The sequence below is a fragment of the Bactrocera tryoni genome, chromosome 1, assembly GCF_016617805.1.
Source record: "Bactrocera tryoni isolate S06 chromosome 1, CSIRO_BtryS06_freeze2, whole genome shotgun sequence".
NCBI lineage: Eukaryota > Metazoa > Arthropoda > Insecta > Diptera > Tephritidae > Bactrocera > Bactrocera tryoni.
In genome coordinates this window covers 37,032,038-37,104,126 of record NC_052499.1, presented here as the reverse complement: position 1 = coordinate 37,104,126, position 72,089 = coordinate 37,032,038, and the positions used below count along the sequence as shown (strand labels likewise).

The 72,089-nt window shown below is 37.3% G+C and overlaps 2 protein-coding genes and 1 pseudogene across 2 annotated transcripts; all 3 read left to right on the top strand.

The window, feature by feature from the left end:
* The first annotated feature begins 12,420 nt into the window (after positions 1-12,420).
* On the top strand, positions 12,421-51,603 carry LOC120779642. The gene is made up of 9 exons (XM_040111996.1): positions 12,421-13,602; positions 24,931-25,179; positions 26,215-26,468; positions 34,372-34,553; positions 35,614-35,988; positions 36,906-37,152; positions 46,536-46,646; positions 46,718-46,896; positions 50,810-51,603. The coding sequence occupies exons 1-9, from the start codon at positions 12,546-12,548 to the stop codon at positions 50,949-50,951; spliced, it is 2,796 nt and encodes a 931-aa protein (XP_039967930.1). The 5' UTR covers positions 12,421-12,545; the 3' UTR covers positions 50,952-51,603.
* Positions 51,604-58,615: 7,012 nt separating this feature from the next.
* On the top strand, positions 58,616-59,194 carry LOC120766883 (annotated as a pseudogene).
* A 7,683-nt stretch (positions 59,195-66,877) lies between these two features.
* Positions 66,878-68,271, top strand: LOC120782184. Its single transcript, XM_040114326.1, has 3 exons — positions 66,878-67,413; positions 67,473-67,654; positions 67,720-68,271. The coding sequence occupies exons 1-3, from the start codon at positions 66,966-66,968 to the stop codon at positions 68,023-68,025; spliced, it is 936 nt and encodes a 311-aa protein (XP_039970260.1). The 5' UTR covers positions 66,878-66,965; the 3' UTR covers positions 68,026-68,271.
* The last annotated feature ends 3,818 nt before the right edge of the window (positions 68,272-72,089 follow it).

Here is a 72,089-nt window from a genome sequence, read left to right as displayed (position 1 = left end):
GAAATGCTTCCTGAGCGAACATCTTTTTTTGGATTCGGCTCATTTTGAAACAGCCATACAGTCGGCTTCTGCCTTCTTTCGGGCTCATACAAAGCATATTGTTGCCATAAAAACTGACCATTTAAAATCACAGTCTTGTATGGAACACGTGTGCAATAACATATACACTCAGTCCTTTTTTTACGCGATTTTCGGTTCTGCCACTAATCGCGTAAAGAAAAAATCGCGTAAAAATGGTTAGTTTTCCAATATTAACTGACGAATTGGATCCGAATATAAAAAATATCGCGTATAACAAAATATACGCGCAAAAAATATTCAAAAGCAATACAATAAGTTTCAAATTTCAGACTTATGATTTATTCATTCATAACAAAATAAAAAATAGAAAACAAAAACCATATATAAAAGAGAAGAAAGCAGAAAATAGGTAGATTTATTGAAAAAAACCGTTGAATGCTGTTTAATCACTGTCATTATCCGTAGTTTAAATTATTTTTAGCCGCTTATTTTGATGGCCGGCACTGATATCACTAAATTTGTATCAGAATCAATAGTAAGAACTATGGAATGATGTTCTGATTGACTTAGCGTCTCCGACTGAGTTTGCACCATAAACTCAGTTAATTTTGTTTGAATGCTTCTTTTAGACCCAATAAATTCCGATGTAGTTCTTTATATCTTAACATGCATACACTCAATTCTTTTTGAAAAATTCGTGCACGTTCTGCTGCAAGTTTAAGACCAAGCAAAAAACGAAAAAAAGCAATCGCGTTAAAGTGAGAAATTCGCGTAAAAAAAGGAATTTGCGCTGCAAAAATAACCGCGTTAAAGTGAAATAGCGTAAAAAGAGATCGCGTAAAAAAAGGACTGAGTGTAGTACACTCGTATCTTCAAAAAAATTTGGCATAGATTATTGTTCGAGGCAAGGCTAGAATCTACGAACATATAGTACAGATCGGACCATTGGCAAAATTTAATATACATATTTGGTATAAGAGGATAAAGACAGCACCGAGTCAATGATATCTGTTATGAATATGAAGTTTAGGCCAAGGTCACGACCAATTATATTCATATTCAACACTAAACAATTTTGAAATCTACCTATTTCATTATCACACACACATTACCAGAATTAAGGTGTAGGGCATCAAATATAATATAATATGCTCACTTAATATCACTAAGACAGCTTGCTTATTGACTAAATAGGAAGTTCGAAATTCTTTCCATTAGGTAGAAGGGGCTGATGAAATATTGAGCTGATATTATCCATTTTTTTCTCATCATGATATATTTTCAAACTCTTCGACTTGAATTAAGGAAACTCACAGATTGCCCAATATATTCGGTAAAAGGTTAGCCAAAGGTACTAAGATCCACAGTTTCGTAGCTCGATTTCGTGCATTTTCACACTATGACTAAGACATTTAATGTTATGCAACAATTTTTGTTGAAATTGTTTAAGTAATTCGTGAGGTATGGGATCAATCGAAGGTCACGCACATTGCCAACATTTTATTAAACGCATATTTAGCAATTTTAAGAATAATCATTTTCACACTATATAGGGAGGTGTCAAAGGAATTCCTCCGATACAGCTTGTATGGTTTGTGAGATATGTACATTAAACTTATTAGGGGCGGACTAACGGCCACTTTTCCATTTTAAAATGAAAAATGTCGTTCGTCACAAAAACAATTTTATGATCTTATTTGGGGCTTTGTTGTAACAGTTTATAAGTTCTCCATTAACGACGTTTTACGTCGTGGACTAATGCGAAACTTGAGTTGCAGTTGCTTGGAGAATGCTCGGTTTTTTCTTCTAAATATGTATAAAATATGTAATTTTAAATAATTTAATGTATTACAGAGAAAACGTGTTGAGAGTAGTCTAGTCATAACATCAGTAGGTCATAATATACTTCAGTTCAGTCCATTGCCCAACAATAATTTTAAACACAATACCATTGCTATGGCATAAAAGCAAAATTAATTGTTTACATAAGCACTGCGTTTTGATACATTTTTACATAAAATAAAATTAAAAACTAAAAGCATCATCACGAAAATACTAAATTACAATAATCCGCATAGAGAGCAGGGAACGGGTTAGTCGGGCATGGAGGCAGTAAAAGCAAGAGAAAATGCAGCAAATTACAAAGCCATGCCTGAAGGAAATGCCAAATTATATATAAATAAAGGAGTATATAAACTTTTAATGAACTCGCGAGACGACAAACGATACAATTGTTTGACGTGCGAGCACACGCTATAAAAATTAGCACTTAAATATGTATGTATGTAAAATAATAAAGGCACGCATACGCGAAATTTAGTACAACCGCACAGACTCACGCATATGTATGGTATATGCAAATTGCACACATACATTTGTATGTTATAAATGCATGTGCGTCTGCTCCAAAACAAGTTAACAAGTTGCCGGTGTGTCTTTCATGTGCATTAAAACTCGTGAAACCCATACGCATGTCTATGTATTCGTAAGCATGCACGAACAGCTGTAATTAAAAATACATACATACCATATATTAAAACGATTCAAAGCTAAATTGGCTTACCCGTTTTATTTCGGTGACAGCCTGATGAAGGACTCTCTCCGTTTGTCGCCGCGGTGTTGATGCTCCTGAGCGGACATATTCACACACTTGGCCGACCCCGTACATATGTATGTATGTATGTACTGTACCATTGTTTCATTTGTAAAATGCATAATAATTAAATGTCGTTAGCACGACTTTGAATTATTTGTTTGACATTCAGACCAGGGAATATGCCATCAAGCATAATGACTAACGCTTTTATTACTCTTTCATAAATCGTTTCACTCGTGCTGATTTTGATTGCCTTCGTGTTTTTCGCAAAATTATTAAAGGCAAATTTATGTAAGTAAAAAGTTTGGAATGAGTAAAGGTTTTAGAAATTTATTTTACAAATGTTTAAAATATTTAATGGAATGAAAATAGGATTTACTGAAAAGTTTAAGTCAGACTAAAGTCAGACTAAAGTTCAAAACAGGCTTTAGACTCACGTATTACCCCGCTAAATATATGTCCAATGGGAATTCAAGGCCTTTTCCAACATTCTGAAGGGATCAGCACCAGCAATTTGAATCCACGCACAAAATTTTATTGAATAGAAAAGAAAAAGATTTCGACGATTGGTTTTCGTGCGAAATATAAACTAAAAAGTCCTACTATTTTTTCCCAGAATTATATATAAGTCAAAACATGTTTACTTTAATATCAACCATTCCGATCAATTTTGTTTTACGATATTCAAAGCCTGTTTGTAATCTTGTGGTGCTGCCTCTTTCGATGTCAACAATATACCGAACCATTTAAAGACCTTTGAATATTTTTGTCCGTAGCTGTCTCTTTTGATGTCCATTTAGGTTATCATCTCTATTAATCATTGTGACCTTCACGCAGTGGCGTAGCTACAACTTCGGGCGCCCGGGGCCAGGGATGTTCTCCCGCCCCCTTTATCTACCTACCTACAAGTTTCAGGAGGTGGTTCAAGCAAAAGTGAATTTTTACAAAATACCTTCGATATTAAGTATATAAAATTTAGGAACTAGAAGCCACGCATATTCTGAAGTTCCGAAATTCTCACAATACAGTTTTTGAGGAAGTTGGTAGTAAATTTACAAGGCATCTCATTAAAAACCATAGAAAAAAACCCATTTTCGCCCTACATCTTGCACACTTTTGACACAATTTGCACGAATTTTTGCCCGAATTGGAGTTTTTAAATAACATTTTGCCGCCCCCCAAGACGTTGCGCCCGGGGCGACGGCCCGAAATTATGAAATGTTTGAAAAATGAACTAATATGTTTAACTAGAAAATATCTTCTCAACAGGACATATGATTGAAAGAACATATTTACTTACTTTTCAAAATTTGATATAATTTTTATTCTAAAAGTTTAGAATTTTTAGAAGTTAACCAGTTAAAAGTCATAGATTTTCCGACAGGGTAAAGAGCAAAAAGTGTTTACCGACGATTACATAACCAGCGATAACGCCATGGCTTTACGTCAACCTGACTGTTAAGCAGCCAACGATGTGTGAAATTATGATAACTGACCTACACACTAACACCAACAAGTAACCGACATATGACTGACATATGAAGCCATATGTTTGTGTTGAAAATAGAAAAGTAGAAAAAACTAAACGAGACTGTCCACCGTAGAATATCAAATGGACGGAGAGCAATTAAAATTAAATTAAAAAGTTTATGCAACAATTCGTCCAACATTTGCCAAGCATTGCGGATGAACAACAGTTGAGGGGAGCGGAAAACAAAATGTATATAACATTTATATAAAGGAAGCATTGCTTTTGTTGAGGCAACGGTCTCAACGTGTTAAATAATAATTAGTAGCATTTAGTTAGGTAATAAACCAGAATGCCAACAGCGTATAGATTAACGGGAAAATAATGCGTGGAACATAGGAGTCTATCTACACTAATATTATAAAGAGGAAAGATTTGTACCTATTTTTGTATGTTTGTAGTGAATAGGTTCAAAAAGTACTGGGCCGATTTAAAAAATTCTTTCACCAATAGAATGCTACATTCTTCCAATTCGACATAGGCTACACTTCATTTTGAAAAAAATTAGGGATCCTTGGTAAAATTTGAACAATGTAACCGAAGGTGTAGAAAAATGAGTCTTAAAATGTCTTTCGTCGAATGCGCTGCCGAAACTATTAGCGAAAGAACAAAATAATGTACAACAATATTGAAGAGCATCATAATGTCTACAAAAAACTCCGCGGTAGCATATGTCCAACTATAGTAGTTATGTCACATTTTAAACATTAATGAAAATGCTAACCAAATTCAAACCATGCTATTTATGTATTTATTTAATGTGTATTTCAACTCAAAGAATACAGTACCGCCAGTGGAAACACCGCCAGCAACAAAATTAACATTGACGAGTTTTTTCTCAACTTTCGTCAGTGATCCGTTAACGAGAACGTTGCTCTATTCGGAAATACGCTGATATTATACATGGAATGCATCATCGAAGAAATATTTGCGCAGAAATCAAGGCCAACCAGTAGATTGACTTCCAGATGTGTTCTCAACTAATACGACGATTGCTTCTACCTTCGGTTGACTATTGATTAATGTACGCTGTTCAACTTTATTTGAGTCATTGCTTACTGTGAATGGTACGGTGTGTGCAAGTTTTGGAGAAGTAAGCCAGCAATTACAATTGCTGGAACACGTTAATCACTGGAATGAAAATGAAGTTCGCACACTTTTCGCGATAATCATTTCGACATATCAGCCTTCAAATCCGCGTCAATTATGGGATACGAACAAAAACGACATTGCCGATGGCATTTTACATGGCCTTCGCTAAAAATTGGAAATGGTAGAATTTCGGTTGATACTTCCGGTGGTTCGATGTCAATTCCATCTTCCCTTTGTCAATTCACGAAAGATGAACTCATCACAAATGTTCGGACATTATCCAGTGGTATTTCTAAATTCTTTGGACAGGCTTGGTATGCCTCCGCATCATTTGCGTCTCAAAGTAGGATCGGTCGTTATTATGTTTCGTAATCATCATGCCACGAAACTGTGTAATGGAACCCGACTGATTGTGACGCACCTATCGAATACAAGGGGCAGAATGCTTGATTCTACGAATTCCTTCGAGTTCTAACGATTTCCCATTTCAGTTCAAACGTATTCCGTTTCCAGTGAAAATTGCATGTGAGATGACAATCACCTAAAGATAGTCGCATAGTGTGAGGCATAAATTTGGAAATGTTATGTTTTTCACACGGCCGCGGCGTGCTCACGTGTTGGAAAACCATCTTTTCTGTACACCGGAACAGAAACCAAAAAATGTTGTTTATCAAGCTGCGTTACATTAAAAAAAAGAGGGAAAAATTTCAAAAGAAAAGGATTTATTTGGGATGACACGTGTTGACACTCGGTAACATTATAACCACAATCTAAGGACGACAGTTTCAAATGCACAGGTGTGAAATATTGGAACATAACATTTTGATAAAATACCTCCTGCAGTAAAGTGAATTTAACCATGCTGAGTATACCTGCTGCGGCAACTTACGAGGCGCCGTACATACCTATTTGCACAACGGCAATATTCTTCCGGTTTATTTATCTATTTGCTGTTTTGGCAATTCATATTCTATGCGTACTCTTTTCTTTCTTTTGTAATAGATAGACTAGAATAAGTATTGTTGCCAATATTTCTCCCTCCACAGCTTCTCTATTCAATCGTAGCTGTTGTTGCGCTGGTCGACTTGTTGGCGACTTTGGATGGCAGCTTTGTCTGACGGGTGCCAACAAACTACGCAGTAAACTTGATAAGCACTCACATACACATGCGTTAAATACTTGTTTGTTCTCCAAACGTCAATTTGCGCAGGAAATAACTCAATAAATCATTTACTACTATCTCTCTGAGACATTATTGGAAATCAATTTTCGTAACTAATTTGACAGCAAAATAAATGGAAGTTAAATGATGAAGAGATATTGAACTTTCGAAATTAATGTTTCTCTAAATATTGGGTTCGATTGTTCAAAACAAAATTGAATTTGTACTTTGTAACTAATTTCCAATTTCAATTCAAGTATATGGAAAAATTTGTTGAAGCTTTCAGTAAAATTTTCATATCTGCAGATATGTACATATGGTATGCATCTGTTTGTACATATGTATGAACATATACGTGCACATTTATATTTTGATACGGCCATTCAAATATTTTCGCCAGCCTGTGTGCAGCGGATTATGTGTCCGCTACCAACTGGTTACTCCAGTTTAAGCGCTTTTCGCCGACGGTCAGGTGACCTCGTTTTGCAGCAATTTCAGCTTCATCTTTGCAATTTCTTGCTTTAAGTTTGTTTGAAATTGTGTGTAGCCTTGGCCATGGTCAATATCGTCATCTGCCTTTTGTAACTGGAATTTTCAATGTAAACACTATTGGTTCGTTTGCATTTTTTCTCGGATGTTTTTCAATATAGCTTTTAATATATTGCCAGTTCTTGACTTCCCAGAGCTAGCTATTAAGAAATAATCGTTGACAGCGAGCCTCATTCAATATACTTCAATAATTTCATCCTCTCATCCACACTTTCGATATAGGTCCCTTAGCAGCTTCAACAATCTACATAATTGAGAATAATCTGAACATTATTTGGACAGCCTACCCTACTCATCTTTCAAGACTGTGGTTCATATCTTCGATTGCCTGTGGTATTACTGTAGTTTTTGTGTTGCACTTAATTAGAGAATCAGAGCATATTGTCTTTGCTCAAGTTAGAAAGTCGGTTATAGCCTTGACAGACGGCAGCGTTACTCCGGATTAATTGCGCACTTAATCAGATCCAAATTTGTAGGTTACAGATAGCAGCTATGAGAGTTTGAACCTCTCGTAAACAGCTGATAGTCATTGTTATAATATTTTGAATGGCAATGGATAGAAGGTAAACATTGCGGTTGATAGCCGACCAATTTCTACAAAACCATTTTTTATTACAAAACATATCAACACCTTATTTTTAAAACTGCAGCATATCATTCTCTACTGAATAGTCCAAACTGTCATTAACTTGGCAAGGATATGAAATAAAAAGTAAGGAAAAGCTAAGTTCAGATACAGCCGAAAATTTATTAATAATATTACAAAAGAAGCCGTCTTTCAATATTCAATGAAACACTTACTGAATGGCGTGCAGTAATATTTGGTATCTTATTAACTAAACTACAGATCATGGACTTTTTCTTCGTGTCCGAAATATTTACGTTAAAATCAGGCTAATTAACTCAAACTAGTTGTTTGTGATATAAACTTAACCAAAGGGGGCTAATATTCATATATTGGTTATATCAAAACAAAACTAACCAGATATTCGAATATCATTATAATAGCAATATGGGGCTTATTTCAAGATCTATACCAATTTCATTCAACGATAACATGTCGACTTAATTTCATTAAAGTATGTACAAAGAACACATAAGGACTAATAGCCTTGACAGACGGCAGCGTTAATCCGGATTAACTGCGCACTTAATCAGATCCAAATTTGTAGGTGACAGACGGCAGCTATGCGAGTTTGAAACTCTCACAAACAGCTCATTGTCCTTTTTATAATATTTTCAATGAAAATTGATAGAAAATAAACATTACGGTTGTTAGCCGACCAATTTTTACCAAACCATTTTTTATTACAAAAACAAATCAACACATTATTTTTAAAACTGCATCATAACATAGAGGTTTTATTGATATTATATTGAGAATTTGATAAACAGCTGTCAGGGTTGCTTGTATTTCATTCACAATAGATGAAAATTGGCCATTTTTAACAATGTTGCCAACGAAAATCTCACAAACTCCCTAAAATTTTGAGAGTTATTTTTGGATTCAGCAACGGAATTAGCTGTGGTAACTCCTGAATTAATCCCGAAAAATGATTTTCGAATATTATTATAATAGCAATATGGGCTTTATATCAAGATCTATACCAATTTCATTCATATTCAACGATAACATGTCGACTTAATTTCATTAAAGTACAAAGAACACATACGGACCAAGATAAAAAGTTAGAAAACAGCTGGATAAGTCAGAAATCATAATATCGAGTGTATTCGGGAACATACAGAGTCTAGCAATAGAAATTACCTGATTTTGACAGCTCATTTCGGCCATGTTTGTTTATGAATTTGTTTTAATTTTTATCAGTGTGTTCAGTAAGTTTTGCCATTGCAACATGTCACGTTTCAGTTTGGTACAATGCTTGAAAACTGTCCCAGATTGTTACTTATTACAAATTATGTTGTCTAAATTCCGTAAATCCAAAGAACCATCTACTCACATAAGGCTCATTTCTGTCTTAATAGCTAATGGGGTGAATCAAATACTCGTTGGTTCCGAAAACGCAATTGTATCTCCAAAAATTGACAGTTTGCTGCAGGTTGACCGACGATGTTGACCAACTTTTCTTGTATTATTTTTTCATACTGACCTACATATTCGGTAAATCTGCTAGAATAACGAAAATCATTATCAATAAAATATTTTCAATGGCCAACCGGGATTTTGAAATTCTTATATATTTTTATCGCTTTTTGAATAACGAAATACAATAATATTCGTTAAGATACTTATATCGATCGACAATAAAACACTATGTTTTACTAAGATGCTCTCTGAATTTTATAAAGACAACTCTCGTAATGACCAATATAAGTATATGATAACAAGTGAGGAAGGGCTAAGTTCGGGTGCAACCGAACATTTTATTCTCTTGCAATTTTCAAGACTAAAATCTAAGGAAATACTTTAAGGTGTAAAACCATTCATATAGAGTGAAGTCAGCCGAATGTTACAAAATCCTGATATTAGTTATATAGGGACTACGCCAAGTCTTCGCTCAAATTTATCTGTTATAAATATTGGCTCTATCATTGCGATAACCCACATACTGGCCGATACAGTTACCCAGATTTCAACTTTTTACGTCATCCTGATCATTTATATATATGTGTATATACTTATATCTATATCGCTTAGTAGGTGTAGTGCGATTTCACACTATGGTATAAGAATGTTAATCTAATGTTTTATACATTATATTTAGTTCTATTCGGTTAACTAATGCCTGATATATAAGATTTCACTTAAAAGTGGGCGGTCTCTTGCCCAATTTTAAATTTTTTAGCCCATTCCCAACAAGCCTTCAAACATCATTTTTATTTGTTCAACTTGGTGCTTCTCGTAATCTTGTTGGCGACAGAAGGGGAATATTATCACACCATCATCTTATAATGCACTTCGAGGACTCTAGAATAATAAGACCTAACAGAATCCAAGCAAAAGAAGTGGTTGTAATTATGAATGACCTGCTCCAACTTATGCGCATAATCCGCAACCCACACTAGCACACTTAAGTAACAACAACTGAAAAATAGCTCTGCATGGCCAATAAACCTGAAACCTACCGGTAAGGTGAGTTTAATGGTTATCGCGGAATGCAAACAAGAAATAGACAGAATTCCTGAGAAGTCAATTCCGACCAAAACAAACAACAGTCTACACTCAATAAGGCAGAAGTCTGACAACACAGCTGTTGCCTCAAGGCATACCATATATGTATGCAAAACACAAAGTCAAAAGCCGTTCGAAAAGTCACGGCAGTTTGCAGCAAATGCCGTTTTCGTTCAACGTGCAACGTTTGAAGAAAACTTAACGAAGTTAGGTGGCTATTAAAGAGAGTACAAATACTAGTGAGAAAAAGAGAGTTAAATAAAGCGGACAGAGAGAGCGAGAAGATGAGAAATATAAATTAATAGTGAAGTAGATGAAGAAGAGCTTCCAGAAAGCAGTCAAGCCAAGCTGAGTTGCAATTTTGACAACAAGCCCGTTATTGGCAACAAAAAATACTCAGATTTCTATTCACAGCTTCATATACGCAGCAGCTGATGCAGCAACAGCCAGCAAAAATATTAAAACCAGTCTTCCAGCGCCGGCTGTTAACTTGCCACAATCTCCTCCTATCACAAGATAATTACCTCAGCAGAGTGTTTGTTATTTTTGTGTGACTGGCGCTGCTTTTAGGCCACATAGCGTACCGCCGCAAAGAAGAAAAATGCGCGCCATGATCTCTACACGTTCAGTTGCCGGATGACAACGCATGCGCACGCACACGCCAACGCTCCCTAGCAAACTATACAAAATATATGACGGCCTTATAGGCAAGTAAGGAATTCGAAAGCTCCAAGTGAATAATAAACACAATAATAACAACAACCAGGCAGCTGACAGTGACACTTTTACGCGCAGCGATGTTAATGTGTAAAACGAAATGTGTTAAATTGTGAAAGTCAAAGCCGACGCAAAAGTGACAAAAATCAGTGAAGCACACTAAATATAACAATAACAACAAAATAACTAAATAAATGAAAACGAGCGCCCACCTTATTAGCGCCAAGCTTAAACAGCAAGTGTCTGAGAATATTACTTTTGTTGTTGCTTTTTTAATTATTAATGACTTTGTATGCTTTAGGCTCACCTAGAAAGATACCAATTCGGCTGAAATTCCGAGCGTAAACCGTAAAAAAACGTAAAAAATTACAACAACAAAGAATGTGCTAATTGGCAGTTTCAAACCGCTTACGATTTCAGCGCAAAATATTCAATTTGTAAAAGTGCAAACGCCAAAAGAAAGTAACAAACACCGCCCGACAATTTCAAGTGCTCGAAAGTGACAATTGATTGGTCGTTGAATGGTTGGCATAGAAAAGTGGGCACAACAATAAGCATTCGGTCTCACTCACAATAGTTCAAAGAGTCGGCTTAAGCGCGCACGTAGTGAAATTGTTCGAAAAGTGGGCAACATTTTGACACACTCACCCACAATCGACGAGCGGGCCTTTGTGGTCCAAAGTTTGTTTACTCTCATGTTTTTGTTTTTTTTTTAGCTGATTTTTAAGCTTCTTTTTTCATGAATTTTGTATGTATGGATAAGCAGAAAGTGTGTTGTTAAACAAATTAAGAAACTATTTGTAATTGAATAGAGTGTTTTCAAAGGTTTATACGCTTATGGGTAAAAAATTATCTTAAACGGTGTCACATTAACCCTTTGTACTGAGATTAGTCGTACCGATAGGAAGTGCTTTTAACTTGGTGAAAGCTCATCTACACTATTGCGAAAACAAAAGATTTAAGCAACGAACCTCAAGCTAAAAATCAAATTAAGTCATTTATAAAAAATTGTTGAGATAACAGCAAGTTCTTAACTAAATCATGAACATAGAATTTAGACTTTTAGCTCTTCTCATACGAATACGTCATTCTTGAACACTTTTAGATGGCTAATTGGTTTTAGAAGCCGTATACATACTCGGAACCCTCTTTCATATTATCTATATTAGATCGAAATTATTTTAGATCTTCTTAAAAACCTATATTTTGAAATTTGTGTTGATCGTCTATATAAAATAGATGCAAATGTCAGTGAATACTGACCGCTATAGAATTTCTTGTTGTATCTAGCCGATTTCTGATTTGTGAGAACCTTGCTTATCAAATTTGTCTAAACGAATTTTCACATTTAAATAATTCTCAAAGCAAAGAACTGCAAATTAAGAGGCATATATTTGTGCTCTAATTAAAGCCCACGGCCCAAAACTTGCTTCACACATAGGACTCAAATCCGATAAATCCTCTCGAAATTCTTTTGAAATTCTTTAAACTTCTCCTTCCCTAATAATAATCCCAAATATACTCGAGGATGTGTGTATCCGAATAAGAAATAGTACTAACGTAATTAAATATGCATCTTCATTGACTAGTGCAGCCGGATAATTGAGAAAAAGTGACTTCATCAATGGAAAAATCGCAAGAAGTAGAAAGTTGTTAAGCGTTGAATTGTAACCAGCAATAAATATTGCAAAAGAAGAAGTTCTAAGAAACAAAACACGTGAAAACATTAAACAAACAATAACAACAAATGCAACAAAGCCACAACCAACTACAGAAGTGGACGCATCCACAACAACAACTGCAGAGAAAACTGCGAGACTATCACCACCAAGAAGTTTTGTTAGCAAACGCGATGGTGAGAACCACCGATTTGAAAATAGAAACTACAGAAACAAAAAACAACGACACATACCACAGATCAATCATATTGCCAAATTGGATGGAAAACCCACAAGTCGACATCAGCATGACCAACAGCAAACATAGTCACACAGCAGCTGCGGCCGTGATCAACCACAGACACTGCGTGCAAAATCAGCACAGTAGGGCAACGCCAGCAAATAAATCATTTTTTCAAAGCCCATCTTCTGCAGCATCAGTCACACCGAGAAACTCATTGCGTATGCGAGCGATGTTTATGCTGCAAGGCTGCCACTTGTCCGACAAACTCCATCCATTTGCGCTGCTACTTGTCATCCTGCTATCCGTTGCAAGTGTGACGACAACTGAAGGCATGGACATGTACGAAAGTACGACACCAATGCACTCGACTACGAGAGACAATCAAACCGTACTCCCCAGCAACGAGCTTAGTAGCCCGTCATTAGCAATTAACACAAGCAATTGGCAAGAGCTCGATGCAACAACCAGCCACGGCTATAGTTGGCGCAATCAAAGCCAAATCAATGGTGACAGTGATGGTAGTGGAAATGCTGGCCGCAAAAATAGCAGCGACTCGATTTTTATGCGTTTCGCGAAACGTTTCTCCACTGGCAATGAATTGTGGGATGACATTATACGCGATTGCTACCAGCAACCCACCGTCAGTTGTTTCCAGAAGAACGTTTTTACGTACTTAAACGGTGCGCTCGACGCACACGATGTAAATGTAACGCAGCGCTTGAAATTCTACCGCAATCAAGTGGACTACGCGGATATGCAACATGAGCCAACGGAAGCGGCCGCCGCGAAGGCTGGCATGGATGGATCTTCAGAAGAACAGAACTCAATTAAGATGCTGCTATCCGAGGAAGAACAGTTACTCTCCAACGAGATACCCCATGAAGAAGGCCGAGCCACAAAAGGTAGGAAAAAACTAAAAATAATAGATTTTAATACATATGTATATGTGTTTTTATTTATATTTGCCTATTGCTAATATCTTGTACATATAGTATATACGTGTGTGCGTTTTCCTTAATTGTTATTTTAGAAGCAATACTTACAAGCAAATAAAAGAAATTTTCAATATTCAAATAGACGAATACTTGGATATTTTCGAATACTCAATTTCATTTCGGAAGTGCCATGGTCCGTTCGAAGTAATTTTTCAGTTATACCGGTATGAAATGATTTTTTTTTTTTTTTGTGAAAATTAAATACAAATTTTGAATGGAAAAGTAAAATAAAAATTATTCAAAGCATTGACCATTGCCTTTTATACATTCTGACCACCTTCCTGGCAATTTGTGGACAACGTGCCAGTAGGGTAGTAACTAAACATTTACCCTAGATGTTTTCTCGCATTCCTCACTATAGAGAAAAAGAAAGTCAAATAAACGAAACAATCTGGAAAGATATTACAAACACACAGAGTCGGTCAACAATTATTCATACTATATGGTATATATTAATAGTCTCAATTCACCGTTACCGAATTTCACATAAAATAAAAACCACGGAACCACCACGGAATAATCCTTTTATAATATATGTATGTAATCAGTAAAAAAGTGGGATTTGTGAAATATTTTGATCTTGGCATTACATATCGTAAAGGGGCAGAAACCTTTTCGGTCTCCTTGTTATACAATTTTCCATTAAAATTTTTAACCCCAACATCGAGATTAAAAACAAGAATTTAATATTTAATCCAAAACTATTTGAATTAACAAATTCGCAACTCTGATACTCCCCTGGGTAACAGGACTTACGTTTGTCTGTGCAAGCGATAACTTGAGTAAAAAATAAAATGTTGTGATGAAACTTTGTAACGTGCTCCATGGTATAACAGGAAGGTAATATTTGTATTGACGTAATCGGACTATTGTCCCGCCCATATAATGACAATAAGCAAATATCTGTAAAGTGCAATATTAAGCTCTAAAATAAGACAACTCGTGGGTTTGACCGCCTTTTACCTCACAAACCACTAAAAGTGCAGAGTATAATAGTTGTGTTTCATAACGGTTGCTTGTAACACCAAAACTAATCGAGATAGATATGAACTTAGACTAGACTGACTGGATGAGTCCCGTTAACTGTCTGTTCGTCCATCCGTCCGTCAGTTTGTCGGTGTTAGTGGTATCTTGGGTAAAAATTGAGATATTTTGGGAGCATGAAAAATTCAGTATTGTAAAGGTGCGTAAAATGACCACTAGCCCGCTCATAAAATGCCATTAATCGAGAACCTATTAAATATCTTAATAAAGTCGAAAAGAATGCCGAAGATACAAAATTGTTATTTAGTACAGTGAATCTCAGTAGAGAGAGGTATTTGTATTTTTTTTGTGAAAAAAACTCCCGGAAATTGTGATTATATTCCCCGGGCAATTGATGTTTCAAAATAATGTATTTTGCTAAGTTGGTAGGACTGTCGTAAACAACTATGCCGCGATCTATCAACCAGCTTGCTTGCTGCAGCTCTTAGTAGTACGTTGCGATTTTTACAGTGGAAAAAAATATTCATTCATTTTTATCAAAAACACAAGCCTAAGGGTGGTCCAAACCCTTCAAAGGCTGTCTGTTTTGGACGACTTTCGACTTCTTCAACTGATGAAAATATAAAAAAAGTGAATGTTATGGTACTTGAAAATCGTCAGGCAAATGCTAAAGAGATGGAAAGAGAACTCAACGTCTCTCGCGAGTCCGTTCGAATGATTTTGGTGGACATTTTGAGTATGAAATGCGTTTTTGCTCGACTCGTCTCGATAAAGCTGAATTTTTTGCGAAATCCGATTCCACATTGATGGAGAACATTCTAACCGATGAGACATGTGTTTATGAGTTTCATATGCAAAAATGAAAAATTTTTCGAGAACTGGAAACATCGTTGGCATAAGTGTATTATATATGGTGGGGATTACTTTGGAGGCGACAAAATAAAAATTGATTAATAATTAAATATTTTACGTTTTATTTATAATTTCCGGGTACTTTTTTGACACAATATATTTCAATAAAACTTGTGGAAGAAAAATCCTTTCGGTACCTCTTCAGACTATGTGAAAATGGTTAAAAACGGATTTCCCACATAATAGTTACTAACTACAGTCAAACCTGGATAAGCGAGAGTTTAAGGGAGCACAATCTCATTCTCGCTTATAGAGGTTGCTCACTAACGCGAGTGCGATAACACAATGCGATATGCACAATATTGACAATAAAACAATACAAAAACAATGGAAGGAAGTTCCACGAAAGTTAAGAATGAGTCATAAAGTATCAGACGTTAAATTTGTAATTTGTTTTGTCCTTTGTTACTGTATATGTGTATCTTTTATGTATGTACGTATTTTTATTGTAGCTATGGTTCCTCCTAAATAATATACATAAATAAATAAAGCTCGACTGTCACTTATAGAGGCATAGATAAGTAACAGTCCCACTTATGGAGGTCCATGAGGGAAAAACTATTCTCTCTTATAGAGATTTCTCACTTATCCAGTTCTCACTTACCCAGGATTGACTGTATATGATAACTCACTAAACAAACAAATAAGAAACATTAAATTTCACCTCCTATACTGTCCGGAAAGGCTTCCCAGGAGCAGATCTCAAAATTGGACAATGTCGCCCAAAATTGCAGGTGAAATCATATATTTTAGACACAACCGCGCCTACCTTCAACATATGCAAAATTTTAATTCAAATAGATAAAATTAAATTTCCTTAGGATCTTCTTTCTTAGCCGGGAATAACCTTCAGGTTTTAGCACAACTTTGTTTAACATTCATTGCTAGACGAATTCGTGAAAGCATTGCAATGAAATGTGCTATTTTATTATATTATACTGAAGGCCATACTAAGTGGATCTAGGTTTATTACTATATTTTAGTTCTTATATTAAATCATTCTGGAATAAGATATACTATCTGTGATATAAGTAAATTCAAACGTAGAGGCTATATTTAATGTATTGAGATGATGTGGAAAACGTCAGAATTCATTATATTAGAGATATAAGGTTTGAAACAAGGGTTGGACCAATTTCAGTCATATTCAGCGCTAGATCATATAATTTTTAAGAAAACTTGTCCACTTAATTTCATTGTAATATCATAAACACATTTGACCAACCTAAACGGTGTAAAGTCAGCTTGAAAGTTGGAAATTATTATATGTGACATATCTTTGTCGTTGCTCGATAAAATAGTTTCAAATAATTTTATAAATATATAACTCAGATCCTGACCGAAATATTCTACATTTGGGTAATATGTAGATCAATCAGTTAATTATACTAAGATAACATAAAAATTGACCGATATATACGATATAAAGCTAACCAGAAGTTAAAAAATCTTTTGTTATGTATATGGGGGATAGGTACGGTGTTAACTCGATTGTATCTATTTTTGGTATTACTACATATTATTAACATAACAAAATGCTCTCTGAGTATATATGGAATAAATCAACCGAATATTTGAAAATCTATAAAGATTAAGATTGAGTTAAATGAGGACTAGACCAAGTTTTCACCCAATTGTATTTATTTTAACCTCGAATATAAATATATACTGTTATCATAAGAACATACATACCGATTTGTCATCACTGAAATCACTCACAAGTTAGACAATTTTGGCAGTATGAAGTCAACCGGAAGATCAAAAATATTTATATTAGTAGATGGATGCTAGGGAAAATATTGTCCCGATTTTACTAATTTTTTCTATTATCAGATTAATATTTTCTTCGTATTTCCGTAATATATCTCATAGATCAACCGATACTTTCGATAATTAGTCAGCCAAGAGCGCTGGGGTGCACATAGACGGTATATTCATATAATTTGGACAATTTTTAACCCTAAGGTATTCCATCCTTAAAAGGACTAGTTGTGCAAAGTTTTCTTTTCAAAAACATCATTGGCTCTCTATTATATGCGGTAAAATGGAAAATCAGATGTAATGTAAAATTATTTTATGTGAGAAATAAGCGTGTTAGAAGTTCAGTTTCAACCATTTTCACATTGTCAATACAGACATCAGATTAATGTGAGCGTCATATTAAGTATTGAGAAAAGGCTTGCCTTTGAGTTTCTTCCTTATTACATAAAGACGCAAGTAAATTATTTGCATAAATATACGCATTTTCACAAACACATTTTATATAACAGCAAATGCGTTTAGTAAGCACACATTACCAGTGACATTAATCATTATATAATGCAAATTAAATTGTTTAACATTTTTATAGCCAAGTAGAGAGTACTGTTGCCGTGTGCATGTTATTGTCGCACAATTATCTTTTATTTACATAAAAAATAGGCTACTTTACTTCAAGTAGCAGACAATTAAACTGTAGAAACTTAATTGCGAAAATTATCTTTGACAATTAACTTCACTGTTACATCAATGACAACTATTATGTAATATTAAGATCAGATGAGGCATGCTACCATGTTCGAGCCCCCTCGCTCAGCTGCCTTAAAGCACTTAAATTAACTCAGTTTGCTGGCAAACACATTACTGCGTGTGCGACTATTTGATGAAAGTTTCGAAGTGCAAAAAAAAGATAAACATAAACAAATACACAACGAAAAAAAAATGCGAAAAGAATGACTCAACAGCCACTGGACTTCACGTGAACCACATCGAATGTAATGAATGCAATTTTTTCTCACAGATTACATTTAGAAGCGCAACGAAGTCCGAGATTGGCTAAGCATGCGCATGTGGAGCGAAAGAGTTAACTTTTACGCCAATAACAACAACCACAAACACTCGCTTGGAATTTTCACATAAATTCGGTTTCGTGCTGACCAAACGCGTTTAACATCCAGACATGCACACACACATGCACTTATTAACAGCTATCGGCTGACAAATTCATACATACTCGTACATTCATAACCACATATAAACATGCTTAAATATGTACCTACGTGCATACGCTGATTAGTGAAAGTTTTTCCAGCAAAAGTGAATTTTTGTTAAGAAGCCAGCAACAACAACAAGTAAGAGTTAACATCAATGATCAAAGCAGACGATGAAGAAGCTGATAAAAGAAATGTGTTAAATAAAATCTTTAACACGAACAAAGAGTATTGCGTTAACACACATAAGAAAGAAGTAAAGAAGATCAGCAGCGATCAGCACGTAAACTGTGCGCTGACCACTTCCAGTCTACCAGTCACTCACACATACCTGCATAAAAACCCAGTAGAAAAAAACGGAATTATCGTGAAAAATTCAAGAAACCGAAACGACTACCTTTGGTCGGTCGTTTGGTAATTTGTTCGTGCTGACAGTCTACCATTTTTCCAATAATAGTGAAATATTTTACCCCTGAGTATACAAGTATATAAATACATATATACTAATATAGAAAGGTAAAAATTTACTTAATGAAATGTAATTCTGACAGCTTTTCAAAGTAAACTTACAGAAAAGTTCATTCACACTTGTGAATTTTCCTGCAGGGTATATTCATGCATATTTACATATGTGAATGAAAATGAAATCATTTGTGTAAGAAATCGACCAAAGCAAGTATTGTAAAAGAATTAGCATAAATTATCATTAGAAATGAAGTACAATAATCACAAGTATGAGATGAAAATGAAAGTGAATTTGTAGCCAGTTTCAGGCATCAGTGTGTGTTAAATTATTTGAGTAGATTAGGTAATATGTGAAGCAGACCTAATACATGTCTTCCATAGCAGGTGGTAACGGTTCTTAACAAATGCTTTTTATTAATGCACTGCTACAAAGGAAGTAGAGGAAATCTACAAAATATTACATTAAGGGGGTACTCTCATGTGAACGCATACATTTTACCACTTTTTAGGAAAATTTTTTTTATGCGACAACAAAATTCAATCATTTTAATTTTTTAATATATTTTTATTTGTATTTTGAAATGTAGAAAAAAAAATTCGTTTTTTACATTTTTAATATTTTTTTATTAAATCAAAGTAGTCCCCAACAAAAACAAAGGAGTTCACTGGTCATGGTGATGGCGGCTGTTCATGTTGTCTGAAATAAAAAAATCTAATGGATTACTATTCAGTAGTTATGCGGCTATCGTCAAAAAAGTCACAAAAATCTTGTTTTTTCGTTAAAAATCGTTAAAAAAAATATGAAAATGTTTTCGGAAATAAACAATTCTGGTAGGGACGATAACTATAAATGATGAGAAGAACATATGTAAATTTTAAGGCAATCGGTTGAATACTTTTTTTTTAGAACCATGACAGTTTCAGAAAATGATGATTCGAGAAAAATGCGTTTAAAGTTTCAAGAGCTGCAGACTTGTCTTGGCGCCTGGCAGACAGTCGCTTACGACACGTAGGCGACTATGAGCTGTAACTTATCAAATACTATGAGTTTCGGTCTGATTTTTTCACAGCATGTTTTCAATAGGTTTTACTGTCAAAGTATAAAAAAAAAATCGATTTTTCGAAGTGATTATATGAGAATACCCCCTTAAACTTTTTTCTAATTTAATTACAAATTACAACTTAGTTATATTTATACTCCAAGCTGAGCCAAAAAATAAAGAATAATAAAATATTTCTATTAGAACTATCTTTATATTCGCATTTCTTTATAAGAAAAAGAATAAATATATTTTTTTAAGACACAAATTAAGAATATGACCAAGTGAGCATATTTGCCAATATTATAGACAACTACATACAAGTAAATTCCTTTCAAAAGGAAATTAATTCGTATAAGTATACACAATTTATGTATTATGAATTTGTCAAATGCACTTTTGGCAACTATATTCGTATTTAAACTTAAGTAAATATATAAATTTGTCAGTCCAAAAAAGTCATAAATTTTCTGAAATTAAAAAACCATATATTGAATGGATGGGGTCAATTTATGATTTTCAAAAATCGTAGATGTTTGTTTGCCTTAAAGTATAGATACTTTATTTCCTATAGATACAAGATGCTTTCCAAAGTAAACAGGACTTTTTGAATCTAGCGCCCCCTGGTGGCGCCCTCTATATGTCGACTGGTTCTGCTATCTTTATTTATTGTCCAGTGAGAATTTCATGACATTTCATTGATTGGAAGTGAAGTTATTGCGTTTTAAGTGTCATTATGTTTGTGTTATCGGTGCGAAATTGAGCTTCGAACAAAGAGCCAACATTAAATTGGTAATTAAAATTGGTAAAACTTTTACCGAAATGTTTCAAAATCCGTGATCACCGGAAATTATATCGAAACTATGCGTGAATTCATCAAAAATCTGCCGAAATCATCATTAAAATTCATGGAAATGGAATTGAACATCTCCAAAACATCGATTTATTGCATTTTGACCGAACATTTGGGCTTACGAAAGTTGTGTGCACGGTTTGTTCCGCACAAATTGACTGACGACCAAAAATTGCTCAGAATCCAACATTCGAAGGACGATTATTTGACCAAAAATCGCATTTTAACCATTAACCACTCCCCGTATTCGCCTGATATGGCACCGTGCGACTTCTTCCTTTTCGGAAAAATGCATTTGCCCTTGAAAGAAAAGTGTTATGCAGACGTAGAGGCCAGAGGCCAAAAGACTTTCACCGGAATACTGGCGGCCATGCCGGCCAACAAGCTAAGACACTCGTTCGACATGCTTTTGGACCGTGCAAAAAGCTGTATTGAAGCAGAAGGAGACTATTTTGAATAAAATAAATTGATTTTGCCGAAAAAAACCATTTGTTCTGTTTTTTTTTAAATCCTGTTTACGTTGGAACGCACCTTGTATTATTCAATTGATAGTATTGTGTAGAAAGAGATTTCGAGTCGTACAAACTATACTAGATGCTCAAACGAACGGGCAGCTCTTGTGATGCAATCCGGCGCTGACATATCTTCTGACGCATGTGAAATAGTGTTATGATTCTTTCTTACAGTTTTCTTAAAAATAACAAATTGATTTTAAGTTATACGTTTTAAAAATACAAAAACAAAAAAGAAATTCTATTTTTATTTATCATTTAAACCATTCACAACAGTAAAACTGACCTAAAATATGCAAAACAAACTCGATCAATTTCTTTTACATTAAAAATGCGTTTTTATTTTGTTTCAACAATCACAAGTTAAAGCCTTTCTTGTAAAATTTAAATTTTTAAGTCGTTCTTTCAGCTCTAACGGGTGAAGATATGGGTAATGAATTGCAAAAATAAACAATTTATGTGTGAATATTTGTCATTGTATTTTTGTTTTGCTGACCTAACTGAACTGAGCCTCTTCGACTGATAGGTTAATTGATTCCCCACAGTCCTAAAGAGCACATGTATATCCACTGACTAACATTCTTTTCCCCGAAAATTTGTAAATTTTCTCTAATACATTCTCAACGAGCCAAACTTTTATGAAATTAAATGATTTACTTTTACTTTAATCTCAGTTATTTTAGTCAAAGTCTGCGTGAATGTGCACAGACGCCTTTCAGGCAACTGAAGGCAAGCTTTTACTTTTCGCCTTCCATGAGGCTTACAATCGCCAATTTGTGCTGACACACACATATATTAATACATATATACAAGCGCGCTCTACCCTGCCTTTATTTACTGCCGTAAATTACATGTTCTAGTGCAAATGCCGAACAACAACAACACGAACATTAATTTGGAACTTTAGCTCCAAAGCAAATTGACTCGATTGTGGTTGTAGCGCCCGGAAACAAAATCGAATTTCAAAGTTCAGTGCGAGTCCAAGCCGAATTTGACAACGGATTACAGTGTAACTCCTCATAAACGGACACCCACCGTCGCACTATGGGAGCTGTGCACATGGGGATAATGGCAAAAACTTCTGTTGTGTATCCTTAGAGTCGCAATAAGGACAAAAGCTGTAATTTATTAAATGCTTCACATTTTACAAAATTGTTTAGAAAAGATTATTGGGATTAGGAAACATATACATATATATGTACATAAGTATATGTATTTACATACGTATATATAAAAATATGAATGTATATTATTTTCATCTACGTATATTCGTATACTAGCAAGTTGAATACGAAACGATTTACAAAAATGAAAAATATTTCAACTCTTTTCAGTAGAGATGACCAAACATTTTAGACCTGGCAACAATATTAATAAAAATTACAACAACATATTTCCCAGACTCAGAACTACAATATACCTGGTGACCGCTCTTCTGACTAGAGACGCCTGCACAAGTCAATTTGCTTGCTATGATCCACAAATTAATAGCAATTACAAATTTTAAACAATTTCCTTTAAATATTTTATGATCTTGTCAGGTTATCAGAGATAATTTGAAAGAAATAGTGTCTGTGTCCGGTCATTGGAACGTACTCGTGATTTGTATGAAAATATTAATGAAAACGGTGTGCTTATACAATTTTTCCGGTTATGGCAGCTGTCCGGTTGTAAGGACTGCCCACAATATGGAATTTCACTGTAATTGCCAATCTACCGTAGTGTTTAGTTGGCCAACTTATTTACTGCTGCCCGAAATAAATACAAATACCAAATACTCAAAATGTAGGAAGCATTAAAGGGAAAGGTTTTCTGCCATGTTAATGCTTTCAGCTAAGAGAGAAAATGAAAACTATAATGGAAGTGTACGTAAAAAAAGGAGAAGAGTAATGCAAAATATTCACTACAGTGCGAATGAAGGAAGTCTTCAGAGATAAATGAGTACAAACAAAACTAAATACAAGCAATTTCGTAGCTCATCTCGCCTAGATATTTAAATGGTCTTTAAGAAAATAATTAATTTCATGTTGCCATAACTACTTGAGTTAAGGTAAAAATGTATTAAAATTTTAAATGCCTCTTCACCTCTGCCACTAGTTCGTAGACGAGCGTACTAGGACCACTGCCACGCCCACAAACATCAACTAGGCCGAAAATTAAGACTCTTATTTGGTACAAGGATTCGCAACAACAAGGGGCGCCTCTAGTTGGAACCTTTATACAAATTGGGCATGGTCTCGCCCCTAAATAGATTTAATTGATGTATTATTTCTTTCAAACAATTCAAGCTATATCACCCGAATTTGCACAAGCTGTTCCCAAAATAGTCTGAAAATAGTGTTATAAATCAAGAAGTAAATCCGACATACACACGAACTTTTAAATTGGAGAATGGGCGTGGCATCGCTCAAATTTAGGCGAAATCACAAATCTTCGAACCTACTTGAACAATTTTAGGCAAGTTTTCCTGATAATAAGTAGTATGTCTGAATGGCAAAAATGGGCTGAATCGGCTCAATGCTTATTTAATGTAATAATAAAAACTACTTAAAAAGGAATGTACCTCTAAAACTCATATCCCTAAAGTAATGATTTGCCATCCTCTGCATCCTCTTCCGACAAGTTGACATCACATACACATACCATAGGTGAAGATGCTCTCAATATAATTTTAGATCTAAAATACTTGTATAACAGTAAATCTGAGTCTATGTATATGGCCTTCAATATAAGTCAATGAGATACTAAAACTGATTATTCTTTATTTACGATTTCTTCGAATAATGAATATTTAGTTCTTTCGCAACATTTTTTTTATTATAAAGTTTTGTCAGGACCTAATGGAATTTCCCCGACTTTGGTCCTTTCAAGTTGCAAGGGTATAAAATTTTCAGTTACATTCGAACTTACTTGTTTTTTTGTAGAGGGGCGGACCAAAGAGAAAGTAAATGAGTAAGCCTGACTGGAAAAGCATGGAACAAGTTTATCATGCGGTAGTCTTTATTGTAGAGCAAATCAATATATGTGAACTGGTCTACGAAAAGGGAGCTAACGTGCGAAAACTTGTTTTCTGGGAAACAGCTGTTTAAAGTTTCGTCAGTTTCTCGTTATCTCATTAATTGTTCTCCTTTTTTTGACACCTAAGCCCCCTTTCCGTAGACCAGGTCACATATAATGTGGGAATATCGAAAAGATCGCTAAGTGTTTTCTTGTATTTCGAATTGGATAATACTTTTTTTAACAAACAAGCTACAAGAATATCTTACATAGAACCAATGGGTTATATGAAACCCATTTGGTGAAGATTATATCAGAAATTATTGCTATTAATTGCTATTAATAAATTTATAAATGAAATTAAGCTTTGCATTTATAAAATATGTAATTACTCACATAAGTTTCTTTGGTGCAAGCAGAATCATTTTAAAAATATTTTATTGTGAATTTTCACATCAATACTGTTTTCACAATAAATTGTAATGAGTTCTCTGTCTTTTTAGCCCACACAGAGAGTGAGACAATTGAAACGCCCATTGAAGAAGTTACCAACGCCCTCTATGGCAAAAGCGTAAAATTCGCTATGACACACGACATGGAAATAAAATTGCCGGAGATGATGTTCGATGGCGCCACATTTCGCATTTCTCCACGTTCATTCGAAGGGAATGGAATTATCGCAAAGCTGGAGTTGATACCGAAACAGGAAGTGGAAGCCCGTTTGGCTGGCAAAATAATCATGAAGAAGATACGTAAGTTCTTTTGACGGATAAATGTAATAACAATATTATAACGAAATGAAATAGGGAGGTGTACGAGCTCATTAAAACTCATTTACAAACTTAAAGTTAAAAATTTTAATATATACATTTTTATTGATTTAAACTATTGTGAAGGTTTAATATCTATAAGGTCGGTGAGAATTCAATATTTTCAATTTTAGGTTAGACTATTAATATTTTTGAGACCTTTTAGAAGAATCTAAACATGATACCACTTAATGGTGCCCGTTCGCTTTTTCTATTAACTGTTGCCAATTACATGGAAAAGATTCAGATATCGAGATATTTATCGCCGAGGTTTTACAAAATTTATAGCCTGAACAGGCTACATATATTAAGTTTGTCATGATGCTTCTAGCACCCAAAGGAAAATGCCAGAAATCCTATAAAGTACTATGTACCATATGTAATATATAAATGATCTGGGTGATGAGGTGAGTCCATTTAGCTATGCCCATCTGCCTATCCGTCCGTCGTTCTAAAATTTTGCATCCGTCGTTTTCATACTAAGAAGCTTTCATACAAACTGAACGATCGGAATAATGTGTTTGTGTGAAAAACTTTTTCATTTGACGAAATATTTTCGCAAAATTGGCGTGTGTTATTGTCTAAGACAATGAACTAATCTCCGAAGAAATATACTTATACTACATAGCATAAGGCTTTCATACACAGAAATTGCTAGGTTATGGTTTCCAAAGGCTAAAATATTTTATCTTGTCTTTTTTTGCCTTAGGTAAATTTGCAATTGAATACAACTTAAATTAACAGTTGCTTGTCAAAATTGTGTTAGTGCATTTCTGTTAGTTCAATTACTCACCTTTATATTTGCTTGAATTTGCAATATCAAATTTCCTTTATTTTCTATAAATACCCTAAAGTACTTCACATCAATGACTTTTCTCATTGTTATAGAATTTCAAGTCCTAATATTGCCTTTCAAACGCACTTGAAATTTCAATGAAATCTGACTAATTATTCTTCAACAAATCATCTTATTTCCAGAGAAATTCTTACGCAGCAAATTATTACTATCATTTCTGGCGCTTGTGCTCATTATAAAAATCATCAAAATCAAATTGTTCTGGCTGTTGCCGTTGGTGATAGGTGTCGGCGCTGCCAAGAAGTTGCTGCTCAAATTCTTGCTATTCCTCTTCCCCGCGCTGTCACATCTCTTCAAGCTGTGCTCCTATTATCAACAGACATATCACTCCACCAAATATCATCACCACCATCATCTTATCGACCACCATCACACGGTAAGTAACTGTTTGCCATAAAGCCAAAGAAAGTGGGTATGGGAAGACGTGATAAGTGAGAGAAGGCGCCGAATTGAATTAAAATGAAAAAATAAAATAAAATGGTAACTGAAAAGCAGTGGGCGTAAAATTGTTTGTGGGCATGCGAGAGAGCATTCCTGCAAGGAAAACTTTAGCATCCATTACGACATTCACTTAATTTTGTTTGGATAATAATAAAACAGGGTGTTCCAAAATTAACACAAGATTAGAACTAAATAGAAAACACAGTCTTTAGTCTTTGTAATTTTTTTATTTAATCATAAAGTATATAGGATTGGGTTATTTATGCAATAAAACATCAAATAGCCTCAACAGCTTTTCATAAACAAACGCACTCGTTTATCGAAATTTTCCAGGACTATTCTGCATAAGTGTGGATGAATTTCATTGATGCAACGTTGAATCTTCTCCTTTAAAGCTCGCGTGGTAGGAGGCTTTTTGCAAAAGAGTTGTAATTTTAAATAACCTCTTAACCTACGGGGACAATTCCGATCATAATCGAAGTATTTCACGAGCTGTATGACATGTGGCATCGTCTTGTTGAAACAACAGTCATTTCGCGATATCAAGCACGAGTGGAAGTCACTGATTCACCAGTCTCATTTTCAAAAAGTATGGTCCAATTAGATACATTTCTTTTTCGCAGCCACATGTGGGTTCTCAGAACCCCAAACGAGGCAATTTTCTCAATTAACAATCTCATCAGCATAAAAAGGTGCCTCATCACTTAGGTTGATTTTGTTCGAAAAATCAGCATCTTGTTGATGCTCAATATTCTCTTCACTGTGCACGGTCATTAGGCTTCAGTTGAATTTTGTAAGCAACCTTGTACCAAATTTTGGAACTCCGGCCGCCAAACAAATGTCGCCAAGATCACGAGCTTTCAGGCATCAAATAGTCGGTTATCATGGCGCGATAACGGTCGTCATTAATATTGACGGACTCATCGGCATCATTTTTGAAGAAATATAGACCGATTCCACCGGCCCACAAACTACATCAAACCGTTATTTTTATCTTTACAGAACGTGAGTTTTCGTAATAAAGTTGAATGACTTGTAAGCGTTGTCCAAGCGTAAGTCTTTCCATAATGGAATGCCAAACAATGCTGAATAAAAATAACATTACAGCTTGACATGACTCACGCATGATCTGTCAAAAAAGGCTATTGAAAAAAGTACTTCTACCGTTACTTTTACTTATTGATATTGATATTTTAATTTGTTCTCAGTCATTTGTGGTCAATTCGATTTTCGCAGAGATTGAGTTTGTTATATGCAAGGGAATGAGATAACGACGATATTTTTAAGACATTTATGAATATCTTCTGAAAAATAGAATATGCAAATCTTGATATAAAAATGTTTTCTTGAAACTTTGTATAAGCTCTCAAACTCAATTTACAACAAGTTAAGCTAAAGTCGATTTCCTTTCGGGACATGTTGTGTATCTAAAAAACTGTATCTATCAAATAACAGTGAAATTCAGCGGCAACAAATGCTTTTAATTGAAATACGTGCAAATGTGTTGCACCTATAAGTATGAGGTATGTCAGAAACAGTTCTGTACACATACATATAACGATGCATTTGTACGTAGTAACATGTCAGCGGTAAGCACGTATGCATCACAGAATATTTTAATTGTTTATTTTACTCATAATACCAGACACTAATGAAGGGAATTGCAAATTTCGATTTGACACTTTTGAGTAGAATTTTAATATTCACGTGCTTTAATTAATTAAAATTTATTATAACCATAACATACAAGTATAATTCATTAATTTAGCCTTGCGCCAACAAATTTCAAATTCATCCTGCAAGGAATTTACACCTACATACATATGTACATACATATATACATATATATGTACGTGTGTGTGTCAGCAGTAATATTTGCCAACATAAATGGAAAATTAGAGAATTTCATGATTGAATTTTCATATTAATAAGCTTCTCGTCTTTCTTAAGTAGCACAAATTTTGGTAAGCTCTTGTACATATTATATTAAAATGTCAAATGCACGTACATGCATACATACATACATACATATACACACATGTAGTTCCCTGGTGAACGATTTACAAAATATGTACATATGTAGATATGTCGAAGTTCAAAAATAAGTCACCGAGGCCAAAAAATCCATCGTTTATGAGAAAAGTCATTGAAGCGTTATTTCCCATACCTGACCCCATTTTCTGTGCTAAGCGAAATGAAACTACAGAGTCACCCCAACTACTCACAGAAGATGAAATATTGATAATTGCGCAAAAAAATCAAAAACACCAAGGCAGGTATACCAAATAGAGCACTAAAAGAAGCAATGACTCTAAGACCCAGCTTGATCATCAAAATGTAATACACGTGTATTATAAAAGAAGTGGTCCCCGACCCGTGAAAGGTAAAGCGTTTAGTTCTACCTTCAAAACCAAACAAGCCACTTGAAGAATACGAAAGGGTACGAAAGCATAGTAAAAAATCGCTTGGAGTTAGCGATCCAAAAAGCCGGCGAAAATGCGGAATTATTTCACGGCCGAAGTACTATCTGGGAGTAATATTGGATTCCAAATTAAAATTTAAAGAATACCTAACGTATACTTCGACAAAAAGCAAACAAAATATGTGTATAATGCTCTATCAAGAATGATGGTTAATAGGAGCTGCGTGCGTTCCTACCGGACAGCTTTAATTGCTTTTGCTATTGAATTCCGTAATTTAACTTGATTTAAAAATATGCAAAACAAATAAACGCTGTGCATAGGCTCACTGCTATAAGAGTAGCAACTCCGAACGATATCAAGCGACGCTGCTGAAGTTCTAGCTAGTATGCTGCCCATTGACATCCAAGGAGACGAATTCGCGCGATTGAACCAGCTATCAGAACCATCTGTAAACTTAGAGAACCAAAAACATCACAACGTGGCAGCAACGGTGGCAAACCTCAACCAAAGGACGGTGGACCCACATACTCATCCCGGACATCCATACGTGGATATATAGATAACATGAGGCCTAGACTTCCTCCTCACCCAAATACTAAGTGGACATGGACGCAGTGGCGTAGCTACAACATTGGGCGCCCGGGGCCAAGGATGTTCTGCCGCCCCCCTTTATCTACCTACCAACAAGTTTCATGAGGTGGTTCGAACAAAAGTGAATTTTTATAAAATATCTTCGATATTAAGTACATATATCAAATTTAGGAACTAGAAGCCACGATTTCTGCACATCGATAGAAAGTTGCAGTGAAACCGCTAGGCTGAGCAAAATGCTATCCAAAGAGCATATTAACACTGCCTACATTAGGACGGAGGGAAGTGATTGGACCTCCTCGGCAAAAGAGTCTCTGGAGGTACTAATTAAAACACACTTCCCCGGGAGTCAGCAAACACCTTCAACGAGGGTTCAACCAGAACCACCGATGAACGAAGCTGATTATCAAAGCCAAATAATAGACAAAAGCAAAATCAAGTATGCCATAAATAGCTTTGCACCATTTAAAGCGGCAGGTCCTGACGGGATTATGCCCATAATGTTGCAAAAACTGGTAGAACCAATAGTTCAAGGACTTGAAAATATATACAAAGCTAGCATTCTATTATCCTATATCCCAAGAAGTTGGAAAAGAAGTAAAGTTGTGTTCCTTCCAAAACCTGGCAGAAGAACACACGAAAATGCCAAGGACTTTAGACCTATAAGCCTTACCTCCTTTATGCTGAAGGTACTGGAAAGGCTAATAGATCTACACGTAAGAACAATAATGGCGGAGAAGTTATCGAAGTCCCAACATGCGTACATAAAGGGCCGATCAACCGAAACTGCCCTTCACGAGGTGATAAGTGTAATTGAAAAATCACTACACCACAAACAATACACCATGGCTGCTTTTCTAGACATAGAGGGCGCCTTCAATAACATAGAAGTAAATGCGATTATTAACTCTCTGGCACATGGTGGCATAGATGACACTGTGTGCAGATGGATACTATCGATGCTTGAGAATAGGAAGATTATAGCTTCAAACGGCGCTGCAACACAAACATGCTATGCGAGTAGAGGGACGCCTCAAGGAGGGGTCCTCTCTCCGCTCCTATGGGTTGTAGCGCTGAACGAAATACTCCTCCAACTAAACGGTGGAGGGGTGAAAGCAGTGGCGTATACAGACGATATAGTGTTGTTGATATCAGGCATGTTTCCTTCAACAGTCAGCGAGATTATGGAAAGAGCACTTCGAAGGTTAAACATATGGGCTAAAAACAATGGACTAGGAGTTAACCCGAACAAAACAGAACTGATGCTATTCACAAGCAGAACCAAAATACCTCAGTTTCAACTTCCGGTACTAAACGGTACAACACTCACTCTATCCCCCACAGCTAAATACTTGGGGGTGGAGATTGGCACCAAATTGTCCTGGAAAATAAATATAGAAAAAAGAATAAACAAAGCATACATGGCTTACTATACTTGTAAGAGAATCGTCAACAAGAATTGGGGCCTCAAACCAAGTATAGTCATGTGGATGTATACGGCTGTCATAAGACCTATACTTACATATGGAGCTCTGGTATGGTGGCCAGCGCTAAACAAACAATACAACATTAAAAAATTAAATGGTATACAAAGAGCAGCATGTGCGGGTGTTACTGGGGCAATCAGGTCATGTCCGGTTGATGCGCTCAACGTAATCCTGCATCAACTACCAATAGACATTTTTATTCAAAAAACAGCAGCTATTGCGGCGACAAGAATAAAAGAATTGTGAGGTTGGAACCAGCAGAACTATGGACATAGTGTAATCCTAAACAAGCTCACCATTAATAAATCAGACTGCATTCTCCCAAAGCTGGATTTCAATAGACACTTCCAGGTAAGGATACCATCTAGACGAGAATGGAGAAGAGGCTCAATAGAAGAGGAGGATACCATCTCAGTCTATACCGACGGGTCCAAAATGGACTGTGGAGTAGGCACGGGGGTATTCTCCTCTGATCTTGGCATATCTCTCTCTATACGTCTACCGAACTCGGCTAGCATCTTCCAAGCAAAAGCACTGGGCATAGAAAATGCCTGCGAAGTTCTATTAGAAAACCACGGGAATATACATAAAGCAACTACATATATTCACGGATAGCCAGGCGGCGCTCCTGGCCTTGTCTTCACCCATGACAAACTCCAGCACAGTATACAACTGCAAGAGAGCACTAAGCGCAATAAAAGACAAGCTCCAACTAAACTTGATCTGGGTTCCCGGCCACAGGAACATTTTCGGTAACGAAAAAGCAGACGAGTTGGCAAAGGCAGGAGCTTTCCTCAACGAATCCGAGGCGGAGATAATACCAAGTCCGCTAGGATCAATCAAAGGAGAGATCAGTAGACAATTTCAACAAATTGCAAATAACAGGTGGAAAAACATCACAAAATGTGTCATAACTAAACAATTATGGCCAACATATGACAGGAAAAGAACCAACGACTTACTAAATAGGTCAAGGAAAAGTATTTACAGAGTAACAGCTACCACAACAGGGCACTGGCCATTTGGGGAACATGCGTCCAAAATGGGATTGCCCTACAACGACATCTGCCGTGGCTGCAGAGTAGCAGGGAGCAAGGAAACAATCTTCCACTTTCTCTGCGAATGCCCAGCTCTAGCACAGATCCGACACAAAACACTTGGAATCCATCTAGCACCAAACCTTGAATGGATTTCCACTAAAAGCATATCGGACATAAGTAGTTTCATCGAAACCTCAAAATGGTTTGAAAGAGAAGGTGAAACGTTATAGCAGATACAGGAGGTTCTACGAACAGTGCATCAAAATGGCACATCAAGTGTTAATTGAGCCCGATAGGGCTGCACTCCTACCTACCTACCTAGAAGCCACGCAAATTCTGAAGTTCCAAAATTCTCACAATACGGTTTTTGAGGAAATTGATAGTAAATTTACAAGAACTTAAAGTCATTCTCTCTCATATGAAGTAATTCTTAATCTGGTGGCTCCGTGCGAGAGATATGAGTTGAGACGAGGTTAGGTTTAGGATAAAAGTTCCGCACTCCGGCTTTCAAAGCTTACTCCTACTATTAAAAAACGCATATATGTAGTAAAAACGACTTAAGCTCGAACGGAACCGCAGATTGCATACTACATTAGTTTTTGCCCGAGTACAAAATAAAAAACCAAATAAGACTTGTTTAGATGAATTTACATGAAATTCTAATTTGGTATTTTCCTATATTTGATTCCTATACCGTAGGAGTATATTAAGTTTGCCAAGAAGTTTGCAACACCGAAAAGGAAGCATCAAAGATCCTATAAAGTGTGGGTATTTAATAATCAACCTTAAAAGAGGAGTTGATTTAGCCATGTCCATCTATTTGGATACACGCGATCTAGTCCCTTAGTTTTTGAGTTTTGTCGAAACCGCCGATTTTGGAACACTATAGCTTATAGCTGAGTAACAAACTGAAGCGTCAATGGAATCTTTTCTCGTACGGAATCTTCTGCACCTATTTGTGAATGGTATTATACATTCGCTGCAACCGAAGTTAATTTTTTTCTATTTTTCCATTACTAAACATTTCAAATATGTGTACGTATATACTTATACTTGTACATATGTATATTATACACTCTTTAAACATTGTTTTCATGGTCCCCTCTATAAACAGTATGACGCAAGCAATTAAGCAGAATTGTAACCAAACCATATTACGGCCAGGTGAAAATAAAAGCGTGGTTGGAGGAATTATGATTACATAATAATTAGGGGTTTCACATAGTCTCACGAAGTTATAAGTTCCGAACGATCCGAAAACCTAGCGTTCAGAGTGCAATACAACAACACATTTTTTAAACTAGTATAAAAATTTACGATTTTATAATTTTACGATGCTTTATGACACGTTGTGAATACCGTAAATATGTTTTATGCTTTTGTCTTTTGAATACTACAATTTAAAAGTCGCACAGAAGTTCCAAGTCATTAGAAGAAATACTTATTCCACCTACCATTAATCATAGACAAGATTGTTCTCAAGAGATAAGAACCATGCTTATACATGCAAATGCAATCAATTTCAATACAAAATGAAAATTAGGCAGCATAGAATCACGAATGCTCTAAACCTTCTCATTTTAATTGAAAACCCTATTCGAAGTTGTATCTGACAGCCAATCAAACTTTGGCAATGGAGAATAAGAAGGCGACGAAATTTGAACGCAAAAGTACTTTGAAAATTTTGTACATTCATACATATGTGCATGGAAATGTATTCAAAACTTACATTATTATCTGCGAATGGCAATTTGGTAACCTTCAGGCACAGCCCTTGAAACGACATGTGTATGTACGTGTGTTTGTCGCTATGAGAGACCCCCGTAGGAGTTCAGCTTATTAAACCGATAATCTATGAAACACAACAATGTTCTCGTTATTTATTCCATACGAAGGGCAATATTTTATTACACGAGTCATAGTTGAAAAAATTATTTTTGTAATCGAATGAGGCTATAGTCAATTAAAGGCAATAATGTGGTAACATATGTATACATACGAGTACAGTATTATATACCTATGAATCTCGGCAGGGTATCTAAACAAGTGAAAAATCTGTGGTTGAAATGAAAAATGTGTCCTCGTGAGCGTGTTTCGGCATAAAAAGAAGTTTTTGAAGTAAACAACTTTTAATTAATTTCCCGAAGCAATTTTCGAAAGCACTCGTATTCACTTTTAATCCAATACTTACTTTTGCTTTTTAAGCTCTCAAATATGTATGTATATAAATTTACATATGAATGTACTTTGCTTATATAATTTGCCTATTTACGTTTGTCTATTTGCCCTTCCTCCAGGTTGTTCCAGCTTGGCATGCACCCGAACACCATTCAATACCGGAAATTATTTATACTCATCCTCCAAAAGGGCATCCTTCTACATATTTGCACGGCGCACCAATTCACGAAAACTACGGCCCTTACTCATTGGAACATAATGAGGGTAATTGGGAAAATTCTGGTCCGGGATTGGGTTCAGAGTGAGTAATATTTTCCGAAATAATACCCGTTTTCATTGCGATTTATTTGTATAAATTGGTAAATTGTGTATTACTAAATGCTGTATAGACCCTTTTTATCGGAATTCTAAGAAATTGTAAAGTTGATGAAGTTGTCATGAAGTTTAATATCGTCCCAATATCACCAAACTGAGAACGGGCTAAATAGAGCTTCATTAAACTACCTGCTCTCAGCAAGGTTCGTTTTTTCTTTTTTCTTCTTCTGAACGCTCAAAGTGCATCTATGCAACATTTTTAACGGCAATTTTTTTAACGAAAATATATTTCTTAGGTTTACGTTTTTAAATCTAACAGTTCAGTTGAACAGTGCTCGACCAACCATAGTATAAAATTTTTTTTTTTTAGCAAAATTAGTTTTTTTATTCTTCATATGTGGTTTCTTTCAATGGTGATACGCTAATTACAGCGACCTTGCAACATTTCGATGCAATTTTTGTAGTACGATTTGTCCTTTGCTTCCAAATTCTTAAATTTTTATAGCGCCTGCTATCCCGAACAACTTCACTTTAAGGTAATCTAAAATTATTTCATTATTTAATTTTTTTTATCAATTTTTTTACAATAAAAAGCTGCTTCACTTAAAATGATATGATTCACAAACTAGTGATCCGATATTTATAACAAGATAACGATATTTATCTTTCAGGCATTTTCAATTGACTTGTTTTACCTTCAGTAATCCAAATAAATTGGTTGAAGTGCAATTATTCTACCCACTAGTTTAGAGGTAGTCAATATTTTATGGGTTTGATTCGTTTTTAGGAAACTACGCAATCTAGATATAATATGTTTGCAAATGTCCTCAAAACACAATAGCATAAATAAACCAAGAATCATCCGGAACCATACTTTACCCAAAAGCTGAACACTTCATTCCCCATGTATATCCTTAAAATTTAAAGTTTCTATTTTAATCGAGTATTTAACAACCAAACCTCACAAAATCTTATTTACACACACCTACACCACATCACATGATCCTTCTATTTCGTTTTTTTTTAATTGCATGTTCATTTTGCAGTTATATTGGCGATATAAATCGGTCCGCACAAGTTGATGAAAATTCTAATTATTTTAAACCAAATGCCAACAAGGATGCCAATGAAATACTTGTTTGGGGTTTGGGTACCACACAGCCAACCATTCCTCAACAACAACAACAACATCAACAACAAAGGTATCGACCGGTAACACAGCAACAACCACCTACACAACAACATCGACCGCCATCACTTGTACAGCAACAAAAATTGCAATTACAACAGCAACAACAGCTAGTACAACAAAAACTGAAAACACAACAAAAACAACAGCAAACACATAATCTTCAGAAACCACACGCCACTAGTCACAGTTTTAATCCATTTTTGAATGGTGAAAATAATTTGAAACAAAGGTGAACCGCTTTACTTCAAATTAAAGTGGAAAGAAAGGGAGCGAATTTCACATTTTATAAGTCTACAATTTCTTTCCAAAAAACAACTCTTTAAAACAATCAAATCTAAAATGATTTAATTCTCAACATTTTTCGATACAATTTACTTAGAATGATAATTATCTACACTTCAACTAGAATTTCTGAATTTATATTATTTCACCCTTCCTTCATCAGATTTCACTTGATTCATTTTAAAACCAATTTTTTCAAAATTTTACTATATATTTGATAGCAATTATTATTTAAATGTAATCTCCTTAGATTTATTATTGCTTTAGGTTACAAAAGTGGATCCATATAATCCTAAGATCCTTCATTTGGAAATTATCTTTCTTTCCCTCTCTCTTATGTAATGTCAGTTTCCTAAATATCTCACTACCTTTTTCTGTAGATTTTCCAAAACTGAAACCCTATTCCAATATCATAACCAACTGAGATAATATTAAAGTTAATTCTCAAGCTATTTACTAATTGTAGACTCCAAACATATTCTCTATTCGCCATCATAAAAGAGCTCAACCAATTTGGCGTGTATAAAACTGTAAAAACGAAACAAAAAACTCAAACTAATACACTAATCTGACGAAACAAAGCAAATACGTACAATTGAATTTGTTTCTAAACCGAAATTTACTAAAATGCCTGCCCTCCTTTACAGCATCCCTCCTAATACACCCCCAGACCAAATAATACCGAAGAACATTTACTATCTCAAGAGCATCATATACAAGATAGCTCTCCCCTCAAAGTATATTTAAACTTGTTCCTCCTCCTCATTCATGCACGGATATTTTCCTCTGCGGGCTTCTCTGAAAGTGAATTAAATTTGCAATTCATTACAACGTTTTTATTTATTACTTTTTTATTCACGACAGCTTATTTGCCACAAAATTAAAATCTCCGGCACAAGCACAATCCGCGCCAAATCCAGTTTATGCGCCCCCACCAGCGCCGCCATCGCATCCGCAGCAGCCATCGGCAGAGGCATTAACCGCAGCCGCACACATTGCGGCTCAATACGATCCGGCACGCAATAGTCTCGCACAACAACAACAAAAACAGGACCAACTTAAACAGCAACAGCTACAGCAATTACTAAAACAACAGCAGCAACAATTGTCGGTAAGTAAACCAAGTGTTGAATAAAGTAAAACAAGGGAAAACGTTAACTTCGGGCGACACCCTTCAAAAATACAAAAGATTCCTTCCAAGCCTTTGATCATTTAGTTTGTATGGTAACTATTCACAAGCCAAAGTTGTAATAGGCAATAATCTGTGCCAAATTTCGTGAAGATATCTCCTCAAATGTTTAAGTTTTCTATACAAGCTCTGGGTGTTCCAAACTCGGTGGTAAATTTTATATACCCTCTTCAGGATATACATACTGGGACATAACTGGTTCTCTCCGGTTACGCAGATTTCATAGACTGGGATTGTAGTCTTCTTAACAATCTCATACATTATCTTTAACTTATTGTTGACTCGTAAAGTTTAGAGATGCGCCTTGGAACTATAAAGGTATGTTAGATCATAGTTAAAACTTTAAAAATAATTATTGTTCTAATTCGGACGCCATGCAATTAACTTTAAAGTAATCCTTTCCTGCTATTTTATTTTATATAAATTAAAATACTATGAATATGTGTAAATATTGTGGAAGGTAAAGGAATGTTTTAGCATTTCGGAAATGATCTATTGTGTAGCCTTTCTATCTACCAAATTATTACTGCTTAATATGTATCAGATAAGATCCATCTCTGGCTACACAAAAATGCCATCCATATTACAAGTATTACGGTCTCAGTTAAACGAAAAATAAGTACGTAAATTTCTCTATGATGTTACGTTTACTTGAAAGCGAGCGAACACCATATTAAGCCCTAACGCAATCAACGTAAGCTGGTAGGCAGACAAGCCCTCACCTTTTAATGAGTTTCAACATATGTACATATGTATATACATATGTACTTATGTATCTAAATATTTAGATTTATGAATGATAGTATTAAATTTTCTGCCGCTCCCTCAAAGCAAATGAAGACTTGTGGTATTCGTCGTATTTGCCACACATAAATCGAAGTTCCGAGACTTTAGGAACAACAGGATTTTCGTATTTACATAACTGCGACACTTCATTGGTGTTGCGCACAATTCACTTCGAGGATTTTAGATTAGTGGATAAATATTGTACGCAGAGATTTTTAAACATATATATTAGGGCGGGTCGACTTACAGTTTTTTATTTAATTATACGTGTTTAAAAAATATTGCTTTTTGATGGAGAAAAATACAGTTCCAGCAAAAACTTGGCTTTGTTACGACTTTCCGGACACTGCTCAGGAAAATCAACCATCAAGTATTGGTATTCCAAGTTTAGATTTGGTGAAATGGACAACAAAACGGTGAAGAGGAGGAGGAGGTTATTACCGACGAAAACATCAAAAAATAATTTCGGATGACCATAAAGTGAAGTTGTTCGAGATAGTAGGCACTCTAAAGATATCAACTGAATGTGTACATCATATTATTCACGAATATTTGAGCTCTGCGCAACGTGGATGCCGCGCGAGAAATTCAAATGTAATATACCCGAATTTTTGCGTCGATATATGTCCATCATTTCACTCCGAAGTCCAATCAACAGTCATCGGAGTGAACTGCTCACGATAAAACCGCTCCAAAGCGTGGGAAACGCAACAGTCGGCTGGCGAGAATATGGCGTCTATACCATAAACAGCGACTATTACATAGCGTTATTGAACCGTTTTAAGGGCGAAATGCACCGTGTCACAAGTCAGTGAAAACGATGACAAAAATCCATGAACATCCAAAGTATTCTGAAGATCTGTCCACCAGTGACTTTTTCATATTCTTCTTCTTCTTAATTGGCGTAGACACCGCTTACGCGATTATAGCCGAGTTAACAACAGCGCGCCAGTCGTTTCTTCTTTTCGCTACGTGGTGCCAATTGGATATTCCAAGCGAAGCCAGGTCCTTCTCCACTTGGTCCTTTCAACGGAGTGGAGTTCTTCCCCTTCCTCTGCTTCCCCCTGCGGGTACTGCGTCGAATACTTTCAGAGCTGGAGTGTTTTCGTCCATCCGGACAACATGACCTAGCCAGCGTAGCCGCTGTCTTTTAATTCGCTGAACTATGTCAATGTCAGACCCATTTTCTGTGCTTCCTTGTCCAGCCTGGAGAAAGCAGAACTAACGTCTGGCATACGCCAGCAGCTGTACACTCTTATAGAAGATGGTACCTTCTCTATTTAGTTCTGCAGCTCGAACTATTTTCTCCAGAAGCAGGTTGAAGAAGTCTTTCATATTCTAAGATCTTAAAAGAATGTTCGTCGTAAGAATTGGTGATCGCCGAAACTGAGACCCACTGACCGATAAATTAGGCATAAGATAAACGAAAATTATAATACGTGCAACTTTGACGGGAGGTGGGGTAGTATCGACCCGATTTTATTAACTATTATCATGCCACATACTAAAAAATGGTTTCCGGTGTTTACACGGATTTCAACATTTCATTTATATGTATATGTATGTATATGTATATAACCTTTTCTATATTTCGAATAATTTTGAGTGATACATACAACCTTTAAGTGAACAAAACTATTATACACCAAATAACCTTCAAAGCACTTAGTTTTGGTGAGTCACCTATGTTTGTATGTACATACATATGTATGTATGTAGTATAAAGCAAGGAAGATTACAAAAAATGGCGATAGAGAACGGCAGCGGATTCTTTCTCCACTAGAGAGCACCTTTATTGTCATTGGTCATAATTAAGTTTAAACAAGTAAGGAAGGGCTAAGTTCGGGTGTCACCGAACATTTTATACTCTCGCATGGTAAAGTGATAATCGAGATTTCATGATACGTCATTTACATATTTTTCAAATACCGTATTTTTGTAAAGTTTTATTCCGCTATCATCATTGGTTCCTAATGTTTATACTCGTATTATACAGAGAAGGCATCAGATGGAATTCAAAATAGCTTTATATTGGAAGAAGGCGTGGTTGCGAACCGATTTCACCCATATTTCGTACATGTCATCAGGGTGTTAAGAAAATATTATATGCCGAATTTCATTGAAATCGGTCTAGTAGCTCCTGAGATATGGTTCTTGGTCCATAAGTGGGCGGCGCCACGCCCATTTTCAATTTAAAAAGCCTGGGTGCAGCTTCCTTCTGCCACTTCTTCCGTAAAATTTAGTGTTTCGGACGTTTTTGTTAGTCGGTTATCGCACTTTTAGTGATTTTGAACATAACCTTTGTATGGGAGGTGGGCGTGGTTATTATCCGATTTCTTCCATTTTTGAACTGTACATGGAATGCCTGGAAGGAAACGACTCTGTAGACTTTGAAGTTGACATAGCTATAGTAGTTTCCAGATATGTACAAAAAAACTTAGTAGGGCGGGGGCCACGCCCACTTTTCCAAAAAAACTACGTCTAAATATGCCCCTCCCTAAAGCGATCCCTTGTGCCAAATTTCACTTTAATATCTTTATTTATGGCTTTGTTATGACTCTTTATAGGTTTTCGGTTTCCGCCATTTTGTGGGCGTGGCAGGAGGCCGATTTTGCCCATCTTCGAACTTAACCTTCTTATGGAGCCAAGAAATACGTGTACCAAGTTTCATCATGATATCTCAATTTTTACTCAAGTTACAGCTTGCACGGACGGACGGACGGACAGACGGACGGACAGACAGACATCCGGATTTCGACTCTACTCGTCGCCCTGATCACTTTGGTATATATAACCCTATATCTGACTCTTTTAGTTTTAGGACTTACAAACAACCGTTATGTGAACAAAACTATAATACTCTCGTTAGCAACATTGTTGCGAGAGTATAAAAATGAGAGAAGAATCCATAATATGCTATGCAGACTCAGAAGATGCAAATGAATCTAAACTAATTACATACATAATTCGTAACTAAAACTGGACGTAATGAAATACCATAGATATATTGCACTTTATTTACTCCATACAATAAGGTAAAGTTAGAAAATTTCGCAAAAAGCTCCTCCGTCAAATCTACATTATTTTAAATTCATTAAAGATAAACAACTTGATTTTTAGCCGCTGTTTACACAAGCCGTGAGCCACAGACGGTTAATTGCCTATTTTTTCAACCAGGCAGGTTCTGCAGTGCAACATTTATGAAAGTGTGAAAGCACATACATACATACAAACTGTCACATGAGTGGTCACTTGAAATATCGCACTTGACACAGTTCCAGCAATTTCATGCCATAGTGGCATTCCCACCGTCAACTCGTTCGCAAAATTGTGCTGCGTCGCCCTTACTCTCACCATGCCATCTCCTCGCTCTGGGCCATTGACACTTTCGTTTATTTAAATGCATTTTCCATGTCATGCATGTAGATTTGTTATTTACATTTCATTGGTCTGTCTGCCCGTCTATTTGCTATATTTCCGTCCACCTTTTCCATTTTCCTGTATTTTCCTCCATTTATAAGTGCGGCGCTTTTACTACGCGCCCTTTTAAGTATTCTACTATGTAAATGGAGTATGTATTCATATGTGATATACATACTTATGTATGTCTTGATGCATATTTATTGTATTTTTGTACTAAAATTGGCATGCTATCATATACTCACTTGGTTGCATGTTGTTGGCTGTCATTTTATACCATTTTCATATTTTGTTTACTATGCAATCAGCTAACTGGACTATTTGCATTTTCACTTACATAAATAAAGTTCGCGGCACCATTGATGGAGGAAAATATTTAGTTTGCATACATATACATACATATATATCAGATTGCATTATAAATCTGGGTCTAAATATGTAAATATTTGAATGAACGACATGAAGACAAATATTAGTATTTAAACGACAAGTAAGTACATTCGTATGTACAAGTATGGATATAACAGGTAACTTGAAAAGTCCCCGGCCTACCACAGTAAAACACGTTTTTTTGTCAAAATTCGTTTTTATTCAACCTTAGATCAGAAATTAGCTTACTCTTTTACTTAATTATTTTTGACTTTCAACAATGTTAATCTATTAAAAAGTTAAAATAATATTTTTTCGCTTTTTCCCTAAAAATAAGGTGTTTATGGACACAATGAAAGTTATAGTGATTTTGAGGTTGTAGATCTATATATTAGACATTGGTTCAAGACGTTCTTCGCTGTTGCAGTGATATTGACCTTAGAGATCGGATTCATATGGGTAAAAAAGCTGTCACTCTATGCATTCAAATATGGTTGACAAAGCTGGATACCACATCTATCTTCACACAAAAATACAGGAGCTTGCGAAAATATATATAAATTACAAATATGTTTTGATTAGAAACCTAAAATAAAACTACGTATTAGTGTTTCAGTAGTTTTGTTCAGAAGCAACCAAATTTCCTTGAAACAAACTTTATTGCCAAACCTGTAAGGGCAGAAATCGAAAGAACGAAAAGGTAATAAGAATATATAATATTTCAGACTCAAGCCTTGACTTTTAAAAGGTATCCTTTCAATAGAGTTTTATAAAATTCACCACAGGGTTCCTCAGCTCTCCGCGATTGCTTTTTATTCAGTTTCTTAATAAAGAAAACCCCAGCCTCGTTGGTATCCAAGCGCTTTTTTCTTGAGTTTTCGGCAAACTGCTAGTGGAATAAGAGAAGGCAAACAGACATTAATCTGGAATTCGATTCGCAAATAAAGAAGAAATTAGCAAAAAATAAGAAATGAAACAACAACAATTTGAGTAAATTCTGCACCACTAATGACCGGAAGCCATTTAAGGAAAGAAGCCTAGTTTAATGGGCTTTTCACCAGCGTTAATAGTCATTGCCTGCTGCGACTTGGACGTGGTTGGCAGTAACTTGCTCGCTCTATTTAGAAGGTGTACGCCATTTTTCATATTAATCACTTGAGCGGTGGCTATAATAAACAATTAAAAAATGGCAGAAACGCATTCATTAGTTGCTGCCATAAATAAGCTATATATGTATGTCTGTATATGAACGTGCTTATGCTAAACACAATTATTGACTTTTGGGTAAGCAAAAAAGGCAGACATAGCTACCAAATAAAGTCGTACATATGTATGTATCGTACACACAGTACTTGTAGCAGCAAGATGGTCATATGAAAGCATGCTTAAACGATAAGTGATATAAATAGCACGTGTCATAGTAATTTTATAAATACATATATAGATATGTACACATGTAAATACATACACGTTCGTCATATTGGCGTATTTAACTTCGCAAATGAGCCCTTGAGCGGCGTTTTAAGTGTTTTCCGTCGCCCCGTCTGCGTTCAGTGGCCTGCGCATGCGGGTCAACAGCCATAAAGAAATGACTAACAACAATTGCTTGCAACAATCATAGTGCGATGTGTAATTATCTGCTGCCAACCGTCAGTTTGCAGCAGACACTCTTCTTTCTACTTTTTGTCATTGCTGTTGGTTGAGTTTTTGCTTTGGTTGCTTGTAATTGTGTTTATCACAGCCCATTCAAGTGCACTCGGCGTGTTTGAGAATGACAGCAATTTTCAACTGCACTTGTGTTAGTCTATGTGCATTTGAATGGGTTTTATCTCGCCTGACTTATTATTGCATGCGCTTTTCTTGTCACTCGGCATTAGCGCTGCGGCGAGCGCAACAGCAGAAATTACTATTGCCATGGTCGAGCCTCAAGTACGTAGCGAAAGTATGTCACAGTGTGAAGGCAAACATGCCGGCAGCCGGTTTAGACGCGACGCTGAGCGCGAAGTGCACAATGCTCAGTGCCAATGCCAGTAGCTGTGTCGACAACAGCAAATAACCGTTGCAAGCAGCCATGCTGCACCACATGGCACGCGTCTACCACTCAGCTGTGCAAAAGCGCGTCGTCATTTGTGTTCGCATCGGCAACGCATCCGCGTGTTCTCCGGCGCCTTCATCATCATCGCTTTAGAAATCACTGTCTTCATTACACCGCACTTATACATATGTATGTACATATGTACATAAGTAAATAAAAATGTTTAGTGATTAATATCTCATCTTGGTTTTGTTTATTCCATATGGAGGATTCATTATGATTCTCTCTCTCTCCGACTTTTTGCTTGTTGCATATCATTTGAATTTAGGAAAGATTTGTTGATGTAATGGTTTTGTAATTTCAATAGTTAATGTACATGAAGTAGTATAAATTTACTTATTGATTTGAGTATTTTTTATATGTTTGGTTTTAAGTGAGGCAATACTCTTTTCGGAGTTGGCTTTTTTGACAGCTGTTACTTCATTTATACTCAGTTTGGTTTGCCATTTTTCATGTAATACTAAACACACATACTCCAGAAAACCTATAAAGGTCTCTCTTGGTTGAATGTGTACTTAATACACAAAATTTTCACATTTGGAGAGATAATCTACAAATAATTGTCGAGATACCGTTTCATTCAAGAATAACTTTGGTGAGCTCTATGCACAAAGGATATCATTGGTCTATATTTCTTCAAAAATGAAGGCGGCCACAATGTTTTCACAGTCAATGGAGAACGCTATAGAGTATATTAGGGTGTGGACGACCTTTGGCTCCAACAAGACGGCACAACATGCCATACAGCCATGAAACAATCGATCAAGGAAACTTTTGGTGAGCACATTCTCTCAAGTGAGCTCCAAGGGCGTGCGATGTAACACCGCTCGGATAATTTTTGTGAGACTATGTGAAGTCGATTGTCTCCGCAGACAAGCTCGAGACGATTGACGCCTTGAAAGATAATATTCAGCGCCGTTGACATACAACCTCAATTGACGCATATCGAAAATTGTTCCTCTCCAAATTTATTCAAGCCAAACGCAACGGACAATGACCCGAAACCATTTTTGATACATAATGACAAACTCTTATCTCTATATAAAGCTAAGTTCTTGGCCATAACATTAGCTATAGGCAAAAAAAAACCATGAACATATCACAAATCTGCTTAGGTGTTTTATTTCTGCTTCCGCTATTTCACGAAAATATTGAAAGGTGTTTTTGCCCTGATTTGACAAAGGTGGGGCATCGAGGAGAAAGTGTTGAGATGATTCTGTATCATCTTCTTCCAACAAGCTGATGCAGCTGGCATCCGGTTAGATGTTCACCCTTAGGTGTCTAGACAATCTTTCACTAGTTTTGAGCCCACATTCAGCGAACTCAAGGCTAATATCGCTGCCTTACTGTCGGAATGGATAATCACCACTCTGACGGAGACTACGCTTCGGAGTCGTAAATCTACTGCCACTTTTATGGCATCCACCTCCACTTGGAAGGCACTTCAGTGGTCAGGAAAGGAAGGTATATGAGTTAACAAGTGACAGCCAGGGCTAGGTTCGGCACCTGGTAATCCAAGTATTTTGAATTGAAATCGAAGTATGCGAGGATTCCAAAGTACTCAGTCTCGCTGTCAGAATATCTGAGTCTGAAAGCAGCTTTCGCGTCCATCTACTTCGTGGCTACATCCACCAATGCTGTATGCAGCAAGAAATTTAACGCCATAATTGGTCTGGTTAGTAATGCACCACAAATACTTTCCGCATGTGATCTTTTCCAGCGCCTTCCACCAATAAAAAATTCCATTGAGCATTATTGACTTAACTATGGTTTAATACCTTCTAATATTATTTTAATATTAATCTGCTTATGGTTCCCCCGCAACAGTAAAGGGCAACCAATGTCTTCTATGCTCTCTCCTCAATGTTGCGGTAAGATGAGCCATAGATACTTAACTCTGTCAGCAAGCTGAAGACGCGTTCCTCCTATTGATGGTGGATGCGCCCCTAACCTGCCTCCAAGTCCCATTCTAATATCTCATTAACACTTCGCTCAGTTCGCATATATAGATACCAGCTAGTGATGGTATAATGCCATCCGGCCCAGGGTAGTTGAATGGTTTGAATGAGTTGATCGCTCATGATGTTAGGTGACAATCCAAAAGACACTAAACGTATGCGTAGTCCGTTTGAGGCACACTGAGAAGTACTATCCCAAAGGTGACCAGTTTTTAGTTGCCCACTCCTACGGCCCTTCTTGGAGAGTTATCTACAAAAAGCTCTGATTTTCGAGAGTACCAATGTCTACCAGAACGTTTTCCCTCTGCCGCTTGGTGATATAATTGAACAGGAGCGCTCTAAGGAAGCTTTCTACCCACTTATACACCGCGTCTGGAGAGAGTAAGGATTTCTCCCCTGGCGCGTATGGAAGGGCTAGTCGGAGCCTCCTCCACTCTTCGTGGGAGATCGCCTACTGTGATCGCTTACACCAAGTTTATTGGAATCCAGACACGCTTGGGTATTTCGCTAAACTTTGGCGCAATTCCCGTATGCGGCTTTTACCAAGAAGGACTTCCGCTTGACTGACCTCTGAGACACATTCTGTTTAGTTGCCTCATGTATCTAGCAAATAAAAACGAAAATGCGAAAGAATAAAAACTTGTATCTGTGACCTCCTTGTCTTTTATTCCTTTTAGCCCGAATTGGCCGCACAACTAAAAGAAGCCTTACGAATCCAGGCGGAACACCGCATAATATCGCAACAACAACAAATACTTGACAAACAGCCATTTGTACAGGATGGACAGGTATTTTCTTTTGACAACAAGTAAAAATACTAAAGCCAATTTTTAATAAAACTGTATTACATTTATTTCAGCCAATCATGCCAAAGAACTATGATCCGTTTTACAGTCCAATTCTTTTGAAAATTGATAAAATCGTTGAACAACTCGGAGTTACAGATGATCTCTGCAAAGAGCGTCTTATCTGCAGCATGTATAAGGATCCAACGCGATACAGTCCGCATAGTAATTTCGTATCTGCGGAGCTGAGTCGGTAAGTAAACAAAATGATGTCATAGAAATGCAATTTTAACCCAAACACCGCACTGTATACGTATGTATGTTGCTGAAAGATTATTATTGAAAACTTGAAACACATTTGGTTCTGATATTTTTTTTAAACTGTGGTAAACAAAGTCTACAGAAAGTCAGTTTATATTTCAAATCGGTACCTGTACCGAAAAACAACATCGAGGAGGCGGAAAGAGTTGACGAGATGTAGAAGGCTATATACTTACTCTGCAAACCCTAGTGTTATCTAAACATAAACGTAAAAGTTAAAGTTAATGTGGAAAAATTTACAAAAATTTCGTTTTTCATTTAATTTTAAACCCTTATATTTTTCACTTCTAGTATATTTATCCAATCATATTCACATAATCACACATTTAGGTAATATATGTAGTAGGCATATGTCATATACATAACTAACTATATATCAGCTGCAATAAAAGAGTTGCACATGCGAATAATAAAATCCAGCGAAGCTTAAAGCTGTCAGAAAAATTAGAGCAAATTTGTCACCTTTTATCATCATTTGTCAAAACGCGCAAATTGCAAACGTGTATTTATGCGAATGCACATGTACATATGTATGTAAGTACGTATAAACCCGCTCATTCATGTACAAATTTTAACGAGAATAATAAGTAAATAAATTTGCTCGTCAACGCCTGGAGACATATCTAACATATTTGCTCCAATAATTTCAAATCAACGTAACAATAGTGATGGAAATGTAAAAGTACCCTTTACATATGACATATTTGGGACGTTAGTAAGGTATTCCAATTTTTTTTGCTGTCAAACTGGCCATTTGAACAAAGAAAAGTGTGATGTTTTCAAGGGGAAAGAGGAAAGAGCATTTTATTTCCATAATAGTTAGACCCGACTTAAGATAAAGTAAGTAGAAACTGCACAGATATCGGACACTTAGTCTATGAGATGGCATTTTGACTGACTCAAACATTGGTGGCTTCAAGAAAATTTATAATCCGTGTTGTTGAACCACTTTTAGCGAAATTCCCTATGGAGGATGTTTCAAGGGCGGACGAAAAGCATCAAAAAACCACAAAATGAAGTTGATCATTACTTTGAGCGTTCATAAATATTGGGGTATGAGACAGTTTTGTGCACAGTGAATTCCCCAGAGTTCAAAATCAAGGCGCTAGATTTCAGTAGCAATATCCTTCGTATTCTCCGGTCCTACCAACCACATTTTCATGTTCCCTGATCTCAAGAAAATGCTAGATGGGCAAATATTTATCAACGATGAGAGGTAATCATACCGAGAGGTGTTTTGAAACAAATATGGATTTTACCATAAACAATCGAATCAAAAAATTAGTAGATCGCGTAATCGAGCTGGATACACACTTCAATAAAAATTAACCACAAAGTTGGCCAGTTGAATCCATCCATTCCCTTAATGGGGCCTGCCACACGTTCAATATATATTGACCGCGAATCTGAATAGTCATATTTATTGAACGTGTAGCATCATGCAATTTTAATGGATTGATCAATGTCTCAAAATATTTAAATATTCTGAAACGAGGAAAGCGGACTATGGAATGCGTTTTAAACGTTCAGTATTTATCGCGATATAGTCTACGTATATTCGCGATACGACGGAATCAATGTATAAAATGTATTATTTATTTATATTTACATATATAAACATTTTAATTTAATCATAGATCCGGTGCATTCTATTCAAGGGTTGCTACTTTTTTTTGATCCAATGCTTCCTTTGAATTTTTTTCCGCAAAATCTTAAAATCTTTTCTTCACTTTTTTGACATTTTATAATGAACATGTAGCATTCACTCGCGGAACATCAATCATCAATATGAACCCAAATATTTGATTAAATATTGAACGTGTGCCAGGCGCCATTAAAGTGGTATAACCGCTATCTTCAACGCTACCAAGTTTTTGGATCTCCTTTAGATAAGTAGGAGACTATGAATGACTCAAATATCAAATTTCTTTTTTTTTTATTTTAAAAACTTAAGACCTGAAATCAATTACAATAATTGGTAGAGAACATAATTAAGGGATTACTAAAACGTTTTTTGACACGGAAAGAAGAATCATCAGCTCTATGAATCGAAAACAACTTTACTTTCGGAGTCTGATGAAATATTCATCCTTAATTGTATCATGAAAAAGGTCTTTTCAAATCTATAATAGCGTATCATATGACCTTATGTCCTTAGAAAATTTTTAACATAAACGTATTCTTTACAAACGAGTTTTTAATATAAAATCGAGCAGATTGGCAATATGAAGAAAACCCAACTATCCAATATAAATTTTGTTATTCCACATTGCGCCAACCGAATAAAGTGTTCCATTTTCCATTAATGGGAAACAATTGCAATCCGTACTAAACACGAATTTTATACAGTTATGTAAGTTCTCCATTAATATCAAATAAATCACTCGAACGTTCTTGTTGGGGACCTTCCTGTTGGTGTTGGTTGCAGGAACGGTGTACGTGAGAGAAATTCATCCTTATTATCAATTTTCACAGTAACAAAAGAAAGTAAACAAATGGAATTTTACAAAACTGCAATATCTACTTTGATTTCGGTTTGGTGCTTCGTTCTGATTTTGATTAAAAACACATCATGATTCCATTTGTAATTTTATTTTCGCAATACACAAAGTGAATGTTAAAGCAGCTTTGCAAATTGCCAAAGCAAATGGGATATTAATTTCCGATAGCATGGTGCTTCACAAACGGTTACTTATAACGGCAAGCATTTTTAATGTGCTCGAAAGAAATGCCGAAGTAAAACAATTTTAGGAGGACAGTGGAGTTGTGGAATTCATCTGAGTGAATCACGGAAAAGAAATCCCAATGCGTTCTAATAAATCTCTGAATTTTAATGCAAAAACAATAAACTGATCTAATTAAGTGTTGAGACATTGTTCCAGCAGCATTCATACATTATGTACAATCTCTTTGTACTGCCAAACTTCATATAAATTTGTGGAGAGAGTTTCCCTGCTACTTAAAAAATCCACACATGCTCTTTGTGAAGCACGTATGAGCTTAAGAACATACATATGTCGCTTTATTAGAGCTCAAAAGCCTAAAAGCACCAAGTATACTAACTTTCAAACCGTAAGTATGTATGCGACTCAATTATTCAGCTCGCGTACGTAGCCACTGCGTTGGAAAGAAAATTAAGAATTTACCTACTCATGCTAGACAGAAGTACAATCTAAGTTGAAGCTGTGCTCCGAAATATTTGTGTAAGCAAACATATTTAACTGTTTAAGATGTTTTCCATCCATTCCCGCTATCAGAATATACGAAATTTGTATTAGATTCGAGATTTCGTATATGTAGATAGGCAATAAATATAGTGCATGATTGATTGATTTTCACTTCTCGGTTTTGGAAAGCTGTTAGTTTGATCTAAGAATAGAAACAAACCAGAAAAAACTGTCAATGTTAGTTCTTAGAAAGCGTTCTCCTGCACTCTTAGTTGATATTATAGAGAGAATATGAATAAAGGCTAACTTTTCTGTGAAGTTTTGTTTTCTATTTCCATTCTTTATTTCATCACTTTTCATGACTTCTTTATTATTTGTCATTGAATGATTATGATATTAACTTATAGATATAGATCAAACTTATCCAAATATATACTTAGATTATTAGTTAGCAAAATTTTAATCAAATTTCGTAACTTGAATCTGGATTTATTTCTAAAACGGTTATATAATAAAATTATTATAAAGACTATTGCCTACAAGGCCTATAAAATTACCAATTGAAATTTAAAATCGAAAATACCACCCCATCATTAATCAGTATTCTATCATTTCTATGTCTTTACACGCACTCGTCAACAACAACTATACCAAATGCTGACAATTGAATTCACGCAGCGATACGAGTGAATTGCAACCCGTGTCGAACCCGAACGGGGCCGTTGTGCGCTTCTACCGTTTCATACAAGCCGCCCGTGATGGACAGGATCAAAGAGATTGCCTACGCCTTTATCCGCAGTGCAACATTAATACGGAATGAGTTGCGCTTGGCAACGAAGCGGAAATGTGAATGACACAAAATCGATACGTGGTGGTACTGAAGTGAAAGCTTCAAAGCACCTGCTTATGCATAGTGGGCATTTGCAGCGTTTTAGGCGCAAAAATGCCAAAACAGTAAATTGACTAAAGCGGCCTGAAGCTAACTTCGTAGGCACACCGAATAAGTAACTAACAAAAACTAATTGTACAGCAATTTATCCCGCGGCGTTCAGTAGTCGATATATTTTCAATTTTTCTACTTTCGCCGTTGCTTTTGTAAATAGGATTAGTACATAAGTCGATTTATTTATTTGATCGTTTAATTATTTTGTATGTAGCTTAATTACTAACTAGTATATTTTAAGGACTAACCGTTACAAGCTTTGATTGTTCTTTGATATTTATTTGTCAAAAAATATACGGCTTCTAATTTCTCTAGTGAAACTAATTTTAATACCGCTGTAATTATGAACCAACAACTAAGTATCCTGATTAGACTCGATGAAATCTGCTGCTGATTTTTCAATTACGTCACTTGTATAATTAGAATTTACATTGAATATAGCTGGTTATATGTATATGTAAAATAACTTATATATATATTATATTTAAAACTTTTAAAGCAAATGGTCTGAAGTGGTTTAGATGCCTACGGCAAGTCAGTTATCGTACTACATATATAGAAAATTTAGTCAATTGTGAATTATGAAAATTTTGTTCATCTTGCAAGTGATTGCAAGGTAAATAACTATACATATATTATTACTGTTATTTAAATTAATTTCAATTAAGCATGTTAAGTTTAGATATCATCTTAAAAACATAAAGTGTATACTATATGTATGTATATAATTAAACTTCAGTCGATAAATTATTTATTTTCTATTTCTTAATTTATAAAAAGATGTTTTTATTTAGCTATAATATTGATGGAAAGTCTTAAATTACAAATATAAATACAAGTATGTAATTATTCAAATAAAAATGAAAGCGTCAGACAAATATATAAAAATAAAAATAAAAAAATTTAATTCTGTATAATGATTTTTAATCAATTTATGGAGAGCTACTTCTATAATACCAGTTTGGTTAGATTTTTAAATTATTGGGGGCTTCGCTCTATATCAGCAGAAAAAATTACATAAATTTTGATTACATTCGCGTTAATAAAAAAATTAGCTTAGCTCCTTTCTAGTAAATTGATTATTTTATTGATCAGTCACCCTCACTAATCGATATATCCAATAAAGTTTAAAAACTTATTTTTCAGTATATACATTAATGTGGGTAAAAGAACGAATATTCGCTGGGTACTCTGGAAAATAGATTCTTAGACACCTCTAAAAAAGTCTCTTCACACCTGAGCTCTTAATAGTCACGGGAAGGTCTTCCGCATTACAGCTTTATATTTTTTTATTATCAGATACAAAAGTTCAAATCTCGCTTCCAACAACTTGAAAAATACAGTAAAATTCTTCATTGCGGATAATCCTCATAGCCGGACATTTCCGAGTTGCAACTTCTGACTTTAAGAACACACAATAGTCTCTTACGGTTTTTTCGTAAACCTAACCCTTTAAAAGATATTAACGATTTTTTTCTTATGAAAAACAGTTTCTTACAAAAAAAAAACAATTTAAAATGCAAAACGCATAGTTTTCAAAATTTTGTTTGAAATGCGTTAAGTAGAGAATGACGTAAGATTTCAACTAAAGCATTTATTTACTAATTACTATTACACGTTTAGTAATTTTCACCTCAACCGTTATATGACGTTGTATGTATATCATATGAAGAAGTAAAAGTTTAAATGGTTCCTGATGGCCACGCAGACTTTGCCATAAATTTTAAGACATTGGTTCATTCATTACAATTTTGTATATGAATTTGCAGATTGTAGAAAGGACGAATAAAAGGCAATTCGCTTGGCTCTCAGTTGGGATTAAAATTTCCAAAAGCAAACAGCAAGGAAAAGAGAACTCCCAACTACTTTCAGTCCGAAAATAAAGAAGCGATAATGCTCTTTCTAGCAATATCGTCAGACTTCAATATATCCCCATGATATTATTAATGTTAAACATTTCGTATCAAGCTCAGTCATTGAGATTGCGCCCATAATACTTACTGACTCTCAGCTCTCGCTCTAAAGCTATTTTTAAAACAGCCACCGCAGTATAAAAAACGTGTATGTTGCCTTTCGAGCAATAAATTAGAAAAAGGGATGTTATTATCACTCTGTTATCGCTATTTGGGTTATTTGGACAAGCTCTAAGTACTCCACCTTATCAGCAAGCTATACGTGAAAACATCTCATTATCGATGAAAAATTTTTGAGTTTTGGATTTCCTTTAGAATGAAGATATGAGGGTGGTTTGATTTGATTTGCGATTTTGACTGATATATTCTACATTTTTATGAAAACTTTTTTAATAAAGTTCTTTTAGCCTTCCTAAGTTTAGTTTATACATTGTCCATTCGTCAGTGAATCCAATGCTGAGCCTTATTAAAGAGTCCCCTGATAGGCATTCTGGAGGATGGGGTCATGTGTAGAAGTTCACGCAAGTGAGGAAAGTTCTGTGATCGCCATTCACTTGGGAGTGGCCAGAAACGATTCTTTTACATATGGCTCAACCAGCTCACGACTTCCGGTCTTTGATCAAGTATCCTCTAGGTAACCTAAGCACATCCGTTTGAAGGCGAGCTAAAGTGAGAAGGCGAAACATCCCCTACATAGGGTTGTGCGCTGGGTTTGGGACCCGCCACGTAAAAAAACACCCCAATGAAAAGACGCAACAAGCCTCGGATGAGTGACCCCCCTTTATCCCCGCAAAACTAATACGGCTGTGTAAACTGACGTTGAGCAACACCAAAAGATCCGTCATGATCGGGAAGGACCTCTCCGAGCCGTTTGATACCAAACGAGGTTTCAGACAAGGCGACTCCCTATCGTGCGACTTCTTCAACCTGCTGCTGGAGAAAATAATTCGCGCTGCAGAACTTAATCGAGCAGGTACAATCTGTTATAAGAGCGTACAGCTGCTGGCGTAGGTCCTTTGCGCGTTGGCCATGGCGAATATCGCATTCGATGGAACGATGAGCTGTACGAGATATACGACGACATTGACATAGTTCAGCGAATTAAAAGACAGCGGCTACGCTGGCTAGGTCATGTTGTCCGGATGGACGAAAACACTCCAGCTCTAAAAGTATTCGACGCTGTACCCGCCGGGGGGTTGCAGAGGAAGAGGAAGACCTCCATTCCGTTGGAAGGACCATGTGGAGAAGAACCTGGCTACGCTTGGAATATCCAATTGGCGCCACATAGCGAAAAGAAGAAACGACTGGGGCGCTGTTGTTAACTCGGCTATAATCGCGTAAGCGGTGTCTACGCCAATTAAGAAGAAGAAGAAGATAAACATTCTATGTCCATAATCTAGTTTCTATTCCTTTTTTCTAATTTCAGTTGGCAAAAGCTCTAAAGACCCTGTACCTTTGGTACATAGTAATTATGTAATTTACACATGAAATATGCCATCCATACAAATAAAATTAATTATCTACAAAATGGTTTATCAAATTTATTTGTTTATTATATAAACCTTTTTCGTAAAATAATAGATATAAAATAACCAAACCCACATTTTCAATTAACAATGGATTTCCTGAGTGAAAGAAGCCTCACAACAACAACGGATGTGTAAATAAAGATGGCAAAGTAATTGTAAACTAAAATAACAAACTTAACCGAAGAAGTTCTCTGCTAAAAATATTTTCAGATTTCACCATTGACAAATCGCTTATCGAAATTTTCTTGGCAACGCGCACTAAATTGGCAAAACATTCCGGCACATGCCGACCGGAAATAGATATTATTGACATCCTTTGTCAACAAATCGAAAAAGTAAAAACAAAAGAAGAAAACTAAAAAGAAAATGAAAATGAGCCAACAATGCCAATATGGTATCTTATAACCGGCAGCGTAATGCCAAAAATGGCTACGAAATCGTTGAAGTGCCCTGAAATTTGGCTGGCAAAAGCCCCTTCAAGCAGCAATCAACAGAATTGTTTCCTCAATTGGGTAGCAATAAAAAGCTACTAGTAGAAAGTAAGTTTTTTTTTCATAAAAGTGAAAGCAAAACAAAGTACATAGCAACTCAATACAACTGAAGAAAAGAAACGAAGCCATAACATTTTCTTTTCTATAAACAAGAAGATATACCGATACATATATTTGTAAGCGTGTACCTTCAGGCATTAGCATTCCTCGGTATTCTTTTTAAATAAATAAATGATTTTATTGTTGTTGGCAATCACTACATGCTGACGACCAATAGCCCATTAACAACCAGGCAGTCAGCAAAAAGAAGGAGGAAGATAGAATTGCAAACTGCTTTTGCTCGTCACCCCTATTATTTCTTCCGCCACAGCTGGCCAACAGTACAAGCCAAAAATGTCGGCTGAAAAAATTTTAAGCGACATTTTAATTTTCCAGGCACGTTTTGTATACAGTTCCCGCACACACAAACAATTTGATTTCCCTATATACAAAAGTATGTAAGTAAGTACACACATGGCAACAGTTGCAGTTTTTTGCAAGAATGCTTTTAGTATCAAACGACGACTAACTGAGCAAACTAAACGATTTTATAGCCGCCTTCCGCAGCTACAGCCAAATGTAAAAATCATGTGGCAATAAACCCATCGCGTATACCGAGCTGTCAATCGGAAAGCCTAGCTATGCGCTCGGATATGCAAGCGACATTGCCAAGTGTGCGCTTGCATGACCCTGCAGGAAAGTCCAAAGCTAACGATTTTTTTCTAAATTGTATGCTATATGCTAGTTCCATATGTCACATCAAGTTACAACTGTTAAAATATAAAAATTGTTTGCAACATGAAAATTACATGCAATTGCACTCAACTTTTTTATATATATAAAACAGATTTAAAAAAATAACTTAAACATTTGGTACCTAAATATAACATTTATATTTTATTTATATCCACACGACTTTCTATGTTAATTGTTATTTGTATGCGTTCCATAATTTTAAAGAAAGATAATTTGGTGATCCATTATATTTAAGGTAAGGTAAAACTCATAATACTGGCTTTGGAATGTTCTTACGATGCCTTAATGTTTTTAATGATATGCGCCTTAAAGATTAATGGTCTCAATTATTAAATTTTAATGAAGTAATTTATAATCAAGTAAATCGTTTCTGTTTTCCCACAGGGGTATGAAGGGAAAGGTTTGATTACCGCGTTATACCACCCGCTCAACTCTTTTATTTCTTCAATAAAAAGCTAGTTATAATTTCATATTTTTATACCGGAGTACAACTCCACAATGCAGTGTTAATTGAAAACTAAAAAGTGTGGTATACCATCAACTATGGTAAGTCTCTTTGTACTCTAACATATCGGTAGTCTTACATAGCCAAAACTGAGATTAGCCGTCACAACAAATTTGTAATACGCTCAAGGTGCTTTGTGGATTTTTAAGTGTTTTATGATCCAGTATATAGAAGATTTTAGGTACCAAAATGGACAAGAGTTCTAAGCTGTCCAACTGAGATCCGTGTTGGGATTGACCTCTTAGCATAACCTTTTGCCTCTGCGTTGTTAGGCACCTTGCCGCGGTGCAGGGGCTTAGGCGCAAGGCATACCGGCGCCCCCCAATCCTGTGCGGTTGGTGCTGTTAAGCACGGACCACGCGGGATGTCGGATGCCGCATGCGTGCGTCAACCAAGAGCTACCACCTCCTAATCCAGGGTGTTATGCGACTCCCGTGCCCATTGGAACTTTGCAGCCGGGAGGTTAATGTGGCTGTATTATAACGGAGCCTTCCCAACACCGGGCCGAATTGGGAAGTAACGGTGGCCTTACCGCGTCAAGGGGCTCTGGCGTGGCGGACCTCTTAGTTCCCCTTATAGTACATAGACCCGACAGCTCACCCTGTTTGAGCTAAGGGTCGAAAATCAGAATGAGCAACAACAACAAAACAAACACAAGCACTAAACCTGATGACGAACAAGGGCAACGACGAAGGACTACGGCAGCTGATACGAAGAAGGAGTTCGAGGCAGCGGAAGGTGCGGGGGGTCGAGGGGCTAGGCGGAAGTTTAGCTTCCTCGACGCTCTTTCGCCAGAGGAGCGTTCGCTGTTTGAGGAGCACGCCAGGGAGGATGAGGATGACGTGCCCTCCTGCAGCGGAGCGCAACTGGTGGCAACGCCGGGTGCCCCTGCATTACCAACTAAGGACACCAAGACCCCCACCGACAGGTGTAGTGGGTCTGCCTTGAGCGGACCCCATCAGGCAGAGCCTGACGCCGCAAGAGGGAGAAGGAGGAGAAGGCGCAGAAGAGGTGGGCAACGCCCCCTCCCTGAAGGTGGCCAACCCGGCGGGTGCGATGACCCTCACAGGAAAGGCATGAGTGGGTCCACCATGAAGTGGTACCTACGGCACCTCCGTGAAGGGAAATCCCCGGAGGCAGCGGAGGCTCTAGCGAGGAGCAAGGGCCAAAAGAACGACGCGTCTCCGGCAAAAGGCAACAACAGCAACGTGCCAGCTCGCGCGCAAGGCAGCGGTATCAGCAACCGCGGCCAGGTCAGCACAGCTCGGACCGTAAGGCGAGGCGACAGCAGGGCAATGCCCGCGGGCACGTTCGCTCAAGCCGGAAAAAGAAAGAGCGGCCAAATCACGCCGCAGGAGCCCCCCCGATCCAAAAGGGTGCGAGGCACGGATACAAAGGCAGCCGGGGGCCAACCATTTGGACCGGCTCCTCACCGGGTGGGGGAAGGGCGGCGCGGGTATGCGGATGCTGTCAGAGGCGTCCGCATGGCTGTCCTGCCTTTCAAATACCCGGCGGAGTCGCTGAAACCGGAGGAGCTCACCGTGCTTCAAGACATCCTGATAGACGAGGCGTCCAAAGGAGAGGAATACACGGCGTCCTTCCTAGGCATCGATTTCAGAGGAGGCATGATGCAGGTAGACTGCCTGGACGAGTCGTCCGCCGACTGGCTGAGGGAGCATGCTCCAAAGTTGGAAGGCTGGACGGGCCCTGTCCTCTGCGTGAAGAGGGAGGAGGATGTGCCAATCATGCACAGCATGACGATGTTCCTCCCTCGGAGCGGTGACAGGACATACGAGCACGCCCTAAACCTGGTGAGGAACCAGAACCGGGGACTCAGTATCTCGTCCTGGTGTGTTGCAAGCAGCAAGAAGGAGAAGCTAGGTGACATCGAGGGATGGAGGTTGCACCTCTACATCAACGATGAGTCATACAAGTATGTCCGGGCCGCGAGCTTCCGCCTGTTTTACAGGTATAGCACGGTCGTCATGCGGCCCTACAAACCTGCTGACACCGCGAGCAGGGAAGCTAAAGCGCCTGAGACTCTTCAGGACAAGGGCGTCGACAATCAGGCAGTGCCTGAGTCCGCCCCGGAGGAAACAAAAATGGAGGTGGACGAGTTGTCGGAGCAGCCCTGCGGGAGCAAGTCCGGACAGGCAGGGCCAGCAACGACCACTGATGTCCCCGCGGATGACCGGAGCACGAAGCTACCCTCAACGCAGGAGCTCCTAGACGGACTAGGAGGCCCAATGGGCAGCAGTGCGCTTGACGGCGGGGTAGAGGATCTCTCCCTCCTCGAGCCCACTCTATGATGGTCGGCGTCATAGAAATTGCGCAATTGAACCTGCATCATGCGGCGGCAGCCTCGGCTGTCATTGCAGGCAGGTTCACTGCGGAGAAACTGGGCGCACTGCTGATCCAAGAGCCTTGGATATATAAGGGGGAGATAAAGGGCCTCAAGACGGAGGCAAATAAGGTAATCTGGGACCTCTCTGGTGAGAGGCCTAGGACGTGTATAGTTGTCAGAAGCAATATTGATTTCTTTTGCATTTCAGAGTTTCTGACACAGGACTTGGTGGCGGTACAGGCCAGGGATACTGAAGGCAAAGACTTCGTCCTGGCCTCAGCATACTTTCCGGGAGAGACAGCAACGGCGCCCCGGAGGCGGTGGAAAGGCTGGTAGAGCACTGCAAACGGCACAAGCTCCCCCTCGTCATCGGCTGCGATGCTAACGCTCACCACACAGAATGGGGCAGCACTGACTGCAACGCGAGAGGTGAGTCCCTATTAGAATATGTTTTAGGAAGCAATTTAGAGATTGAAAATGTAGGGTGTGAACCCACTTTCGTAACCATTAACAGGAGGAGGTGTTGGACCTCACCTTGAGTAATGAGCCTGCAAATGGATTGGTCTCGCAATGGAGGGTTTCTACGGAGCCCTCCATGTCAGACCACAGGATTTTGAGGTTCACGCTAAAGGCAGAGGTCAGAAAACTCCTCCCAAGACGCAACCCTCGGAAGGCGGACTGGGACGCCTTCAGGGTTACACTAGGTGAGGAATTGGGCAGGGGAGCAGACCGATAACAGCGTGTCAGGCCCGGGCTTGGAGTTTAGGCTATCTAAGCTAAACGAGTCTGTCATTAACGCTTATCATGGCAGCTGCCCCCTACAAGTGACCACAGAAAGGCGAAACAGTCTCTGGTGGTCCAGGAAACTATCAGACCTCCGTAAAAAAGTACGCAGACTATTCAACAAAGCGAAGCGTACGGGGGTCTGGGAGGAATATAGGAGCTATCTCACTTTATACAATAAGGAGATCAGGTCTGCAAAGCAGGCTAGCTTCAGGAGATTCTGCGAGAACGTTACCTCAACGCCAGAGGCAGCCCGGCTGCATAAAGCTCTGGCGAAAGGCACCAACGACGCAGTAGTAGCAATCAAAAGAGGTGATGGGACATTCACGACCAGCGCAGAGGACAGAGCGACGGAGCTCCTGCGGGCGCACTTCCCGGAGACGGTTCGGGAAGACCAGTGTCTCCCTGCGATCGAGCACAGGCCAACCCGCGAGGATTGGAGTACCGCCAAACGGCTTTTACGGCGGACTCGATCCGGTGGGCAATGGCCTCGTTTGAGAGATTCAAGTCTCCGGGAGTGGATGGTATTTTTCCAGCGCTGTTACAACAGGGGGAGCAGCATTTACTGCCTCACCTGATTCGGCTGCTGAGGAAAGCCTCGCACTGGCGTACATCCCTGAAGTATGGAGGACAGCGAAGGTGATCTTTATACCCAAGGTGGGTAGGAAGGACTACTCATTGGCGAAATCCTTCAGGCCAATCAGTCTAACGTCTTTCCTACTAAAAACCATGGAGAAGATCGTGGACAATGAAATAAGGTCAACAGCGCTGAAGAGAGCACCCCTGCATGCGGCTCAGCACGCCTACAGAGCGGGTAGATCCACTAACACTGCTCTGTACCAGATAACCTCTGAAATAGAGAGTTCACTGGAGCATGGAGAGGTGATGCTTTGCGCGTTCTTGGACATCGAAGGTGCCTTTGACAACACATCTCATAAAAGTGTAGCCAAGGCATTGGAGAAAAGGAATGTGGCAGCACCGGTGCGCAGATGGATTGAATCTGTGTTGCGTACCAGAGTTGCTGAAACCACAGTAGGTGACAAAAGGATTCGTCTTGGCACAACAAGAGGCTGCCCACAGGGAGGTGTGTTATCACCCCTGCTATGGAGTCTAGTTGTAGACGACCTGTTAGTACTGCTAACAAACAATGGGATCCGCTGCCAAGGGTATGCGGACGACATTGTAATTATAGCAAGAGGCAAATACGAAGACACTCTCTGTGACCTAATACAAAGAGGTCTAAACCTGGCGAAGATGTGGTGTAAAGAGGTTGAATTAAACATCAATCCCTCTAAGACGACCGTAGTCCCGTTTACGAGACGCAGGTCCCTACCCGGTCTCAGGAACCTTACACTTGGGGGCAGAGAGATAGGAATGACCAGAAGTGTCAAATACCTAGGGTTAATGCTAGACTCTTCGTTGCGGTGGAATCAGCATGTAAACCTGACCCTGGTCAAGGCAACAAAAGCTTTAATGGTGTGCAACCGGCTGGCGGGCAAATCCTGGGGCTGTAAGCCAAGGATCCTCAGGTGGTTGTACACCATGATAGTGCGACCTATAATCACATATGGGGCGGTAGCCTGGGCCTCAATAGCGTCGCAGACTTCGGTTAGGACCAAGCTATCGAAGCTGCAACGGCTAGCCTGTGTCTGCATGACGGGCGCAATGCGCACCTGTCCAACGGCAGCACTGGAGGCTCTGACGGAGCTTACTCCGCTTCACTTGGTTATCGGTCAGGTAGCCAAGCACACAATTCTGCAATTAACGGCAGAGGGTGGGGCAAAGGTAGAGTAATCTCGTCCCAGAGGATGGAAAAGATAAGTGGCGATGTACCATCAGCCCTCCTCCCGAGGACAGCACTACCAAAATAGTTAACTTTAAGAGAAAGTTTAAGGTCACCCTCGGCAGCAAGGATGAGTGGAATGAGTCCAACCTCGAACTGATGCTGAGGAATAGTACGCTAAGGTGGTACACCGACGGATCAAAAATGTCGGAGGGGATCGGTGCGGGGATTGCTGGCCCACGCACTAAGCTCTCCATACCCATGGGAGAGTTCCCGAGCATTTTCCAGGCAGAAGTTTATGCCATAAGTCGGTGTATAGAAATAAACCTCCACCGCAACTATCGCAATGAGAGAATAGCCATTCTCAGTGATAGCCAAGCGGCGCTAAAAGCGATCACTTCCTACGAAATCAAATCGCTATTAGTGCAGGAGTGCAGGGAGAGGCTGAATAGCCTTGCAGAACGTAACCAGGTACACCTAATCTGGGTGCCCGGTCACAGAGGTATAGCCGGCAATGAACTGGCGGATGAGCTAGCCCGCTCCGCAGCCTCCACCAAGATGGTGGGACCGGAACCCTTTATTGGGGTAGGTCCACACACCATAAAGGAGCTACTTCGCATGGAAGAAGGAGTGGGCAGAGAGGAGCATTGGCGGCAAACGCGTGGTATGAGACATGCCAAACTGCTAATGAGAGGATACAATCTAAGCAGGTTCAAGGTTATAATTAACCTTCCAAGGAACAAACTCAGGCTGCTGGTCGCATGGTATACCGGCCACTGTAAGCTGAATAGGCACCTGTATAACATGGGCCTATCCTCTTGCATTAACTGCCGGTTCTGCGACCTGGAGCCTGAAACCCCGGAGCACCTGCTGATTGACTGCGCAGCAGTCTGTAGACGCAGGACTAAGGCCCTCGGAGCAGTGCTTCCGGACAGGGATAGCATAGCCTCACTAGCGCCCAGAAGGCTACTGAACTTCATCGATGCGCTGGGGCTAGGTGAGTCTATGTAAGTTAGGAGAGGGCACAATAGACCAAAGGTCGCAGTGCATTCCTCATATTAATCAATCAATCAATAACCTAATATATTCATTGGTGCTTGATTTGTGTACTGGATAGTGATAGAGTTGGATGGAATTTAGAATTTTTTTGTGAGGAAAATGGGTGTGGTTGTATCCGATTTCGCCCATTTTCACTCTGTGATATAAGAATAATGCCACATTTGTTTGAGAAGGTTTCGAACTTTGGTTTTTCAACTAAATATGAGCAGTACCGCGCCCATTGTCCAGTTTTGATATGAGCTCATGGTGTATCTGACGGATTTATTTACGGAGTTATCGAACTTTTTAGGGATTCGTATTTAGACATTTTCAAAACACTAAACTAAAACTAAAAAGACTATACTATTGCAAATTGCGGTAATCAGAGTACAAGAAATTATTTCAGGTGCTGACAAAACTTTATATCAAAACATGTTGCGAAAGAATTAAAATGTTGTATTCCGATTTCGTCATTTTTCGGACTATAACATAGAAATAATGGGTTGTCAAAAAAGTCTTGCGGTATTTTTATTGAATTTTTTTTTTATTGAAATTGAAATGAATTTTTGATGACTCATGCCCAGCTCTTGACCGATGCTACGGCTGCTACTATGCCGGTCTCTTTCGACCAATTCAGCGATTTTATCGCAATTTTCGACGGCAGGCCTTCCGAAGCGTGGCGCATCTTCGACCACCTCTACACCAGAACGAAAACGTTGAAACCATCGTTGTGCAGTGGAAATGGAAACTGTATTGGGTCCATAAACTGCACAAATTTTATTGGCGGCTTGAGATGCATTTTTGCCTTTATCGTAGTAATACTGTAAAATATGCCGTATTTTCTCTTTATTTTGCTCCATGTTTGCGACGCTATAACTCACGAACGACCTAAAAGAAACGACAATCAATCAAACACGTGTTAGCGCGTGAAATGAGCTTTCCAAAAAGGTATAGCATGACCCGATGCGACGAATAAAACTAGAACTACGCGCTTTCAGCGCCAACTAGCGAAAATACCGCAAGACTTTTTTGGCAACCTATTATACGAGTACTAATAATCTTATATACAGAATTTGATACCAGCTTCCTATTAAGCGCTCTCATACCGTTTCGGGAGTAAACTTTAATGTCTCTGTTGTGTTTAGTGTTTTGTTACTGATTTATCGCACTTTGTTAAAGGGATTTGTTCTGAATGGTTCCGAATGCAAGTATATATAAACTACCGCACATATGTCCCTTACTTCTGCGATTCCCTATGCCACATTACAGTTCTATACACTTTAGCAATGTTGCAAGTGTATAAAAATTCTTCTAGGGTTCTAATGGCTTACTGCCCTTACTTGCCATTTTGACATACATACATAAGTATATGGTTTATACAAACATTTCTATATACTTGAGTATACAAGGTGTTTTCCAAAGTAAACAGGTTATTGCGTTTTAAGTGTCAGTATGTTTGTGTTATCGGTGCAAAAATGAGCTTCGAACAAAGAGCTAAAACTAAATTTTGTTTTAAAATTAGTAAAACTTTTACCGAAACGTTTCAATTGATAAAAAAATTTTATGGCAATGATTGCCTATCCCGTAGCAGAGTGCCCGAGTGGTTTCAACGTTTTCAAAGTGGTCGTGAGGACATAAATGACGATCAGCCGAAACCCAAACAATCGCGCATCGAGAAATCAAAAGTAAAGGCAACGTTGATTTGTTTTTATGATTCCAAGGGTATTGTCCACAAAGAATTTGTTCCACCAAGCTAAAACGTTAATGCGGAATTCTACCTTGGTGTTTTGAAGCGTTTGGTGCGCCGTATTCGACGTGTTCGGCCCGAATATCGCGAAGATGAAAGTTGGCAGAAGGAGACTATTTTGAATAAAATTAACTGATTTTGACGAAAAAAATATTTGTTCTGTTTTTTTGAAAGTCCTGTTTACTTTGGAACGCACCTTGTAGACTTATTCGTTTACTGGAAAACATAATCTCCATCGCAACGAATGCTATCAAAGTCATATACGTACATAGCTTCATTTACACTCCACACATTTACGATTATCAGTGAGTTTAAATTTCAATTTTATTTAACGGTTAGCGTTTATGATGGCCATTTCCGCGCTTTAATGTGGGAGAGTCAATAGCTTCATGATTATACCTGTTTGCATGAACGATATTCGCTTGAATTTAAAATCGATTTACTGTAATATAACAACAAAATTTTATAACCACTTAATAAGAATGTATTAGCATTATTACATAAAAAACTTTTAGTTGACAGTTGGGAAGGGCCTGGTTGAGGTTCATCTTATCCTATTATCAAATTGTAATAACGGTTTTTCAATAAATACGCTACAAAAGTAGGCCGATAGCAACAGCAAACGATCCCATATTTTTTTCCGCTCTTTTGACATTTCTCTTCAGTAAGGTTTCCCATTTCATCATGGAAAGATATACGATCCGACAAGGAGTCAAAGTTATTATAATTTACTAGCGAAATTTGGAGTCAGTGGCCTCAACTTTTAGTGCCAATTTATGGTCGTCATAATCGTCCTGTCAGATCAGCAATTGTGCGTCTAATAGAAAAATTAGAATCCACAGGCACAATACACAATGAGGCAAAGAAGTGCCCGTACTGTCGAGAATATTGCTGCCGCTAGTGCATCAATTGAGAAAGATCTAAATCAGTATCTCACACGTCGTTGTGACGAAATTTGCAAAAATGATATTGACCTACATCCTTACAAGATCAAATTGACGCACTAACTGAAGCCGTTTGATGAAGAATCGTCGTATGTTTGTGAATTGGGCTGAACAAAAACTTGAAAACTATCCGGTTTTTCATCGAAAAATCATCTTTAGTGATGTGGCTCATTTCTGGCTGAATGGCTTCGTCAATAAGCAAAATATGCATTATTAGTTGGCAGCACCTACTCCACGAGTCACTATTGCAACGCGAAAAAATTAAGGTTTGGTACGGTTTATGAGCCGACGGCGTCATAACCAAATATTTTCGGACCGAATTGGATGATATGGACTCGGAGAATATGTGGTTTCAACAGGACGGCACCACAGCGAAGGTCATAATCGATTTGATTTCATTATTGATTGGTGAATGTGTTATTCACGAAATGGCTCAGTCAATTGGCCGCCTCGGTCCTGCGCTTTGACGCCATTAAACTATTTCTTGTGGGGCTAAGTCAAGCCAATAGTTTGCCAACATTGTATTCGTTTTAAGGCAAACATTCGTTAGGGAAATACAAATATTTTAGGTAGATATTTAGAAGTGCAGCCACTTCCAATTAGGATTATATATCATCGAGATAGATATAGGGTTATACATAAATGATCAGGACGATGGGAAAAGTTAAAATCCGACTCTTTTACCTTTCAGCACACAAAACAAGAAGCAATTAATATAACGGATCAAAAATTAATCAAATCCTTAAAAACTGTTTAAGCCCTTAGGTACCGAATATTTGTATCCCAGTACCTATAGTTGACTTTTGATCGAAAATATCGGTCAATGTGTGAGATATATAATTGAAATTCAGGGATAGTACGTCTCTGACAATGGTATGTCTGTATGTTAAAAATCGCTTGAATAGGTCAATACTTCCCTGAGCCCTCATATAACTAATATAAAATTTTTCGAACTTTCAGGTGACTTTATGCTAGATATATCGGCCAATGTTTGAGTTATCTCAATAAAAAGTACAGAGCATGTTTTACTCATAACAGTGCACCTTTGTGCCTAAAATATATAAATAGCGTAGCGCATCTTGGACCACCTCTACACCAGAACGAAAACATTGAAACCATCGTTGTGTGGTGGAAATGGAAACTGTATTGGGTCCATAAACTGCACAAATTTTATTGACGGCTTGAGATACGGCAATCAATCAAACACGTGTTAGCGCGTGAAATGAGCTTTCCAAAAAGGTATAGCATGACTCGGTGCGACGAATAAAACTAGAACTACGCGCTTTCAGCGCCAATTAGCGAAAATACCGCAAGACTTTTTTGACAACCTATTATTATATAAGTACATATATACATATATATAAATATACTCCGATATATATTATATATCTCTTTTGTCTATACATACATGTAGATAAATCAATCAACATTAAGCCTGATGTCAGATTGCATTGAAAATATTTCGAAAAAAATAAATTGATTCCCCCAGAATCACAAACCATTGATTATGGCATTATTAGGACCTAGCATGAATCTTAAAAACTAAACTACTTGAATGTGTGTTGCCTAAAATCTGTTAACAATTCATTCATCACTTCGTACTCATCGAATTGCTATGCTAGTGAAATTACAAATGTTCGGCCATTGGTTAATTGTACTTAATTTGCGCTTGCGGATATTAGATCAAAACAAATAATGAAAATACAAACGAAGACTGCTAAAAGAAACGGTCCGAGGAGAGCGCTGGCATGAAGGAAAGTTGCTGAGACCAGAGAGAACGGACCAGGTGCAATGCCAACCATTTTCAGCGACAGCAGCGACTATTGTTTTCGATGACAACATGCATTTTAATTGATAAAATGTACGATGTCGTATAAAAACCACAAACAGCTAAGGCGCCATTTACATACCCGCTTGGATTGTCTGTGCGAAAAGACGCACCCACAACAACAGGAAACACATTCAGCCAAGCAGCATATTTTGATCAGTCGCGAAGGGTGACAAACAACTACGACGAGGATGAGGATGTTCGCGATTGTGTTTGTGGTGGCGCTAACCGCTAGCGCTACATACGCTGGGACCACGCAAATGGCTCCCACAAGCTCTGCCACCGATCTGGCGTTCGATATGTACAACAGCTGCTTGAAGGACTTCAGCACAAGCTGTGTGCAGCCGAAAGCCATGCAGTGGTTCAATCAGGCACTTCAACAAGATGAAATCCAAATCACCGACAAGTTGTCTATTGTACGCACTACTAAAGTACAGCCAATACAACAACGCTCCTACAATGCACAAGAACAATTATTCAACGATATCGACAACTTCTTGGCCACTCATGCCCTGCGCGTTCGGGCGCCTGAATTCTTCAGCACCGAGGAAGCACGCTCATACGTACCGGACTTTTTGTTTAGCAACGCCCTGACAAAAGATTCTGTTGTACCATTAGCGGAACGTGATCCAAACCAAGGTAAGCCTTGCTATAAATTGTGAAATTGAAAGTTGTGATAATGTTTTGCTGTTTCTAAGGTCGCGGCATGGTTCGTAAAGTATTGTTGCCCTTCCTTATCGGTTTGAAATTGAAGACCACTGTCTTGGTGCCACTCGCTTTGGCTTTGATCGCGCTCAAGACCTGGAAAGCCATGACTTTGGGTCTACTATCATTGGTGTTGTCTGGCGCTTTGGTTGTGTTTAAAATTGCCAAACCAAAGGTAAAAATTTATCTCGCGTACTCTTGTCGTATTCTAATTATTATTTAAATCATCTTTCCCTGCAGATTATTAATTACGAAGTAGTTCATTATCCTCATCATGTCGAACATGTAGAACACATTGAACATATTCCACACCACATCGAACACTTCCCCCATCATGTCGAACACATTGTACCCCATCACATTGATATCGTGCCTCACCATGTGGACCATCACGTCGATCACCACTTGGATTTGCCAGCACATGTCGAACATGTCGAGCACTTCGAACATCCTTCGCCCGCATGGGATCCGCATGCTTGGGCGCGTTCGTCTCAAGAGCCACAAGACGCACAAGATATGGCTTTCGCTGGTCAAAGGCAATCTTAAATATATGCATACTCTCACCTAGGTGAAAGTAATTTCGAATCATTCTATCGAATGGAAATCGACGACTACGCATCGCCTTTATTTATTGTTTTTTTACTTAGGCTTAAAGACGGCACCCGTTTCCAAAGAAATTATTTATTGAACAAAACATGAAAATCTAACAAGAAGATACTAGAAAATATTATTTATTACTTACGTGTACAAAAATTGTTAATATCTATTATTAGTGCATATGGCAACCTCGTTAAAGAATGAAACATAATAAAACAAATTTAAAATTACTGATGAAATTTGTTAACCGTGTATTAATGGTGCACTCTCTCTATCATCATCTTTACTTACCATTCGTGTACTACGCTTGAAATTCGAAATTACATAAGTATCATACTAAGCTGATCTTAGTTTAGATTATAATACAAATAAGTTTAATATAACTTATATAATATATAATTCGATTTTAGACGCCCGCGTCATAGTTTGGAATTCCAGGCGACTAGAAATATAAAAGTTTCCAAAAGAGTAATTTTGAACACCTTATATTGTTTGGACTTCTCATGAAACCATCAGTAAGGTATTTTTCTGTCTGCCCGTTTGTCTGTATATACCTGAATTAATCCCTTAGTTATTGAGATATCGGTCTGGAACTTTGTACACATTTCCCCAAGAAGCAACTCATTTGTCGGAAGCACCGATATCGAACCGCAAACTGAGTGATCGAAATCAATTACTTCTAGGGAATCTTTTGTATTCGCGAAGGATATGATAGATTCGATGCAACCGAAGTTAAAGTTTTTCCTTGTTTTTATTTGTTTCTCACAAAAATTGATTTTATATTTGTTAGGTCGCCGTTGACTAATTTCAAGAAACTATCTTTAAGATGGAATACTACCATAGCAACAGTTTGGCACAAAAGTAATTCAGAATAGCCCTAAAAAATTTCTTTGGATTTTGGATGTCTTTTACATAGATAAATTGATTGTACCCCACTTTTTTCGGGTTCGATACAATTCTTTTAGTTTTACATGTACCCTATCAAGGTCCTCTGGTTTGCTACTAATAAGTAACCACAATTCGGTCCGGCTTCTTGAAAAATACAGTGCAATTCAACAAATGTTAGGAATTCGATTATACATATGAATAAAAACCGAATTAATTTGTTGCGAATTGAACATTGAAATAAATTAATAGACTTTAATGTATGTATATACATGATGTCTTATGATGGCTTAAAATAATTTTTCTGCTTCTAGTTTCTACAAGCATAATAAGCTCCTACTTTAGGGCCGTCAAAACCATTACCTTTAATTGTACGCTTATTTTACTGATAAGACCTTTTTAACTGAAAGTTGCTTAGCAAACTTCGAAGGAATTGCATACGAAAAAAGCTTAAAATTCTCTTGATGTTTACCTATTTTAGACCAAATACATATAATAGACCCAAAAATAGTACTAACGTTTTCAAAAGAATGGCTATTAATCAAAAGTTTTCGACTTGTTTATCATCAGCGTGTCCACCTTTCTAGAGCGGACAATACTCGTGCCCTTCTTTTTATTTTTTCTATTCATGCTTGCACAATACTCAGCGCCGTATGACTTGGATAATCAAATTAATCTTGTGTACTTAAAATATCAGCGTCAAAAACGAAGCATCCCAGCGAGTTCGAGCTAAATTACTTCATGCAAACCGTCATCCCTAATTATGAACATGTTGGCTTCACAACGTCTTCATTTGCACAAAACATTCTTGTAATTTACCATTTTTAATTTCTCTGTCATACGCAATATCCCCGACCTTTGTATCTGCACAGTAAATCCCGATTACTGTGCTGTACCACAGTCAACCAACACATTGGAACCTTTTTCGCGATCAAATTTATGGGCAACTTATATAATGAAAGTAGCCGCATTTGTTGCTTTTTATTACATTTGCTTAAGCATAAAATAAAATTAACACTGACCTCATCCCTTCTCAACCCAATCTTTAGCAGTTATGCTGTTTCTTACCCTGAATGGAGCAAAATTCCAAACAATCCACGTAATCAAAAAGTTGTAGCAGGCGTTTATCTTGCCACTTGTGCGGCTTTAAGTTACTTAAATTGTTAGCAGCAATAAGTTATTCTGGCGCAGTAGCTCATTTTCAATTTACGAGTATACAAGTACATCCTTTCGCAGCTGAGGATTGCATAACTGTTCTTATAAATTATCGTTCCGTCATTTATCGTACTACAAAAGGATAAGCATAACACTGGGGCTACCTTTTATATTTCTAGACCAACGAATCAAGACTTTGTGATTATAAAGACGTTAATTGTAGTCCAAGTTATTCCCCACGACAATCAGAAAAAACAAGCATTCGTTTCAACTTTTTTTCAGTTTTTTTTTCAGTTCTAAGAAAATATACAATTTGCTTAAAGATAGGATCTAACAAAAAGAAAAATGTCAACAGCGGCTGCACCGAAGCTATAATACCCTTCACAGGTAAAAGTCAGTTTATATGGCAGCTATATGCTATAGTTGCTCGATCTAGATAATATATTCAGAAATAGTAGCGATTGCCTAGATGATAATCTATGCCTAATTCGTGAAGATACCTTGTCAAAGAAAAATATTTTCAATAAATGAATTAAGTTTGATCTATCATTTTGTATCACAACTATACGATGTGCTACAGTTTGTCCGATGTAAACAATTTCTTCGAAGATTATAGCTGCTATATGCTGAATTTCGTGAAGATACCTAGTCAAATAACAAACTTTACGTCCAGAGACTTGAGTTCGATCGGTCAGTTTGTATGGCAGCTGGTCGATAACTCAAAACAGAGGCACTAGTTCGCGTATATACAGGCAAACATATGGGCATGGCTAAACCAGCTCAGCTCGTGTTACAAACATCCTGGTGAATTTATATAGCCTGTTTAGAGTATAAGTTTCCATAAAATATGCAGTAACCCATGTAGATGTGTATATGCATTGTTATTATATACATATATATAAGTAAATTTATGTTTAGGAATTTTAATATTTGCAGTAACAAGTAATGTGGTTCAATTATGTAGCTAATGGATTTGGATTTAGTGAACTTATAAATAATTGTTTACGTAGGTTGTAATCTTTTTCATCGTTTGTAGTCAATACCTATAATTGTTAGATATATAAACTATGTATATAATGGCTTGATGAACATATAATATGACCCAACAATGTCACATCCACCTCATATTTAACGGTTTTACTCAAAGTTACTTAAACATCCACACCTCTCTTGGAAATGCTGATAAAAATGTTCAGGGACGATAATATAGAAATACAGCCAGTCCAGTTTATAAAGAAATCGTAATAAGGCAAGCAGAAATCTCAAAAACTAATTTGATGGTAGCACAATTGTTATATCAATTAATGTATTATTCCGGTCAATGCTTTGGTGTTGATCGTTATCAAAACCTTCATCTAAGTCATCACTACAAACTGGGTAGAGTGAAAGTTAGTCTTTCTCGGCGAATGCATCGAAAGTTTGAAATCAAATAACACTGTACCGTCTGGGCTAACACTTTTAAAACGGCATTCATGATGAGGACGTCAATGACAAACAACAAATAAAGCAACATGCATATGATATTTCGCGGCCAACGGAACTACCGAGTGAAGTTGCCTGCGGAGCTGTGAATATCACCCGTTAATGAACGCTTAAGGGGTGCGAAAGCAAACAATTTTAACTGAAAAACGCTACATCGCGCTGATTTTCACTGCGGTTGCGGTCGTCAAAGAGGTATGCAGCTTGGCAGTTTATTGGCCTGCCGCCACTTATTGGCAACGTGCGACAATGCAAGTGGGTGCCGCTATTATAATTGCAGAATTGCTAATTCGATGAAAATTATTTCGATCAAAGAAAGGAGCAACCGCAAAAGGTTCGAAGAAATTTTTAATGTAAAAACTGCCATAAAGATAAGCTATTAGAAATGCTATTAACAATTCAAATGCAGAAATCGAAAAAATTCACAAAAATTCGAAATCAGAGACAAACAAATCATTGAAGAAATACACATTTACGCTTTTTTATATCACCCA

Coding starts and splice junctions, on each gene's coding strand:
- LOC120779642 (XM_040111996.1), top strand. CDS start 12,546: ATGCAACAAAGCCACAACCAACTACAGAAGTGGACGCATCCACAACAA. Junction 13,603..24,930: donor AGAAGGCCGAGCCACAAAAG/GTAGGAAAAAAC, acceptor CTGTCTTTTTAG/CCCACACAGAGAGTGAGACA. Junction 34,554..35,613: donor GGTCCGGGATTGGGTTCAGA/GTGAGTAATATT, acceptor TTCATTTTGCAG/TTATATTGGCGATATAAATC.
- LOC120782184 (XM_040114326.1), top strand. CDS start 66,966: ATGAGGATGTTCGCGATTGTGTTTGTGGTGGCGCTAACCGCTAGCGCT. Junction 67,414..67,472: donor GGAACGTGATCCAAACCAAG/GTAAGCCTTGCT, acceptor GCTGTTTCTAAG/GTCGCGGCATGGTTCGTAAA. Junction 67,655..67,719: donor TTAAAATTGCCAAACCAAAG/GTAAAAATTTAT, acceptor CTTTCCCTGCAG/ATTATTAATTACGAAGTAGT.